The sequence below is a fragment of the Rhipicephalus sanguineus genome, chromosome 5 (assembly GCF_013339695.2).
Source record: "Rhipicephalus sanguineus isolate Rsan-2018 chromosome 5, BIME_Rsan_1.4, whole genome shotgun sequence".
In the NCBI taxonomy this organism is placed as follows: Eukaryota; Metazoa; Arthropoda; class Arachnida; order Ixodida; family Ixodidae; genus Rhipicephalus; species Rhipicephalus sanguineus.
In genome coordinates, this window is record NC_051180.1 from 165739437 (window position 1) to 165811044 (window position 71608).

The 71608-nt window shown below is 46.2% G+C and overlaps 3 protein-coding genes across 5 annotated transcripts; all 3 read left to right on the forward strand.

Moving 5' to 3' along the window:
- The first annotated feature begins 1106 nt into the window (after positions 1 to 1106).
- Positions 1107 to 11642, forward strand: LOC125756174 (uncharacterized). Of its 3 annotated transcripts, none has more exons than XM_049415775.1 (4): positions 1107 to 1210; positions 2170 to 2206; positions 9775 to 10065; positions 11190 to 11642. In XM_049415775.1, the coding sequence occupies exons 2-4, from the start codon at positions 2195 to 2197 to the stop codon at positions 11625 to 11627; spliced, it is 741 nt and encodes a 246-aa protein (XP_049271732.1). In that variant the 5' UTR covers positions 1107 to 1210; positions 2170 to 2194; the 3' UTR covers positions 11628 to 11642. The 3 variants fall into 3 exon arrangements, with proteins under 3 accessions (XP_049271732.1, XP_037517629.2, XP_049271731.1); XM_037661701.2 differs by lacking the exon at positions 1107 to 1210 and adding an exon at positions 1266 to 1581; XM_049415774.1 differs by lacking the exon at positions 1107 to 1210 and adding an exon at positions 6344 to 6388 and having other exon boundaries at positions 2180 to 2206.
- Positions 11643 to 14036: 2394 nt separating this feature from the next.
- Positions 14037 to 46485, forward strand: LOC119394405 (zinc finger protein 250). Its single transcript, XM_049416078.1, has 6 exons — positions 14037 to 14052; positions 17991 to 18181; positions 24788 to 25132; positions 32229 to 32645; positions 33191 to 33643; positions 40808 to 46485. Exons 1-6 carry the CDS (start codon positions 14037 to 14039, stop codon positions 41093 to 41095), a joined length of 1710 nt encoding a protein of 569 aa, XP_049272035.1. The 3' UTR covers positions 41096 to 46485.
- A 12601-nt stretch (positions 46486 to 59086) lies between these two features.
- On the forward strand, positions 59087 to 60187 carry LOC119395062 (uncharacterized). The gene has a single exon (XM_037662356.1). It carries the CDS (start codon positions 59087 to 59089, stop codon positions 60185 to 60187), a length of 1101 nt encoding a protein of 366 aa, XP_037518284.1.
- Positions 60188 to 71608: the final 11421 nt, after the last annotated feature.

Below are 71608 nucleotides of genomic sequence, written 5' to 3' on the forward strand. Positions count from 1 at the left end.
AACAGCGGCCCGTCCCAATCTCACGAGCGGGTAGATACCGCTTGTGTTTCGGGGCAGTGCGTCCAAGCGTGACCGACTAGTTTGTGCGCCGTCAGGTTGCCTCGCAATGTCACTTCCCTGCAGCGAGCTTCCTTCTACAGGAAAACAAACCGAGCAGGAGAGCAGCAGCACGGTCCCAGCTGCGGCATTATTTTAATCTCTCCTCGCGGAGCGCAGCTTCTCGAGCTCATTTCGTTTAAACAGGCGGGTCACCCGTGTTGCGACTTGCACTTCAGATGCTCGTCATTTGACATTCGCGCAATGCATGCAGAAATAAGTCCCGCTCGCAAACACTCCAACCCGTGCGCTGCCACAGCAGTGACCGGAAACAAGATTTTCGTGAATAGCTTCGCACCAGCCCGCAAGTGAGTGTGTCGTCCGTCCTATCGCTTTGCCGCCAACAACAAAAATGTCATTATCGCGGCGGGGTAAAGCAAGAGGCGACGCCAGTGTGAACTATCTCGATATGCCGTTCCATCTCAAAACCCATTGGAGTCTTGTAACGACAGCAACGACTCAACTGTTAAATGAATAAGTCGCACTATCGTTGAAATCGCGACGATCGAGGCCAGACATGGAAGGGTAAAAGGCGTGCTGATCTTATCTGAGAATTCTATTCAGCCGATGATTCTCGCAACAGATTTTGATATGAACGAGATACTTTCGATGTTCGTGAACGACTGATTAGGCGCGTTGGCGTACTATCTTGTCTGCGCGACTACTACTGAATCGCACCGTCGAAATGTATACGATAAGGTCAGATCAGTTGTACACGACGACAAAAACAATCGAGAATCGACAACGGCCGTTGAAGTATCGCCAGAAAACATGAATCGCGACGAAATAACGAAAATTTCTTGCGAAGCCAGGTGGTCGCCATTGTTGCTTACAGGCTGCAAGGAAAACGTGGCGTTGGTGTTGCAACTCATTTTCAAATAATTTTAGCTTTTGCGATCGTTCTGACAAAGTTGAGGCATAAATGTATTACTCTATATTACTTTTACGCAATTAAATCGTAATATAAAAGTTTATATAGGCGAACCAGTTTTCGCCGAAGTGGGACGGTATCAGACGCGTGGTGGCGCTAGGTGTCGCGCTATAAAGTTAACTTTTTTTTGTTGTTGGTCGTTTTATTTGTTGTGTCATTACTGCGCTAGGACTCGTATATAGGGTAAGTTTGGACGCCACTGTTTTCGAAATTTTGCATTTGCGCCCCGATTTCCTCGACATTCGACGTATAACGATCCTCGTGCCGCGAGCATCGGGTCGCGTTTATTTAGGCCTTTTCGCCATCCCAGTAGCGTCGGCGGGACCAGGTCATAGGGCGCATTGTCCGTTGTCGTTCGAAGCTTTTTCCCAGGAAACACGGTTAGGCGGGCGCGGGAGAGATGCTTTTAATTTAGCGCTTTCGGCGTCGTCAACGCGATAATCTCATCGTCTCCGTCTGAAGACCGCACGACCTCTTCGAGCCCTTCGCTACGCCAGCGGTGCTTCGTTGTTAGCACCGGCGACTTCGTGGAAGCGCCCCGTCCAAAGCGGCCGGTAAACACATCGCTTCTCCCTACGGCTTTGGTGATATGGTGGAATGCCTATCCCGACAGTACCCCCACAGTTCGGTGATGGCGGACGGGTGGTTTTTTTATCGTCGGCGTCTTCGTGCGGTCGTCCGATGTCGGTGAATCATCCCCGAATTTCGGCCCGGTTATATCCGCGGCCGCTTCGGTAATTTGTTCGAATTAGCGCGTTTGAGCGCGGCTCTCGGGTCAGTTTAGGAAACGAATTTTTCCCCTCCGTGCCCGGTGGTTGCAGCGACGCGTTAGCCAATACTTACCAGCGCTCTTCGTGTTGATCAGTGTTGGCGCGGACTCTGCCGGTTCGCAGCGATTTTGCGGAGCACTGTTTCACGAAGCAACAGTTGTTAACTTCGGATCGATACATGTATTCACGCAAGCGGCATCGGTGCTACCCTGACGCGACGTTTGCCGCAGTGTATCGCGTTGTTTTCCTACATTGCTCGCTTTTATTTCGTTCGGCCACTTATGATTGCGTATTTGTGCCGTTTTGTTCGTTATTAAGCTTGGAATTACGTCTTGCTTACACGATGTTTACTTTCTTTTGCTTTCTTTTTAGAGTCGAGCCACTTTTTTTATTTGCCATGGATAAAAAGGTAACGCAGCCACTTTTTGTTCGTTACGTTTCGTTATCTAATTTGATTCTCCCTCTTTTGTTACGCATTTTGCATTGGTTGTCACTATGTTGCGTGTGTGTATTTAAAGCGGCGACATTTCATCCGTGCAGGCGAATTCTATATGCATAAGGAAAAAACAATAAGAGCTTGCAGCATCTTAATTAGTGTCAGATGCGTCGTATGTCATTTATTGTGAGATGCAGTTTTGATGCTATGGCAGCTAAGATCGCGCGAGCAATATAGGAATGGTGTCATGTCTTCGGAGCTTCGCAACACTGTCAGTGTTCGCAGCTGCGCTGTTCGCTTAATGTGCAAGAGTCAATTGCTTGGCCTACGTGGCCGGCATTCATTGTTCATTTAATGTAACGAATCGCCACTCTCAATAAGCGACTGTTGGGTACCTCGTCTCCTCCCACCACTGCTCCCTGCCCCTTTCAGGAACTTCTCAAAAATCGTGGATAAGCTGTATGTCAGAGTAGTCAGGGATTGCACACAACTAAGTCTATAGCATCTTTATTGGTATAGGCACATCAGTTTGGGAGATTTATGATTCAAGCTAGTGTTTCAGGTTTAGGGCTTTCACTTGGAGTAATAAATATGTAGTGAATAATAAGTGTAATAGGTAATCAAACAGTTTGCAACAAGATAGCATTTTTCGGAAGCTGGTTTCACTTTGTTTTCATACAGCTGCGATGTGCATAACATCAAAGCAGTCTAGGCAGCTTCTGCATGGTGATTAAGGCCGGTGATAGCGTATAAGGAAATGATCATACAAAAAAAAAAAAACACAGCAGTACCTCAGTATCTATTTTAAACCCTTCAGAGATCTTGGCAATCCCAGCTTGTCATAAATGACTCACTTTTTGGCTTATGTTGAGGCCACCTTATCTTCAGCAGTTAGCCATTTTCTGCAGAGTGAATGGTGTTTTTGTTTTTCCACAGCATAGATGGCAAAAGACATCCTGTGTGCTATCTGTAATCTTGCTGTATCGTAACTGTATTATTGAACATTGCACGTCATTAAAAAAAAGAAACGACTGGGCGAACCCTACAAGGGCCTCTCACCAAATTTGGCAATTGGAAACAAACCGCTGTGGCAATTAGACGATGCAGTGGCGTTTGTGTCTGTTAAATATGAACTATAGTCGAATACAACTTGAGAAGGCAGCGGCATTTCCTCCTCAAAGGCGGATGAACACAAGTCTGCACCAATGGGCACGCACTCGGGACTGACGTCATGAGCGGGACGGCCGGTGGCTCCACCTTCGGAGAACATCGGCGCGTGCATGAGCAGGACTATTTCTTTAGTCGCGGAGGCGATCGGTTGCCGCGCTTCGGTCGTCTGGGCGGGGCCTCTCCTGTCTTCTTAAGTTGTATCCGACTATAACTGCAGTCGTGAAAAATATTTGAAATTTAAGCAGGAGGCAGAGTGTCCTTTCTCTCTACAAACCATGGTTCGACCAGCAACACACAAAAACTCCTCTGCCGCACTTGCATTATTGCCAACCACAGCAAGTGACTTCACACTATCATTCAATATGGAATGAGGGGCTCCGCTCCTTGAAATGTGCCACTCTACTACAAAAATGTGGAGAGAGAAACAAAAGTGGGGTGCCAGGGCTTTCCATGTGAAAATGACGTGGATGAAAGCAGGGAAGGAATGCCACTTGCAGATGCTAGTCAAGGCAGAAGGGCTAGTGCCTCTCTTGACAGCAACACTTACCTCCTGGTAGATTGAAAAAGGACAGTTAAATTTAAAATTTGAAGAATTTCAATGAAATTCTTCATAGATGGCCTCAGAGTTCAGCACCTTAACTTCTAATGTTGCCTAGTAGCGGGCCTTACAAGGTGCTAATGATAACAGCTGTTCCTGCCTCTCACATTTGAAAAAAAATTTCTTGCTGGGGCAACATCACGAATAACCAGAAGTCTGATGGGGAACTGGCTTCTGCTCACAATGGAATGGAGGTGTGCAAGCTAGCTTTTGACAATTACTTTTGAGGTGGATTCAGAACAGTCACTTTTCAGGCACATGCTTATTAAGAACTGTTGTCTGGAAATGTGAAGAGCACTTTAGTTCCTTTTTACTTAAAGGGGTCATGAACCCTCGGGCTTGGCGAGAAAACATCCTGTGGAAAGCAAGCGCTCCTCTGAACAGCTCGGCCAAATCTTGCTGTAAAGAGAGTTTACTAGCGGAGCACGAAGTTGCCATTTTCTCAGGTGCCCTCTTTTTCATACAGAGGCCTGTGTTCAGTCTCTTCGGAGCTGCCAGTGCCTGCTGTTTGCCATTGAACAGTGGGCAGCATGCTATTGGCATTGGCCAATAGCCGGCATAAATCGAGAGCGGCATTTGGATCAGATGCACGCACTTCTTGCCACGGGGTGCCACCGTGTGCCGGCACTGCACTCGATAGTCTGCTGCTAACGTTACACAGTGAGCTACACTTGCAGGCCGGAATCGCAACGGGAGAGCACGATCATATTTCATCACACGCGCTCAAGGTCATGACATGCACTCGTGTAACTCCTTTCCCACTTGCCATTCCTCCCTGTTTAGCTTCCAGCATGCTTTTCGGGATGAGAGAAAAGAGCAAGTGCTTGAAGCGTGCAAGAAGCTCCTGTAACCCTGGTCGTTCTTGACAGATTCGAGAAATTCTTGCGACAATCGATTCGTGAGGGCAGTTAACTCCGACACTGAGGTCAGTCGATGGTTACGTGGAAAAGTGGTTCATGATCCCTTTAAGTACGGTGGTTATAAGATGGAATGAGCACCTCTATCCATATGGACAAAATAACCATTGGTCCATGCTAGTCATAAAACCCACTGGGCTTGGACTGCGAGATGACATGATGCGGCAGGTCGCCATGTTGACACTGCACCCTGGATTTTTATTATCCAGCCGTATGCACTTCATGCATCCCTTTTGTCACTTGTGACAACGTAATGATCTTCCTTAAATTAGCACCAATTTACTGAAAAGCTGTCAGTAGGATTATGACTTAAGCAACTTCTGTCCGATTTATTTCATTTATTACAATACTGCCAGTCTGGATTTCTAACCTTAGGCAGGAGTGAGTTACAAGTCAGCACAAACAATAAATACGTACCACAAAAGATACAGTAAACAGCTACAAAGCGATGCGGCAGTGTACTTAAATAAGAAGATTTCAACAAAAAGCCTGATTAGATATATATACAGGGAGATTTGACAAATGCGCATCAAAGTTCATTTACATCAAAGGTATGCATTATTGATTCGAAGGCATGTAAATAAGATGATACCATTCGGCATTCGACTACAGCTGCGGGGAGTGAATTCTAATTTATTATAGTTCGAGAAACATCGAAATGTGTTGGTGTTCCATGAACACTTTTGATACAACGGCAGCATGGGCTTGTTGGTGATTTATAATAGACACATTTGCACAGCACTAAGTGAACGAGGACATATGAAAGGACACAATCTGCTGGACACAGTCTGCTGCTAACAGTACATTACTTCCTTCAGGCTAGGCACCACTAGTGCAAAGCTGCCTTCATTTTTATGTTCCAGGCTATATTTGCTATTGATTTTTCACAAATGATGTCTATGTGTCTATATAAAAATCAATCTCTCAAGTTATCTCACCATCAAGATTTTGTGTCAGCACCCCTTTAGAAATGATCTACAATGTTGCCCGTTGCATTAGTGTAGCAGCTGTGGTGCTGCACTGATAAGTACGAGAGCGCGTGTTCTCCTAGACACCAGGGCCGCATTTTCAGCGAGGACAAAAATGCACACACACCCATGCTCTGTCTCTTTAGGCTCAACTTAAGTTAAACCAAAATTTATACTCTTATTTCTGCTGTCTCCATTTTACACGAAAACAGTTAACGTTTTGTCCATTATTTCCAAAGGCATTGCACTCTTGGGTTCTGCACTGTTAGTGTATTACATTTTTATACTGTGGCACAGACAAGCAGGCCTAAGGATTGGGTTTTTTGGTTAAAGGAGGGCTCTGAAAGGCAGTTATATTTAATATTTTGCAGGCTATCAATTGGTTTTAACAGTCATAAGTGAACCAAGTGTCTAAGTTGCAGCCTCAATATTTGTTTATTTATCTATTTATTTACAGAGTACCTACATCACCTCGAAGGCGTTACGTAGGAGAAAGAGAGCGGTAACAGAAATAACGTGTTCTTGTGCCTTCCTAAGAAAATATAGTGGTAAAAAGACAGACAGATAGTATACACACCTAAATGTGTATCCGTACCTATGGGTCCTCCATGCAGACCAACTACACAAACAAAATACAGAGCGTAAACATTGCATCTGTAGATACCACTGTAACGTTAAAAGTTCAGGGCCATTCCTGGTTATGGAGGCGATAAAGATAAATTCCTTTTTTGTGTGTGTGTGCATGTGCATTTTAACGCACCATCATTATAATGTGCCTGCTTTTTGTAGGTGATTTGAACCAAGAACAATGGTAGGAAGCTAGAAATGGGCAGGTTATGTGATGGAGGCAGTGATGCACAATAGCATTTGAAATCGTGTGGTTATTACAGCCAAGCTGTTTTAGTTGACCGTGCTGGCGTTGGCGGTAATGCTGCTCGCTAGTCACAGGAATAAAGAAATGAACAAAACAAAATTTTCTTGGCGAGGTGAGGCTTGAACATTGGCCGAGCAAGTGTCATACATACCTCTAGGCTGTACACCCACACTTGCCGAACATGAATTTATGGGAAGCACGTGAATGCGATGTACCAACGATTGTAACACAATTGAAAAGCAGGAAACTTGCTATGGGCGCTTCGTTTAAATATTTTCTCAGTTAGGATAAAGGCATAAAACCTAGTGGTGCTTTCAGTAAAAGATGACTGTAAAGCAATTCACACTTTCTTTAGAGACATGTAAATTGTAATAAACCAAAGGAAGACGCCTGGGCACATAAGAGGGTCACGTAGGTAATGGGGAGTGCACACTTCGCAGGATTCTGGCTGTGCCATTGCCTGAGCCAGCAGGTCATGTGACCAATGAGGTGTAAGCACGTGTATTTCAAATCTAGCACTGTATTTAGGCCACCATATGATCTTGCTAGCCAATCACGTACACACGTGCGCTTACAAGCTTTGCTGTCCGACTATTTTCACTGTGGGGAACTGGCTGGCTTTTGTGATTCATGAACGACTGTTTAATGGAGAGGAGGGACATTTTGTGGATGTTGATAGATGATCGACATAGTTCTAGGGTGTCGTAATGCCTTACATTGCAATACAGCAAGTTGTACGTTTGGGCTACACTTGCGGACAACTTTTCTTTGCAATGAAGGGAAGGCTACAGAGCTGAACCACGCGTGTGCTACCGCTGAAGAATATAGTCCCACAATTGCATCCGTGTTTTCTGCGTGAGAATAAAAAAACATTACTTTATTTTCTATGGGACGCTGTTTGAAAAGAGGGTCAAGCGCGCACCAAGGAGATGTTGTATATTTGTTTTAGTTTATGCAGGTTCATTTCGCGTTTTTGCTCCTTTGAAGACTTCACAACTTTTACATGCACCTCACAGTCAAAATGGCGCCTTCGTTTTCAGATGAGCGCTCGTCACCCTTCAGCTTTTACGACGACTCGCCGAAGGAGCTTGTGATGAATTTCACTAACAAATGGTTGTCTAAGCCTATGACAGTCATTTGATTATTCGAGCGGCCGTCACAGGAGATACGGAAGGTTCACTAACCAAAACGAAATTTGAAGTGCACACCGAACCGGACTATTTTGCAGAGCAGTACGTGTGCAAGCTCCACCCCTGTAGCCTTTCCTTCATTGCCAAGAAATGTTGTCCGCAAGTATGCTTGTGATCAGTTGTGTTAGAACGTGGAAAGCTACCCCTTTCAGTCACGAATTATGATGCACTGTCTGCAAATGCATCAAATTTGCATGGCATGATTTCAAGGCACTCAGTATTACATTCCAGGAAATAAAATGAAGGAATGTGTTGTTTTGTGTGAGTTTCAGCAATTAATGTTAATTAGCACGTAATTAAATATCTAATTATTCTGCAATCAGTCAGCTTCAATTCTTGCGTAAAAGGAATCAACTATTAGGCCTGAAATGCATGCACAGTTTGTTTTTTGGTTGTATGCTTTTCGAGCGAAGAAAAAAACTCCTGACGTCAGTCCTGGGACGTCGCACGTCGAACGATCGTCGAACATGGTAGTGTCTCTAGCAAAGTGATCATCTGCAGCAATAAGCAGCATAATGAAGTTAAATAACCGCTAGTAGTCCACTCAGAGAGCCTGCACGAATGTGCACACTAAGTTTCAGGTCATTTGAAAAAACACGCGGTGCGTGATACGACTCCGAAGTTGATGTGTACAAATGTACACACCGTGACTGAAAGGGCTATACACAACTCATGCAAATTCAGTATTGTAGCATTCATTATGTCGCAAGCGTCACATGGAAGCTCGTGTACGTATCTCAATTTGCATGTTGAGAAAGAGCCCTGGAAATGTAGGTTGGTTTGTGGGATTTGACGTCCCGGAGTGACTTGGGCTATGAGAGACAATGTAGTGGAGGGCTGCAGATGATTTCTATTATGTGGAGCTCTTAAATATGCACTCGAAATTGCACAGTGCATGGACCTCTACCATAACACAGGTGCCATAACCACAGGTTATGGTGCCCTACCTAAATGCAAGCCCTTGAAAATGCAATGCTAATGACAGTGAGGAATTGTAGTTCAAGTGCATCTTTTAATCTTGTTGCCTAGTATTGTAGCTGGTTCTTGGTTTATATCGCTATTAGCTTTATTAGGTTTTATTTGCGGAAAGGCTAGTAGTAAAGAAGTAGCAAAAATATAGCTGCAAGCTCATTACATATAAAAACGAACAAAATAATAAGGCTACTGCTTTTCTTTTTTTCTTATTGTAACGATGATAGCTGTGATTGAGTCTTTCACTTCTCAATGTGTTCACCTGCAGTTGTTTTAGATAGTTGCATGACGGTTCGTCCAGATCTCCTTAACACTTTCAGTGTTCATAAAGCACTAACAGCAGCAATAATTTCAGCACAAATGCTCTGTTTTCGTTAACCTAATATCTATTTTGCTGCATAGCTGGGTTACCCCGCAGTCACTATTTGCAAGTTGTACTGTAATGGCGAATATGACCCCTAAAGGGCCTTCAGCAAGTGAAAGTGACCTCAGGGTGATGGGACAAGGCCAGAGACAACACCAGAATTTTTCCCTTGTAGGGGAAGGCCACAGTGAAATTTTCCAGGGGGGGGGGGGTGAGCTTGCGATAGGGTCAGCTTTCTTGCACTTAAGGAGGGGTGATCAGGGGGGAAGGATGACACAAAAATGGCAGGTGTGCTGATCAGTGTGCCTTACTTAGACCTTGTCTTCAAAAGTGCAACCCCACCAGTACGCAATTCCAGCTCACACAAGAAGTAGCGCTCTTACTCCATTTTGATATGCTGCCTAATTGCAGTAGTAGCTCAGTTATCAATGCACGCCGGGAGTGATAAGATGGAATGCGCGGGTACTCATTGGCTGCATGTTGTCCAGCGGAAGAGCCGGACCCCCAAGGCCGTCGCCACTACAAAGGCCAAGGCCACAAGCACAGCTCCCGCTGCCGAGACTCCTGTCAAACGAGGCCGGGGAAGGCCACCAGGATCGGGCAAGAAGAAGTTAGCCGCATCGGAGGGCAGTGCCAAGAAATCCTCGCCCGCTGTGCCTGTGGCCAGTCCCCAGAAGAATGGCACCAGCGGTCCCGAGTGCGATCGCTGTTCACGGACATTTGCCACCGAGCGGGGCCTCAAGATGCACCAGCGCTGGCCCTGCAAGCCAGAGGCTGCTGTAAGTCTGATCCCACAGCTGTGCTTTGATCATTCATCCATTCATATTCCTTGTGACTGCAATTCTTTTTTTTGTCATTTGTCAAGTGGGTGTACCTTGATTAAGCTGACTTAGCATCTGTCTTTAATGTCCCGCTAACTAGTGTTCGTGTTGAATATTTTTTTAACTATGTCTGCATTAGTCTGTATGTTCAGATGATTTCAGGTGTATTCTGAAGCCCACTCAGCCTCAAGAAACGTGGTTAATTTGGCTCTGGCTAACTCAGTTTTCCAGTTAATTCAGTTTCAATTAAAGGTCCCGCCTGGCGTCAGTACATTCTATGGGAAAACAGTTAACTTGGTTTGTAGTACAGGCCAATCATATGGGCAGTTCATCGAAGTGCGCACACACCTGGTAGCATTAACTGATAGGGCTAACATACTTGTCACAATGGAACAAGTCACATTAGCCACACTTCCACAAGACAAAATACAGAAATGTTTAGGTACAGCAGACTCTCAAAAATTCAAACTCAAGGGGACCCCAGGATTTTGTTTGGATTATCAGATACAAGCACAAATGTGACCAGCAGCGTTGGCCGATTGTGAGGTGCATTGCTGTTGTCTTGTTCTTTTTTTGTTGTTTATTTTTTCTTTGTTTTTGTTCCAAGTTACAGGCAGGCAGTTGCTTGGCTTTGTCTTTGGCTGTCCTAAAAATTCAGGGCTTAGTGTATATACTCAGCTAGAAAGAACAGAGGCAATTACTATCTCCAGTGCAGACAAGCTAAAGGTATGAATTAACAGGATTAAGCAAATGGTTCCGTTTGACCTAAGTAGCTTTTAAGTACATTGAAAACATGGCAGGCAAACCAAAAATTAAAATTTCTTTGAATCAACTGAGAGTATGAAATATTCCAGAACTTCAAGCAGTTAGAATTCTCCAGTACATGCAATACATTCTCTCATGTAGCCTCGGTGCTTAGACTTCAAGAATCAGTTGGTCAGTAAAGCTAACCAGCATGTGTACTCCACGATAGCACATCAGCATGGCTTTGACGATCATCCTCCGTTGATTTTTCCCCACTCTTTTTTTCTACGCTGTTTTCTCATCTTTCTCTGTGTCGGCACATCTTTCTTGCTCTCTAGAAAGACGACGCGGACGAATCGTGTCGCCTCCCATTGGACGACGTCATGGACTCGGATTCTGACTCCGACGTGCCGCTGGGAAAGGTCGCGAGTGGCAAAGGGACCCGCTCCAAGGGCAACGCCGAGGACGGAATCGACGGCAGTCCCGACCACCCCAAGGGCAGGCTAGCGTCGGCCAACAAACCGCAGCTCATCTGCCAGCGTTGCGGACTCAGCTATGACCCCAAACGAGATGGGCCACGCTGCAAGCACTGCACGCGCGACAACGAGCACAGTGGCGAGAGTGGAGACGAGGAAGACAAGGCAAGTGGATCCCGCTCCCCGCGCTCTTGGCAGGAGGAACTGTACGGGTGGAATCACCACAATGATCCGTCGGCCTTTGACGGCCTATTTTCATTCACGGCAGGCAAATTCGCACCACTCAATGTGTTTGAGTAGGGATGCCACTGGTCTCCCATCATTAGTCTTGTTATAATTGTTTTCTTTATTGCATTCCGACGTCTGTCGGATCACTGGCATCTAAGGTGGGGCCTCAGGATGGTACTTGTAGCTAACATATCACATTCCCTTTTGCAGTTTTTTTTTATGTACATCTTTATGACATGTTCCTTCGTATGGGTAGTCTCGCTGATCCATTAAATTGCAACGTTCGTGTCTCGGCAGACGTTTCAATTTTTTCGTAAAACCCGGATTGTGATCGACTGCACATTATTGCACATACGGAGCAATGCAATTATTTTCTGTGTCATGAGTAAATTCGTCAGTGCAGTTCTGCCGCAAGGTAAACCTTCCGTGAATGGAAGAGTTGCTAGCAGTAATACTTAGGTGAATGCTCATTTTATTCAAATTCAAATTTAGGTAATGCTCACGATTGGTCAAAGCATGCAAGAGTCTTTTTGTCGTGCACGCAGGTGCTGTTGCTGTCCTGAGGCCTCTCCTCATTTCCCACTTTTTTTTTTCTTTTACAGTTGAGTCATTTTGTTCCATGCCCCATGTCTTGTGCCATGCATACATATCATTGTTCCTGAATTAGTATTTCGTGCAGTTGAAGAGACATGGCCGGCTTATGCGCTCATTTTTGTGTTTACAGTCTTTGTTCGCTAGAGTGTGAGAGTGTTTAAAGTTTTTTTTTTCTTGTGCATGGAAGAGTGGTAGACTTACAAGGATTTCTGCAGAGCCGGATTCAGCCTAGAGCACGGCTGCATTCAGACAGCCTGTGATAAAATTATCGCTGCTCCTGTTAGATGACCTTTTATATACACAACTGTTGCAGTTGGCTTGTTTCTGTTAAAAATATTTGTAGGATGCAGTTGTTATAGAATGCTATTTTTATAAATCTGCGCACCTAAACATGACAATGGCATATAGATCATATGTTTTTTGAAGCCAGGTTCTTCATCAACTGCGATAACGAAATAGAGCAATCACTAGTTGTTAAATGTTTACGCAGTCACAGCTTATTTATATGTGCAATCAAACTTGCTTACACTAGTATAGAACCTTTTTTTATGTGCAATCAAACTTGCTTACACTAGTATAGAACCTTTTTTTTCCCTTCAGTAGCGAGTTAATGGCATTTGAGCTTTCACCTTAAATATGTCTGCGAAGCAAAGATTAAAATGACTAGTGGCTCATGGTGAAACACCACCCAGAAATCTTGCATTGTTGTGACCATTAGTACTCAACTTTAACTACTGTCCAACTCATGGCCTATGAAGGCAGGTGTTACCATCATGCAAGTCAAGAGAAATGCGAATGCCCACAACAGAATACTGAATGACTGCAGAAAAGATGAGAAAAACAAAAACTGATGTTTTTGTGCTTTTATAACGTAACTCTATTCCATTTCATTTCTATTCCGGATTCGGTGCTAGCAACTCTGGTTGGTTCAGTCAGTAGAAATTTTTCATGCCACACCCGTTTGTCCTGTCAGTCAAGCAACAACTGGAAACCTTGAAAACCCACAACTTTGATATGGCGAGTACGCAGCAACTGCGCCAAATTATGCTCAACAAACTTGAAAATGTGAGGAATGGAGTGCCTTTGTTCTGAAACGGAATAAAAAATTGTGAATTCATCACTCAAAAAAACAAAAGAAATTGCTCGGTGGCCATTGTACGACCACATGAAATATAATTTATACACAAATAAATTCACTCATGCCACCAGCTGAGCACCCGGCACCAGAACAATTGGCGGGCAGCCATTTTCTATTCCTTTTGGAACGGGACACTCTTCAGCAATTCTGAAGAAGTTTTCGTACGTATATTAATCTGATGGGTTGTTTTCGTTGCTTTCTTTGCATTCCGCATCAAACAAGCGCTGTGGGCATGGCCACGGAAAACTTTCACCAATCGCAGAGTGCTGTTGGCATATGTGATCTAGAAATGGAATGGAATAGTTTTGTGATACTGTGCCCGTTGCAAGTGCACGCACTGATGCAGCCACACTGAGCTTTTCTGCACATGCAGTCAAGAAGTTCATTATTTGGGTGTAGTCTTCCCGTGCCCTCAAGATCACTCGGCTTATTTCAAGAGCTAATTCACGAGTGGGCCATCAGAGTGTGTCATATTATTCACTGCTTGTCCCTAGGTGCAAACTGCTGTTTCTGAACTAAAACAAAGCAAGACCTTTACTATACGCATTTGCACTGTAATGCAGGTGTCAGTATAACCTGTAGCTATATGCGAGATTTTTATATCAGTGGGTTTGATTGCAGTGATAAGTTGCGACTGTGAAGCGCTTCCTGTCCTTCCTAAAGTTACTGCATCTATACAGTATTTGTTTTTGAAAGAGTTGTAACGATTTAACTTGCTGAACGTCAGCAGACACTGTCATAAACCAAAGATGAAGGGGGATCACTGTGAGAATCCTAGTGCAATAGTATGTCCTAGCTTGGTGTAGCACATAGTAGCTTGCACGTGTTACAGATGGCACGGTGCTGACTGAATTGCAAGTTACGGGTTTGCAAGATTGAAGCAATTGTGTGCTTGTTCTAATTGGATATATTTAATGGCAAAGTTCTACTCGGCACATCTCGCGTCCATTTTTTTTTTTTTATAGCTTCATTTCGTACTGCACTTTCCACCAAATCCTGTGATATTACATTACGCAACACTGTGTGTAAGATAACGGTAGTCACTTGCAAGCAATAACAATTCAGCAGAAATTTAACCCCCTGCCAAGAGGGTCAAAATTGTCCTGTAGCTTTCCACTGGGGCATCCCTCTTGTCTCTAGTATTCTATTACACCTTAAATCTAGTAAGTAGATCACTCGGCCTTCCTTGTAATTTATCTGCGCCTTATCGTCAGTTGGCATGATGATCTCAGTGTGTCCTGAATATTATGCATGCCTCTTATTAATGATGAGGGCAGGCCATTGGTTTAATTTGTATATAAACTGATATAGCATACTTGGCATAGTATGTGTGTGCTTCAAATCTAATTGTTAGGTAGCAGGTGCACACCACACATTGGTAAGAGCTTGCAAGTGACTGTAGTTTATTGTTAAGTCTAAATGCCTACATTGTGTGTAGGGCTAAAGTTAATATATGCGCATGCTCGTGTGTTGATGTGAGGCTTTTTGTTTGTACACCTGTACTTATATAGACAAGGATAATGTTTTTCTTTTTTTTTTCTTGTACTTGTAGAGATGTGTGTGTGTTTATTCTCTAGGGTCATTGCTTTGTTAGCACCGAAGCAGTTACTTGGAACTGCTGGCGGCAAATTAATTGGCGGCAAATTGATTGGCTATGCCACTGTTCTCTCAAGGCCTTTGCTTATGAACTTCAAAAGCATTGTAATTCTCTGGAAGCAAAGCACTTGAGCAGTCAACTACAAAAGAGCGCTAACTTCCAACAAGTGGTTTATTTTGAAATTGAAACATAGATAATATACTATGCATATGGCTCATTCGCCACAACACCTGCCTAGAAAGTGAATAATCTGGGCACATGGAAAGTGATGCTTTGAATGAGTCATGTATGTAATCTATATGTTGCAGCTATGTGTCGGTCCAGCTTGTTGTGGGTTATTTTGAGTTGCAGAATTGTGCAGTTTTCTTAATTCATAAATTTGTCTGCAACCATGTCGACCGTTAATTAAGCGTTGCAGTGTTTTGAGTACTGCAATCAAACAATCCAAATTAAGCCATTCTTTGCAATTGGTGACCGCGTAAGAAAATAGGCACTTTAACAGGCCAGTTAAGGGCACCCAGCACATGCTGTCTCCATCACTAGTTAGTTCAGAGGAGCTAAATTTCTGAACCAGCCAGCTCATCTAGTCAATGGATGTTTAGTGCCAGTACCACTGGAACCAGTTGCTGCAAGCTGGAGAAAAAAGAACCTAGTCATTCTTAAAGTTACCTGGGCATTGAGACTAGAAACGAAGCTCACTTCTTCCATGCCAAATTTGTGTAGCTACCTAACGCTGTTAATGAACTGGTAGTGAAACATATTTAGTAAACTGTTCATTATTGTTGTATTGATAAAGGGGACATCTGCAATATTGATACTCTGTCTCGCGGTATTTAAAAAGTCGTGCAGTACCTCAGTAGTGTGCAGTTGTGGTCGTTAATCTCAAGAGTTCTGTCAACAGAAGGCAGTGAATGCCATTTAGTAGCATTGTCCTAAACATTCTTGACTTTTTTTTCCTGAATATACAACTAGTTTGCCTATATAAAACCATTTAGTGGGTAATATTAAATAGAGCACTGCACGGGCCCGGGCCGTCCGAAGCGTTTTCCGGCGGGCCCGGGCTGGGCTTGGGCTTGAAAGTGCGGGCCCGGACCGGGCCCAGGCTTGAAGCCGCGGGCCGGATTCGGACCCGCTTATTAAAAGGTGTAAGTCGGGCCTTCGAGCACACGCGAACGTTATGCATTGCATGGTCTAAGGTATACTGTGCCAAGCTGAAGTGACACGTGCAAAGAGCTGGCTCTTAGTAAAGCTTAGCAATAAAAATAGAAAAACAGTTGAAGTGCTATTTTTTTCACCAGTATAAATATAGATTGGCACTGTATATTTTCACTAACGTTTCGTCTGCTGGACCAGACTTTGTCAAAGTAACAAGTACGTGGTGGTGGGTTTCCTTATAAACACGCCAGATCACGTGTGTATATATATATATATATATATATATATATATATATATATATATATATATATATATATATATATATATTAACACCACTAACAATGGGCCAGATCACGGTTGTTCCCATGGGAGGAATAAAGATTTCGGTCTTTTATTCGAGGTTGACACATACGGTACATTTCATTTATATTCCTTGGTATTACATGCCAAAACCACGATATGATTACGAGGCACGCCGTAGTGGCACTGGATCAATCTCGACCACCTCGAGTTCTCTAACGTGCACCTAAAGATAAGTATATACACGGGTGTTCTTGCATTTCGCCCCCATCAAATTGCGGCCGCTGTGGCCGCGGGAATCGCACCCGCGTCCTAGGACTTAACAGCGAAATTGCTTAACCGCTGAGCTATCACGACGGGCAAAGCAACATTTCGATGTATGTACACACCGGATTTTCCGTCCGATCGCCCGCTACAAAGCGCACGGCATCATTAATAATCATCATCAACAACTAATATCCTCTAGCGGGCCCGGGCCGGGCCCTGGCTTGGAACAACAGGCCCGGGCCAGGCTCGGGCTGGGTACGGTCAAGTACGCCTGGGCCCGGGCCGGGCTCGGGCTAGGTTCGGTCATGTACGCCCGGGCCCAGGCCGGGCCCGCGCTTGGAACCACGGGCCCGGGCTGGGCTCGCGCTTCATAAAGCGGGCCTGGGCCGGGCCCGGGCCGTAAAATCCGGCCCGTGCAGTGCTCTAATATTAAAGCTATTTTTATATCAAGACTGCAGTACTTACCAACATCACTGCCATTTCTACAACTCATTTGCTGGTAAACAGGAGACGGTGATGACGTTGAAAGTGTGCTGCATCTAATTTTCATAATCACATTTGCACTTTTTAATCAAGGATTCCAAAGATCTATTTTGATTGCATTTGTGTTAAATTCTCATTTATGTTTACCGAAATTGACTTTGAGAATGTGTGCCATGCATGTTCGTATCTATTGTTATGGATATCATTTTTGGTTCTGAGCATGAAAAAATGTTTGCAGCCTGTTCATTCAACTAACCGATGCCTGAGCTACTAACTCGTATGGGTCTGCTCTTCTCTAACCCACACAGAGTTTTTAAATGTGACGGGACTCATTCGTGCTTTTTATTTTTTTGTCTTTGGTGTTGAAGCATGTGTCCTTTGTTTTCGTTCATAACATGTGAAATTCGATTCACGAATCGAAATGCATCATGCAGTCGCGCTTCAGCGAATTTTGCCTCGAATTGCCACACGACAACACCATCCTGTTGCTTCACGTGAACTCACACTTTTTCCAACATTTTTTTTTTTTTTTTTAAGGGGGGATGGAGTAGAAGGAACGGGGGTGTGCAAATTTTCGCCAGGCAACCTGTCAGAAGTGCGGGGGGAGCGCAGGAGATATGGTGTCAGTTCGATTCGAGAACCGAATGTTCACTGTTGCCAAATTGGGCCCTGTAAATGCAGTGGGTTGGGCAGATCACCTGTGTCATGTCGAATTTGTCACCAGCGCCTGTGTCGTCTTCGCTGAGATTAGTTGTTAAAACGTACGGGGATGCTGTCATGTAGTAAACTTCGCCAGTTGTGCAAAGTGCCAGTGAACGTTGCCGGCCCTGGACTGTGTATGAACTGCCTAGCCATGTTGCTGCGATAGCTTTGAGCACCTTGCCGTGCCGGAGCCGTAAGTTCTCGCATATCCTTGGATCAAAAGTTGCACTTTGAAGCTGCCCGCAACATTCCTCAGTGCCGTACACGTCAGCTCAGATTGTGGGAGAACGTTGTTGCGGCGCGAAGAATGGCGAAACGGGAGCTGGCGAACTTGCGCATGCACTGTGCCAGGAACCACTCGGCCGCACGGAGGGCTCGAGCCGAACGTGGTATGTTTGACCGTAAACACATCTCTCTTTTATCTTTAATTTTTAGCCTTGCTTCGTGTAGTTTCTCTTATTGATCGTTGCATGCAATGGCACAGACGCTGTAGCTGGCAGGTTGTATCGGAGCTGCGTGAATTTGCACACCCCCGTGTCTTTTGGGTTTCTGCCAGCATGCTGTGCAAGAAAGTTTGTGACAGCAGGAAGCCATAATGAGCATTCAGGCACTTTTTTTTTTTTGTAATGCCAAAGCGTTTCTTGGCTAGGTTGGCAGAAGCGTGCACACCCAGCTGGCATCTGCAAAAGGCATCCGCAAAAGCAGAGTCCGGAAAGTACGTGACCTCTCCCACTGGAACTGAGGCCAGTGCCAGCTGCTGCAGCATCCACCTGCAGCCGCGGCTGTGTTTCTCAACTACATTGGCAAAAGGGAGCACTCAGGTGGCATCACTGCCGCGACACTCTGTGCACACTCCACAATGCTGCGGCAACCACCTCCAGCCTGGCGTAGGAGAGGGGAATCCCCACAGCAGACTGTGCAGCGCCCTTCCATAACGTCAACCTAGCCGAAAGAAACGCTTTCGTGTTATCTCATAAGAGTATGCTTAGGGATCCTCTGCAATATTTTGTTTTTTCGCTTTGTCCCAAAGATGAAATTCTTGAAGCGCCAAGAGCAGATATACACCATACAGCATACTGTTGCACATGCTTTAATGGCCATTTTTATTTGGGCTCAAGCTTTTCTTTTTTTCTTTTCCCCTTTATTTCGTTCTCTGTCATTTCTGTTTGGTGTCTCAGTTTGCTGTGCAAATGCCTGCCTCTTGCACTTTCCTTCATACTGACCAGACTGTACAATAATAATTGTCTTCTACTGTCTCATGCATTGGTACATCAAACTATGTTCGAATGAATTCCCGGGTTGACATTCGATTAACTCATTACAAGGTTATGTATGGCATCAAGGTTATGGTGCAGTTCCTCTACAGTAGTGCACAAGGCAGTGGTGATGGTGGTGGCAATGATGATGAAACATGTGACTTCGTTTTTTTTTTTTTATGTGTAACTTTCATTTCGACATTTAGGCATTCGAGGCACAGATGCCCCAGTGAACCAGACTGACCTATGGTCACTTTCATTATGTGTAATTGAAATACTGTTTGAATGAAAACGTTGGCCCCTACAACAGGATGCCCTTGACTGCAAGTGCGTTTTTCCAATTCGCATTTTCTCTCCAAGTCTGATCGCCATAGAACTTCAAGGAGGAACAAAGAATTTGTTAGCATGTTAACAGCATTGTTTTATATGCTTGTTACTTTCTTTTCTTAGTCGTATCTACAATGTACTCTTCCCACTTTGCCTCGAGGAATATTCAACATTCTTGCTGCCTTGCCTTACTTCATTGCCCTATTTTTATGATTGATCATGTAGGTGAAATTGCACTGCTTCACTCATTCTGCAGGCAGTCTGAAAGGCATATGTGTTAAGTCAGTCATTTCGTTCATAGCTTTCAGTGCAGTATTCAATATATTTGTTGCCTATGGTTCGTTGTGAACTCCTCCTTCCTGTATGCAAACGTATCCTAGCAGCATACTTTTGGAAAGTGACTAGGCCTAAGCTTGCTGAGATGATGTTGCGTTTTGCCTACTTGACTCAAGGTCTCAGTCTGTCAGGACTGTCTCCATAAATTGTCCCACGCACAGTCCTCACGGATCGTGCGACAATTTGGGGCTAAACAAATGTGCATACTTCTGTTTCTACCATCTTCAGTTCGTCATATCGGTGTAATTTTGACGTGAACATTTACACCAGAACCTGCCTTACATTTAGCGTCATAGTTTCGTAACAGCATGCTGCAGTGACCTTGAGGAGTTTTGCATACGAATTGTTACGGTGAAAGTTGTGATGTCAAGTTTAAATCTGTGAGCACTGTTCAGAATGTACTCTTCTGGCATTCACCTTCGGGTTTTAGCACTTGCCATGAGGTTTTGACATTCGCGCTGAAGTTTGGTACTCTGTGAAGTTTTGGCACTATGTCAAGCTTAACACTTGCTACAAAGCTTCAGCAGTTGTTTCCACATTCTAGTAGTCTCTGTCAAGTTCTTGCAGTTATAGCACTCTTCATCAAATTTAGCGCTTGCTATCCGTTTTTACATTCACTCTCAAGTTTAGCACTTGCGTCTTAGCTTTCACACTTTCATGTCTCGAGTACTGCCGCTATGGTTCCTGCAAAACTTGGTTTGTGTTGCTTTCTCCTGCTGAGGCCACCCGTTGTATTTCTTTATCGTGTACCTTGTCTGTGTTTCATGTCTCCAGCACTCAAAAACCTGAAGTCGTTGTGCGTGAATTGTTTGTACTCTGTGCTTTATGCAGTAGCTCCGGTTTTTCCTTTTCTGCTTTTTCGTTTGTGATTGTCTTGTGTTACCTGTTTACGTATGTTATCTTAAAGGGGTACTGACACAAACATTTTGGCCTCGAGTTTTTTTGCTGCAATGTGTTGCTGGGGGCCTGTTAGTCATAACACGGCACATCGTTTGCTGCAGCGCGCGACAGATAATTAATTACAGGCTCCTCATTACCGACGAGTGTCAGTGTCGGTCTAAAAAACGACAAGCCTCCGAGTGCAACTATCACCACCTAGCGGGTGCAGCGCTCGATCACGTCAGCACACAGAACTGTGACGCATTTCCGCACGGTTCGCGAGCAGCTGCCGAGAAGTAGGCTGCTGGAGCAAACGCGGCGAAAAAACATGGCGGCTATGACATCATCATAACTTGTTGCAGCGTGGTCACGTGAGGGAAGTAGGGGGGTCCCCAAGGGTCCCCTTTGAGAGTGTCAGTAGCGCGAGGATGTCGACCGCTCACGCAAACTTCAAAATTCGTTTAAAATAACTTCCAAGCTATCTTCGCTGTTGGTATTTTGCAGATATACGCATGTTCACCGGAATCGATGCCGCAGGCTATCTCAGTCGCAAAATTTTGTGTCAGTACCCCTTTAAAGGCAAAAAATTTTATACCCTAATAAACGGAAAGGAGTGTTAAGATTTACTGCAACTTACCTTGCACAGCTGAGGCCCTTTTCTGATATTCTGGTACAGCAAGAACGCTTGAAAGCAGGTCCTAGCTGGTTTGCTATGTGACAGCTCTTATCATTTTGTAACGAATTTTAATCTTTGGCCCCGGTGTATTTGGATAATGGTATCATAACGAAAGGAAAGTGCATTCTTCCTAGCTTAAAGTTACTAGCTGTGTGCCTCTGTAGTTAACATACATTCCTTTTGTGTTGTCTGTATCATACAGTTAAGCTAGGTAAATAGACTTTTATTTATTATTAACCTTAGTTTGCGTTGGAAGCACAGCCATGTTTTCTTTAAGGGACCGACTACTCCATTTTCTACCATTGTGGAAAGCATAATATTAAATGTACGCCTTATACCGTATTAGTTATTTGTAAATTGTTTTAAAAGCTTTAGTCTCCTCTCTCTCTCGTAACTTGATGAGCTTTTTTATTTATCCGTATGTATACGGATAAATATGCTAGCAAGAGCAATGACTCAGCACAATGGTGATACCGCCATATAGTTACATCGTCACAGAGTGGGCTGCCACTGCAATTACAGTCGCAACATACGTATCGCCATTGGCCTACCCTCGCACCCATCATTACCAGTTTTTCTTGTGGGCCCATATAGAGGTTAATGGAATGGTGCCATCAAATTTGCGGCTTTCGCATTCTTTCTTGCAAACGTTTCTTATTGCTCTAGGAAGCATGATACACACTCAAAGATTCATATATTCTGGCTAAATAATTTAATATCACTTTATTCACGTGAACGACTTTTGGCTTCGGTTTCTGGACACTGAGTTGGACTCTGACGTCACTGTGTAGGAAGCCTCAACACGTGGGCCCACAAAGCTGTTACGCACGCAGTGCTGCAGCATCTGCTCTCGCGGACACACGCGAGTAACCATCTGGATGCCTTCGACACTCGCTAAAATTTTTTTAATAAAGAATATTAGCATGTACAGTATTCCTGTATACGCTGAGATGTTTCCTAAGTACCGGGTTACCGAACAACGGTATCGACGTCTTGTGACACTTCGTGCAACGACAGTTATAGGTGTGTTTCTTTGTTTTCTCTGATTGGCTGTGGCGAAAAAATGTTATAAAAGGCAATACATTCGGAACTACGCCACTGTCGATAATTTACACCAGCAGAGAAGTGAAACACATTAGGTATTTGCAACAGAGATTCTGTGGTTACCTGGTTCGTCTCAGCGGCACCAGGTGGCCCCACCTATCCGACCTTTCATGTTTACGGCTAAAAGCAAAGAAGTGTGCAAACTAAACTAAACTTTGCTAACACTCCTTTGCAGGTTCGCATGATGATGCGAAGCACTTTTCAAAATGCGAGCAAGTTTGGCTACTTCTGCAACAAGCTCAGAAAAAATGAGCGCAGTTTGCAGCCAATGCTCTCTTGGCTTGCCCGGTGCAGCGGAGCTGTGGGTCACCGCTCATTGCACGTCACTCTAACGTGGTCAGACGTCACTAAAGCTTTCATTACGCTTCCTACACAGTGATGTCGGTGTCAGTCGTGCTAGTGATGGGTCTCGATCATGAGAACAAGCTTTTAGGCTCACTTTGGAAGTGAATTAAAATATATTCTAAACGTTTATTAAATAAACGCTAAATAGAAAATTTGGTTTTCACATGGCCTATTTTCTCTCAGTAGCTTGGCAGCACTCGCCGTTGACTGTACAGTGAAAGAATAGCTGGTGCGCTGTGCACTCGGCTTTTAGTGCGAGGCTTACGACTGCTACAGGAAATGTTGACACCACCCACACCACTTGTGGTAGTACTGTTATATGGTGCACTTGTGAGACTGCTTGAGGCCCTCTGTCCTTTTCACTCTAGCGTCAAACTTCAGTCTGTTTGTCAACAATCTAATTTCCGCCTCTATGGGTGCAGAGGCTTCAATGGTAGATGAAGTTTTCTTCACTGGAAAGAATGCACTTGAGCTCGATGAAGGCCCGCATGTTAATGTGAAGGGACTTGGTTTGACACAGGGCATCTTTTAATGTGCAGGTTTTCCTCTACTATTGCGGCGAGTCTTAATAGTGCTACACTTCATGTGGAGTAACATTATGGTTGCTTTCCGAAGTGCGAGGCATAGATTGGCACTATCATTGCACATTTGTTTCGGTTGTCGGTCCCTTTTAGGTACCCGTCACCGCAGTCACAACATTAAAGGGAGCAAGAACAGTTACTCCCCACAGTTGTAAAAGCAAGTAGGCTAATAGGTGCGTCACACCACTAGATTGATCACGCTGTGCTTGTCCAGAGCAATATACTGTTATGGTTGCATAATTAAAGGGACACTAAAGAGGAACATTGAATCAATTTAGACTGATAGCTTATTTTATGAAAACACTACTATTGATTCAACATAGTGGTCAATTTCATTTTAATTGTGTGCCAGAATCTGAGCACATGAATAGCAGCATGACATCACAGATTTCATTGTTTTTTTTTCGTGTTTTGGACATATTGGCTCAGCAAAATTTGCTGTAACTTAGTACATTAAGTACCTTGTCTCCTTTGAGGCCAATGCGCAGCCGCCCATTTTTTGTAACCTGAACGCGCGAGCATTGACCGCCGAGCCGATGAGTGGTGTGTAACGGAGGGCAGCGGCGAAATGAATGAGAATGTGCGCATGCGCGCAGTGAACAGTCAGGTGCACCTTTTGTCTGCAAGGCTGTTATACGAAACGAACCCAACCCCACCTGCTTTTTTGTCCTTCTTTTTTGTACTGTTTTAGGTTTGAAGTGGCAGATATCTTTTTTGCCTCGGGAAAGCACTGCGTGAACAACAGGAAATTTTTTTTTAAATGCTGATAAGCATGTATAATCGGCAGGCGTATATCACATCCCATCGATCTCAAGCGCAACCACCACTTGACCTTTGCTTTGTAACTTGATGGCAGCGTTCAGAAAAGGAAAAAAAAGTACTGTATTACGATAACAGTGCTCAAAGTAAGCGGGGGCGGTGTTCGGTTTCTGGAACACCCTAGCAGAAGACAGCTGCACAAGACTGCTTATCGCGCGCATGCGCATATTCTCATTCATTTCACCACTGTGCTCCATTATACAGCCCTTATCAACTCTGTGGTCGACGCTCGCGCGTTCAGGTTAAAAAAAAATGGGCAGCTATGCTTCATTAAGAACCCTAATAGCTACCATCAAAATCTGAGGTCACAGCGAGTTGGTGCAGGAGCTTCAAGGTGGCGTCACCATCTGCGTATTATTCTTGCGCATTTTCTCCCTTATCAGGCGTCTTCTTGCGGCCAGAGTCGTGCTTTTGGAACTCTGAAAGGGTAATCTACTTACTCAAAAATTCTTCTTCTCCTTAGTGTCCCTTTGAAGGACAGCGTAACAAAAAAAAAAAAAGCAGGAACAGTAACAACGTACCAGTTGTTGCAGCCAGTGCTGTATGCAGGTAGTTTATAAAAGAGCAACATTTTTAGTATTGATTTGAGAGTCACTGCAGTGAGGGGGCCTGCCATTATAGTGCAGTTGTTAATGCCTGACTTGAGCCCTCTGTGTGGTCGGTGACTTCCAGGATGGGGAAAACGAAGAGTCTGCCCAAGTCAATGGCGGCTCCCCTCGGAAGGAAGGCGAAGCGGAAGGAGCTGATGACGGCCCAGTGAGGAACATCGAGGCCGTGACCGATGTCATCAAGGCGGCCAAGGCCGAACAGCGTCTTCAGCAGCTGAAGCGCCTGAAGCGTCTCAAGCGGGGCTCGGCTCCGGAAGTTGTCGACGAGACGGACCTGGACTGCCCCGTCTGCGGCAAGCAGTTCTCCAAGAGGTACTACCTGCAGCGCCACCTTCAAATGACCGTCTGCTCGGGCAAGCCCCCGCCCTCTCACACCTGCGAAGTGTGTGGAAAGGTCTACTCCCGTAAGGTGAGTGGGGCATACAACTGCGTGTGTCTGTTGTCATTGACACCGCAGCAATTTAGCGCTGCTTGTCTATGAAAGTATCCGAACGTTGTTGTGACGTTGGCAGTGTTACGATGGTCACCGTAGACAGCCGAGTGAACAGTTGCCATATAAAATTTGCATTCCAATATGGACCAAGGACAGCTTCGCCAAAATGGCATCGAACTCAAATCGATGCAGACTACTTTCCTGTCCAAGCAAGATCTTGGTGGCTTGGAAACTAGCCGGGAAGGTTACCCACTCACAGGAAGACTTAGTCGGGTTTTTTTGTGTTTAATGATAGCTGTGCTGAATTTTTCCATGTGTCCTTGCACTAAACGATTTTTTTCTGATTCTGTGTGCTTTTTTTTATTGTCGATGCAAGGTGGCATCAAGTCATAGACATCCTTCAAAGGCATTCTATGACTCGGGAACCTCTGGCTCGAAGCTCTCTTCTTAGCTGCAAATGTAGTCTGTCCCCTATGCTGGCCAGAATTGGAACACACAAGTTCTGTAGATGTCAGCATGTCTTGGCTTGGCTAGTGCCTTGGTCTAAAGTGTGGATCTGGCCTGGTTGAAATAATACTTTCTTAACAATGATTCTCTTGCAATGCATCTTGCAAATAATTTTTTCCACCATTTGGCATGACTAGGGCTCCGTGTTTTCGGTGTTTATTTTTCTTGAAAATCAGTGGGTGTTTATCGGAGTTTATATTTTTGGCGGAAATTCGGCATTTATCGTAGTTTATTTCTCGTAAATCGGAATCCCCGATTCTCCGAAATTCGGAGTTTTACATTATTCTCGAAACCCTAAAATCTTGGATCAATTCATATCTGAATACTAAAACATCAAAACACACGATGCACATTTTTTTCTAGAAGGTTTGAATGCACAAAAACTTATACGCACAAGCGAAATACTTGAACACAAAACACCTGTATTTGTATAACAACCTTATGCTTAAATCTTATAGTACAGTCGACGTCCGATTTCCCGGACCCTCAGGGACCGCGAAAACGTCCGGAAAATCGGGCAGTCCGGAAAACGAATGCCGTAAAAACGCACCTTTTTGAGGTATTTTTCGCTGACGGAGACTGTCATAGCCGGAATACGATTCCCATAGCAATTCAGCCATGCAGTCGTTTAGGGTGGCTCTGAAAAGAGCCGTTTATAAAAAAAAAAAATACGACGTGGCCGGCACTACCTCATAGGTCAGCACATGGGCGCAAAGAAGTCGCTTATTTTCTTTTGCACGGTCCGCTTGCCCGCGATTATGTCTGCCTCAATTTCAGTCAACGTCATGTTGCCGCTGTACACCAATGACAGTGTCATCAGTGCTCGCGTCAACTCCGAGCTCGTTGGCTGTGTAGGAGCTGGCTCTTCGTTCTCGGTGTCGGAGTCATCGGAATCCTCCGTAACTTGATGAATGATTTCGTCATCGGATCAACTCCGCACATAGCTCGAGGTCTTGTCAGCGTCGGCGAAGCCCTCAAGGGTTATCTCGGCTGGAATCAACACGCCGCCAGCGCGCAGATCGTCGAAGGCAACGTCCGCGGATGGCAGTTCGTCATCGTGAGCCTACGAGGTGGATTTGTGCGCTTCGAAGGCGCGGACGAAGACGAAGGAGCAGTCGGTGCCATTGCTGTAAACGGCGAATCCGCTCGACGAAAAGCGCAGCACGAAACAGCTAGGAACTCGGCGGATGCTGAAGGTCGGGAAACGTGATCACTGAAGGTAGCGCGCAGCACGCAAACGATCAACCGCAGACACGACCGCAGAGCTGGCACAGCTGGACAAAAAACACTACACGTGAACGAACACAGTGAGGTTTGGCTTGGCTAAGCTACGGCTGGCAACGGATTGACACGTGCGGTTTCGAGGTTACGGCAGCCGCGGCGCGGTGCGGCGGTACTGCTGGCCCACACCTGCGATGCGAGTATGGTGGGTTCAAGGATATGAAAATGAAACACCAAAATGGCGGCGTCGGTGGCGACTGTGGGTCGGCGGTTAACAGTAAAAAGTCCGGGAAATCGGATGGCGAAGGCTATAAGCGTCCGGAATTTCGGACTTTTAATAACATTGACTCTACGGGGAACTGACGGTGCCACAGATGAGTCGCGGGAAATCAGGCATGTCCGGAATTTCGGGCGTCCGGGAAATCGGACGTCGACTGTAAACACGCAAGCATACTTTGCGAGGTTGCTGTCAGTGATCGAAGCGCACTCCTTTCGATTGACGACTCCCAGCTTTGAAAATGCCCTGTCAATGTTAAGCGCTAGGAACAGGAAGCGCCAGAAGACGCAGCGCGCAGCGAGAAAGCACTGACCACTGGAAATTGTGAAGTCTCCAAAACGACAGGGGTTCAACAATGTTACATATTTTATAGCACTAATAATTCGCAAAATCACTCGGGAGCTGGCTTATGTCATCAGTTTCAAGAAGCACTAATTGAAAAAAATGTTGCAGTGGCTTAGCTCAGCTATGCCAGGATAACGTAGCGTTAGCAAAGGTTCAGTTGATTGTTCTTAGCTTTCCTCATTGTCTAGGATTAGCTTGATTATAATGCTTACTGCTGCTCCAATGACACACACATGGTATACATATTATGTGGCACATGTATATTTATTTTGTCAGGCAACTGCTTTGGGATCCGATGAGTTAAGCTTCTCCGCTCTTCTGCGCCGTTGAGCAGCATTCGCGCTCTCCTTCTCCGTGGCTAAACCACACTGGCGAACGCCAGGCAGAGGCGCTATCAAGCGGCTCCAGCGCAGTGTCAGACGGTGACTGCACAGCGAAGGCGAATAGCAGGCGCGCGCCGGCGCCAGTATGTCTACCTCGGCTACGAAGTCACTCCTCTGGAAAGTGCAGACCGGCGGCAGCGGAGGAGTGCGCGGGAGGTGCCGGCTCCGATGCGCCAGCTGTGTGACATCACTGATCCTCGCGCATGCGCGGCACGGCTCTTGAGGAGCCACGCGAAACTGGCTCGGCTAGGCCAGTGTAGCTAATGCTACAAAATTGGCGCATAGGTTTCAAACGCGCAGGGTAGCTCATGCTTCACATTTGGATTCACAGTTTGAACACAGTACCAGAACGATTCTTTGGTGTACTGTAGATGATCGCACAGGTTCCTCTCAGATGTCTGTTTCGACTTTTCAGCGACAGCAGCGTAGTATCCATGAAACTCTGCGACAGTCGTTAAGCGGTCAGTCTCGTCAAGGAGGTCCAACAGACATGACATCTGATGCTAATACCTCAGTTGAATCACGCCATTGGCTGATGAGTGTGTGCAAACGAAACCCCAGTATGGGATAAACTTGGTGTACCAGGGTACGCTCTGCCTCAAGTTACTTAACCCCTTAAGTGCTTTATTTTTTTGAAAATTTCCCAACCAAAAGTGCCTATTTTTTTTATTGCTGATTTCGAATCTGATTGTACTAAAAAGCAGCTTGTCAATGTTGAAAAAAATATTTGTACCACATACTTAGTCAAATCAAAACACGGAATAACGCAAGGGGGCCTGTTGCAGCTCCTGCACCAAAAGAGAGTTTCCTTTCTCAATTTTTTCCCGTTTTCTCCTCGCTTCCGAGAGCAAACGAAGCACATTTGAAGAAACTACTGAATATATTCCATAAGGTCATCTGTCAATGACAAGTTGAAAGTCTTGCCTGGAATGGCCAAGAATGGAAAGCGAGGAGGCTTCACAGGAGGATTGTCCGCATCAAGCAGGATCCACTGGCGAGCACTCGCGATGTTCACTTCCGAGCTGTTTTCATCATCACCGGAGGAGATGCTCAATTCACCGCCTTCGCTGTCTTCATTTCCGGACACAAGCTAAACATCCGTATCCGAATGATCATCACTCGAAGAAGATGACGAAAATGAAAAGCCTCGTTTTCATGTTGACGAGCCAGTTATGCATGAGTGGCCGCCACCGCAAGCCATCTTTTCATACAAAAACCGCGCTCTTTCGGCAGAAGAAAAATAAATTGCCAAGTAATGCTGCCATCTGGTGGATTACATGCAATCTAAGCTGTAGAAGAGCGCCTCTTGTCCTGAACGCTAGAGGGAAGTACCTATTCCGCTAGGACGAGCTCTGCTCGTCCAAAGCAGTTTGGGGACAGTTTGGGTAGGACGAGCTCTGCTAGTCCAAAGCAGTTAAGGGGTTAATGATTGAGAGCACGGCACACGAATTGGTTTCAGAAACCTCATCTTAACTAGCAAGTCGTGCACATCTTCAGGCGATGAAATAAGACTTTTGAGCTTCTCACACTTCGTTCCCTTGGCTTCGTCGCTTCTCAAGAAAGACAAAATGGCGCGCCAGTTGTCCAAAATATCTTCTAGAGCTTCATAAAAAGAGAACCACCTCGACGGACATACGGTTTTCAGCGACTTGGACATGCCCATGGCTAAGCACACAAGACCAAACTTACGGCGCAGCTCCCGCAACTACTTCAATAGGGTAGGAAATGCACAACAAAATCGCATACTACATTAAACGAGCTCGTCCTTATTCCATCCTCCAGATCGTTGTTAAGTAGGTGGCATGGATGTTTGAAGTGAAGTGCCTTGAATTCGGGGTTGGAGAGTTGCAAGTCCTTGTGAAGCTTCTGCATGTAAGAAGCTGAGTCGGAGCACAATACAGCTCCATCTCCTAATAGAGCTAAGCGCAGTAAACTTTAAATCGGTCGAACCAGAAGATGTATCAATTTCAAGGGTCATATTGGCCCTTGAAATCGGAGTTTATCAGATAAATCCGAATTGGCAAAAATTTTACCGGCAGATGGTTATCGAATTTTTTCGGATAAAACCGAAAACACGGAGCCCTAGGCATAACATAGCAGTTAAGCAAAAAATGCGGGAAGGTAAGAGTGCATCTGGTGTACAGTGATCTCAGAACTCCTCTTTGGATTTAGCTACCTGTCAGTGACGTCAAGTATCGTCTGTCAAATACAAGCAGAGTTACAGGGATTTGCTGGATGCTTGAAGCGTTTTCTCTCTCCTTTCGTACCAGCGAGTGCACTGAAAGCTATGCAGGGGGGGTGACAAGGGGGGCAAGAAGGTACATTCGTTGACCTCGAGCATTTTTCCGTTTTTTTACTTCGAACGCACGGCTTACTTTCAGTGCGATCGCGAGTGCGCACGTGGGTGCGTGGCAGCGGCCGCGTGATGCTCAAATAAGCGAATGGAGGTAGACTTTAGGTTTATGGCGAGGTCATTGGGCTTATGGCATCATCTGTCGAGAGAAGAGGAAGCGATTTCTAGCTGACTTTGAGAATTAATTGTAAATTCTAGGCCATGTGCTGCGCTACCATGCTTGGCTTGCGTGTTCTCAGGAGTCCTCGACTACCAATCCGCAGCGTTTTCTAAAAGACCATGCTGAAAAAGTGTTGCACAACCCCTTTAAGGTTTGACAGCGCATGCTTATGCATAAATGATTCCCTGGCAATGGCGTCATTGTATACGCACTTTTATTGGAGACAGTCATTGTTACACATTTGGCCGATGTGTTTTAGGGGCAGTTATTTAAATGAAAAACTGTACGCCTTCCAAGGAATGGCCCTGGGATCTCAACTAAATGTGGCACATGAGAACCGCATTGTGAAGAGTTAAATTGTTCATAAGTACCCGACAGAAACTAGTGACCAGTCCTTCAGAATTCATTTAGACACCTCGTTTTGTTGCATGTGTCCGCATTTCTCATCTGCAGTGATGCCTGCAACACCAATTGCATATGTTTGGGAAGAGCACCCATGTCTGGTGTACAGACTTAATTCTTAGCCATTTGTAGCAATTGACTTCTTACCATTTCTTACTCTGTTTTTACTGTACGTCTTAAAGCTGCAGGATGTATCGTGCCTGCTCTGCCATGACTCTTGAAAGCTGCAGCCTTATTTATTAATCATGTGGAATATTTAATATCTTAATATCTTTAATGATAACTGTTCCTTCATTACCGACTTCCTGAAATTTAATGTTGGTGACTTTAGCTGTATCCATATATATATTGTGCTTTGCATGCTAACTTAGTCAGTGGTGTGTAGTTAGGTGAAGTGATTTTGAGAGAAAATTATGGCATGGTAAATTGCCAGAGTGCATCCTGTCTTCATTTAGCGCCTATACACATTTCTGGTGATGCCTTGCTTGAAATTTCATGTATGTGAAGTGCCGAGATTCCTCACGAAATCTCTTTTGCAACATAAATTTGGAACAACGAATTTGTAGTACATCTTGTTACATGTGTCAGTGTCTCGTTTTTACAGAACTGTTGGGCTCAGACGTGTCAAGATTTATCAAAACCTTGTTGTTCTGCTTTGCTTACAAGCAAAGTTAATTATAAGCCATACTTAATGTTTCCACTGGGTGCTCGCACCTGTCATAACCACAGTAACGACAATTGACGAAAAAATTCTTGGAACACGGGGGGTCGCTGGAGCCAATGCTTCGACAAGCGGACTTTTCTTCAAGGCTGTAACAACTTCTGTTGTTTTTAGTAGCCACAATCGGTGTATGCCAAGCTCTAATGTGAAGCCTGTTTAGAGGGTCACTATCATGAAGCATTAACCAACTTTATTTTCGTTAATTTTGTCATCACTGGTTAACTATTACAGGAAGAAATCAAGCTCATAATGTTTCATTTTTGAATTTTGCGCCAAAATTTCAGCAAACGAACGTCGGTGTGATGTCACGAATTTCAGTCTTTTTGCGTGTTTCGGCCCAATTGGTTCAACGAAATTTCGTCAAACTTGCTATGCTAAGACTGTGACCGATTTTTACCAACAAAGGATTATGTAGGTCCCAGTAGACACCGTCAAAATCTATGATGTCATGGCGAGCTGGTGCCGGATCTTCAACGCAGTGTTGCCACCTGTATATTCTGTTTGTGCATTCTTTCACTTACTAAACGTCATCTTGTGGTATGAGTGGTGCTTTCAGTATTGTGAAATTGTAATTTACTGATACAAGAAAAATCGTTTTTCTCTTTAGTGTTCCTTAACACAGTTCTGAAAAGCGCTGTAAAAAATCATGCCCATTATGAGACTGATGAACTTCAAACTTGTGTGCCTCTTCACCTTCTGCCAGGATAACCTTCGGGAGCACCTGCGCGCGCACGCCGGTGAGGTGACGCGGAGGAAGAAGTACAAGTGCGATCACTGTGGCAAAACCTTCCACGGCATCTCGCTCCTGAAGATCCACATCCGCGTGCATACGGGCGAGCGGCCCTTCTCGTGCGACTTCTGCAACAAGGGTTTCCCGTCGGTCACGGCGCTCAACAAACACAGACGCATCCACACTGGCGAGAAACCGTATGCATGCGCCGAGTGTGGCAAGCGGTTTTCACTCAAGGGGACGCTCAACCGGCACACACGCATCCACACGGGAATTCGGCCACACAAGTGTCCTTACTGCGGCAAGGAGTTCATCCAGGGTGGCGGACTCAAGGCACATCTGTTCCATCACACAGGCATGAATGGCTTCAAGTGCACCGTCTGCGACAAGGTGAGTAGTTTTGCGATGCACATGAGTGTGACAGAGCATGTGCAAGCATTTCCTTTCGCCAACTTAGAAAAGCGCATTAGATCGTTTTATATAAGCATAATGTGTGGGTTAATGAATGTAGAACGATATTTGCGACAGTACAAATCTGTTGCTTCAGTTACTGTTTTGTGATGCACGGATGAAATGGCAAGGGTTGATAGCTTTGTAATAAATAAATTATAGCTGCTTGATAGATTTGTAACAGATAGCTGATATCTGCAGTGTTGGCTCTGTGTGTAATTTGTTCCACAACTCTACTGCAGTATATGAGAAGAAAATGGACTGCTAAGAGTGTTTGGCGAACTAATGTGCCTAATGTTAATTGTTGTGGGTACGCGATAATCTGGTAAGCACCTGAAACATATATATCCAGCAGCCCTTACAGAAGCAGCAAGAAGTTGCTTAGGATTTGTTTGGACGAAGCATGACAGTAACAATACATAGATAGGCTGTTGATGATATACATAGCGTATGCTCACGGCCAGATTTATGTGCATCGTGCGCAGGTGTTCAACCGCAAGGCTCGGCTAGACTTGCACATGAAGTACCTGCACCTCAAGGAGAAATCGTATGTGTGCGAGGACTGTGGCAAGGGTTTCACACGGCGCGAAGATTTGAACCGTCACTCAGTGCTGCACACCGGCGAGAAGCCCTTCCAGTGCCCGACGTGCCACAAGCGCTTTGCCATCAAGCCCTCGCTCAAAATCCACATGGTGACCCACACCAAGGAAGAGCCCAGGTCGTGCCACGAGTGCGGCCGTGCCTTCATCCGTAAGGACTGCCTGATGCGACACATGCGCAAGCGCCACCGCGACCTTCTCGACCGCATCCTGCTCGACGAGGAGGACAACCGCTTTGCTCCGACGCCCGTTGCAACTCCGGGAGGTGCAGCCAACACGGACGGTGCCAACAAGATCGGCATCCAGGCGGGCACCGTGGCCCGGATCTTGTCCGAACAGGTGCGTGTCCTTGCTTTGTTAGTACTTCTGATTCATATTGTAATAGTGGATAAGGCCGCAATAGGGGCTACCGTATAATGCGGAATATAGGTCGAGGCGGAATATAGGTCGACCCCCTTACCATGACCGGCAAAAAAAAAAAAAAAAAACACGGAACTGTTGACTGAAGCACTTTATTCAGTCCTCCGAACTGTCGGAGCTCTCCTCCGAGGACGACTGCCTCTCGCTAGCCGCCTCCCACAGCATGTCGTCCTCGGTGCCGTCGAGAGCGTTGCTTATGCAGCACTTCTTGAATGCGCGCACCACCATTTCCTCAGGCAGAGACCTCCATGCCTCGGAGACCCAACCGGAAACTGTCGCGAGAGGTGGCCTGCGCAGCCGGCCTGTCGGGGTCCGCGGGTTGTCGCCAGCCATCCATTCACTGTACAACGCACGCACACGGTCCTTAAAGGGCTTGTTGAGGACGACGTCCAGCGGTTGCAGCGTTGACGTCATCCCTCCCGGAATGACGACGAGATCAGTCTTCCCGTCGCGAAGTGCCTCCTTCACCGATGCCGTCAAATGCCCGCGAAATGCATCCAACACGAGCATGTTCCGGTGCTGCAGGAGGGCTCCGGGCCGCCGGTTCCACACTGTGCGGATCCACTCGCGCATTAGGGCCTCGTCCATGTACCCCTTCTCGTTCACGCGGACGACGACATCCCGCGGGAAGGCCTCCTTCGGCAGCGTCTTCCGCTTAAAGATGATGAACGGGGGCAACTTTCTGCCGTCGGCCGTGCAGGAAAGCATCACGGTGAAGCGCGAATGCTCGCTTCCGGTCGACAGCAGCTTCACCTCCTTTGCCCCGCGTTCACAGACGGTTGTGGACGACGGCATGTCGAACCACACCGGCGTTTCGTCGGCGTTGCCGATCTGGCCTAACATGTAGCCATGCTGCCGCCGGAGGCTATTCACGTAGAGTTGAAACTCTATCAACTTGTCCTCGTACTCCTCCGGCAGCTTCTGGCAGGTTGACGTGCGCCGTCGAAGGGCAAACCCTTTGCGTCGCATGAAGCGGCGGACCCAATAAATGGACCCCTTGAAGTCTTCTCTCGACAGACCGGCTTCACGGGCGAGCTCGACGGCTTTTGTGCGAATGAGCTCCGCACTCACTGGCAGGGACCTGGCACGGTACTCGCGGACGAAATCCGCCACTTTGTCCTCGAGTTCCGGGTGCACAGCTCGGCGACCGCGAAACGACGTCTTCCGCGCGTTACACACCGACAGTTTGGATTTCTGGTTGCGCCAGTACCTGACGCTTTTCTCAGATACTCCAAACTGCCGCTGCGCCGACATGTTGCCATTCGCTTCCGCGAATTCAATTACTTTTCTTTTAAACGCGGCGGTGAACTGGCGCCGCGTCCCGGTATTCATAGCTGGCCGCAGAGGAAGGTCGCCACTCGCTAGGAACACCAGATGAACAAGAAAAGAAAAATGGCGTCGGGCGTCGGCTCAACATGCCGGCTCATGGAGGCGATGTCGATGCTGATGCCCAAGAAGCATGCGACGCTCCCTGTTGCCAGACGATCACTCGGTTTGTGCCAAGGGCCGGTATATAGGTCGAGGGGCGACTTTTTAGTGACATTTTTTGGAAAAAATCTCGACCTATATTCCGCACTATACGGTAGTTGATACGCCTTCATGCTTGTGATGCGCTGCAGGTAGACACGGACCAGAAAAAAATGAGGAAACAACACAGGGTGGTGCGCGATCACCCTATGTTGTTTCCTCGTTTTTTTCTGGTCAGTGTCTACCTGCAATGCATCACAAGCATGAAGTAGCAGCGGAGCTGTTCTAGGGCTGGGCCTGACGACAGATGGGTGTCAAGGGCACCCATAGATGGCGTTAACTGCCTCAGTCGCGGACGAAGCAGTACCGTATTTACTCGAATCTAATGCACACCTTTTTTCCGGTAAAACGAGTCCAAGAATCGCGTGCGCGTTAGAATAGAGTGCCGAAAAAAGAAAAAAAAACTTATATTGCCATCGGCATTTCAAAATGGCCGCCTCCTACGCACCTTGGCCATTTCTCATGTGCTGAGGAGATTGTCATCCCGTTCTGCATTCGCATCGACGGCATGGAAGTGCCGACTCTAAATACTCTACGAGTGCACCACGATGCCGCATTTAAAAGAATAGTTATTACATCTGCAGAGACGGACGGAAATCGGGCCGCATCGCGGTCGTTCGGAGTTCCCGAAACGTGCGTGCGAGACTGGCGCAAACAGAAGCAGAAGACTTTTTACAGCAAAGCTTCACGAAAAGGTTTCAGTGGACCAAAGCAGGGCAGGTTTCCCGAAATCGAAGAGCGTTGACAGCGACAAGGAGTTGTCCGACAGCGACGAGGACTGATCATTACGCAACTCGTATCGCCGCCGTAGTGGTGACAGTTTTAGCGGCAAGGCCCGCTTTTTGACTTTGTGTTTTACTTTTTGAAACTTTAGTTCTTTAAAACCCAAATATAGTAAAACCTCGATAATTCGAAGGCCGCCGGACCGCGAAAATTCTTCGAATTAAGCGGATTTTCAAATTAACCGAAATTAAGGAAAAAAAGCAAACAAGCGCTACAAGATGAAATCACATTTATTTTCTTTGCGAGAAAAAGGTTATTGGAAATAATCGGTGATATTGGACTGCTTATTGCGGTAGTTTGCCGCCCCAAGTGCCATGTTCTCAAACCTGCTCACAATACTCAGCATTTCACTGTCACCACCGCTGCACTCGACAAAGCTGCGGAAGGTGTTCACGGCATCGACAACTGAAGCCAAAGCGGGCGCGCGGGCGGGCTCGTTATCGTCACCATCATCGCCGTCTAGCCCAGTGTCGACAACGTCCTCGTGTACATCAGCGTACGATGTTTGGACCCCCGCCTCAACACTGGAATACTCCACGAAGCCTAGTCCCTCGCCGTCGCCAGAGTCGGTGATCCGGGCGCACATCGAGTCTCCCTCGTCGTCTAGGCCGGACGAGCTGCAATCTTCATCAAGATCTTCGCCACCTTGTTTGCGGAACCCGGCATGTTCAAAACAGCGCCTGATCACCTTTGACTCCAACTCCTTCCAGGCAAAGGCAATTAAACAGATCGCACCAAGCAGATCGATGTGGTATTGCTTTCCACTGTCGTAGCAAGGCAGAACCCGCTTCAACAGGTGGTGGCGGTAAAGCTTCCTCGTTTGCAGGATCACCCCTTGGTCCATCGGCTGCGATATGGCCATAGTATTCGCAGGGAGGAAGACGATCTTGACGGCTTCCAGGTTTCTGATGTCCCCGTGGGCCGGGCAATTATCGATAACAAAAAGCACTTTCCGCCCTTTGGCGGCAAACTTCCGGTCAAGGAACCGCACGTATTCCTCGAATATCGCCGCCGTCATCCAGGCCTTCTTGTTGTGTCTGTACATGACGACATCCCTCGGAGGAAGGCGCGCGTTCTTAAAGCACCTAGGCTTACCCGCTCGGCCGATTACGAGCAGTGGAAGCTTGTCGTTCCCGGACATGTTCGCGCCGAACAAAATGGATATTCTCTCCTTGGGCTGCTTTCTCCCCGAGACAGTGGTGTCCTTGGCAGCAAATGTTTTCGTGGGAAGCATCTTGTAGAACAAGGCTGCCTCATCCAAGTTGTAGACGTCGTCCTCTCCAAACTCCTGAAGCAGCGGTGCCAGCGTACGCATCTGCCAGTCGTCAACGACAAGTCGTGTCGGCGCTACCGCTTTCCCCGCACACGGTCAAGTATGTAAGGTTATTTCGCTCTTTAAATCGGGCGAACCAACCATTACTGCACTTAAAGCCTTCGTGGCCAAGGCGCAGTGCCAGGTCATCGGCCTTCTCCCGAAGGATGGTGCCGTTCACGGGAAGATGAGCTGCGTTTGCGTGCTGCAGCCACTTCATCAAAGCGACCTCAACGTCCGGGTACGTTGGGAAGCGAATCCTTGATCGCTTTGACGAATGCGTTTTCCCATATGCCTCGAGCAACTTTTCTTTGTTCTTCAAGATGGTCGAGAGCGTCGACAAGGGCATCTTGTGCTTTTCGGCGAGTTGGGTCTTAGTGCACGTCGACTTCTCAGCCTCCTCGATTAAGGACACCTTCTCCCGCAGCGTCAGCGTCTTGTACTTCGGCATCGTGAGTCCAACAAGCGGTCAGGACTTCGCACGCGGCAAATGCAGGCGTAGGCGGCGAAGTAAACAAGACTAATGCAAGACGGCGAATGGTCCAAGGGTCCAAGCACGCGAGCTACGTGAAAAACGCGAAACGGAATGCGTGAAAAACGGGAAAACGCGAAAGTGGAAAACACGAAACGGAAAACGCATTTTAACCCGTTTCCGGTACTCCAACTACTATGACCTCCGAGATAAGCGTCGCCGGAAGGCTGTTTCACGTCCGTTGCTGCCGGCGGGAATTACGAATTATCCGGATGAAACCCCGCGGGCTGTTCGAATAATCCGGTAAAATTTGCATTGAAAAACACGGGACCGCATAAGTTCTTCGAATTAACCGAAATTTCCACTTATCCGAGTTCGAATTAGCGAGGTTTTACTGTACTTGTTCTTCTGAATGTGCGAAGTTTGACTCCTACGGACTTTTTTTGTTCTTTTCTCTCACGAAAAATGGGTGCGCGTTACAATCGATGTATTACTTTTTTTTTTGGTCGCGGAAAACGGGTGCGCATTATAATCGAGGGCGCGGTAGAATCGAGTAAATACGGTAGTCACACATTGACAACTGGGAAGTGTGGCTCGAGTGAACTGAAATGTGTGGCATGTGTGAGTGGTTGACTCGAACCGAAGACCTTATGGCGATTGTGCCAGGGGTTAGGGATGGGTCAGGGGTGGCGGTGGGGGCAGCGGTTCATTAAATGTGTCGCCATGCCATTCTCTAATCTACTCTACAAATCATCTCTACTCTCCCAATAACATAATTGTAAACACCCTCACAAAATAACAAAACATGACAGGAAATCACAGAAAATCACAAGGGAAAACATAGGAGGGCTGCAGCTCTGCTGTTTCTGCAGATTTCACATTGGGTGGAACTGGGTAATTTTGGTTGCTGTTAAGGATTGTTCACTTGGTCAAGTAATGCACGCTAATAGTCAAGTGGAAGAGGCCATGGAGTTTCCTATGAAGTATGCTTGAGAGAACCATGCACTTGAAAGTCCAAGACAGTGGGTAGTATTATAAGCAGTGCAATATGCAATGCTGAACAGAATTGATGGCACTGGACTATCGGCTGGTGTTGACCTGAAGACATCGGAACAAGTAGCATATACGAGGAGTCATAGTCATGATAGCACGGTCTATCTACGTTGCTGCGTATTGCCCATCTTGCCTTGTCCTTTCTTTTGCCTAAAATTGAACTGAAATCGACCAGTTTCATGCACTCTCATTAATTGGGCTTTCTAATTATGGTAATAACGTACTGTTTGTAGTGCTAACTCATTTGCTCAAGCTTTTGCATAATGTGCAAAGGTCTCACGAGATCTTTGACTTCTTACCTTTAATGACTTGGCCCCGTTTTGCAACAAACTGTCGTTCGAGCTCTAATTATTATATACATCCTGTAAGAAGCCAGTAATGAAATCAAAACATTGTCTAGCAGAAGATACCAAAGGTGACCTTTGAGATTGCTGGATATGGCAGCACATATTGAAACATGGACGACACTGAAGAATAGACAGAATACAAGTGCCTTGTTTGTCACTTCTTAAGTGTCGTCCATGTTTCAACATGTGCTGCCATATCTTGGCATGACTGATCAAATTAGCCCATAGACAGAACACAAGCACCGTGTTTGTCGGTTCTTAAGTGTCCATGTTTCAACATGTGCTGCCATATCTTGGCATGACTGATCAATTTAGCCCACCATTACGTCTCAAGCATTCAAGATGATGTCGATGTATGTGTAGTTGCTAATTGTTCTTTCTACTTCAAGCTGCCCTCCTCCCCCTAGGATTCTTTTTTCCCACTGCCTAGCAGAATAACTTGCAGGCAAATATTCCTCCGAAATTTTGTTACTAGTAGTTTATGTATGCATTTATTCATTTATCGATTCCAAGTTTTCAGCATTGTGCAGGGTAAACAGTTTGGCACTTTTACATAGCACAAGTTTGCAACATTCCAATAGGAAAGCCATCAGTGCTGTGTGGACTCGTGTCACTTACTTAGAATTGTTCATGGGGTAAAACAGCTTTAAATCTTTGTTTGAATCAGCGAGGCATACTTTCTCTCGGAAACAAATATGCTCACAGCTTAAACAAAGCGCAAAGGGACAGAAAAATATGTGTATAACTGAAACGGGGGCCATTTTTCCTCTCGGTGGCCAACCAATGTTGGTTCCATTGTTCCATTTATCCAGCATTTCCATTTAAAGGGGCCCTGCAACACTTTTTGAGCATGGTCAGGAAACGCTGCCGATCAGTAGTCGAGGCTCCTGAGGATATGTGAGCCAAACATTTAACGCAGAATGCGACCTGGAATTTACAATTAATTTTCAGTCAGCTTGAAATCGCTCATTCTTTTCCCGACAAATGATGTCATAATCCAAAATGACCGCGTCATAAACACAAGTCTACGGCCATTGGCTGATTTGATCATCGTGAGCTGCATAGTTTTCGCGGCCGCTGCAATGTGCCCACAGAGCACTGTAAGTGCTAGAATTGAACACAGTTTATAGAATTACACCAGCCCGCTCGTGATCACACTGAAAGTAAGCCGCGCATTCAAAGATTTTAAAAAGTGCTCGAGGTCACGATGCATGCTGACATAGCTTCTTGTTTCTCTGTCACCCCTCCCGGCGTAGCTTTCAGCGCGCTCGCTGGTACAAAGGGAGAGAGAAAGCGTTTAAAGTGTGAAACAAATCTCTGTAACTCCACTCATACTCGACGGATTCTAAAAATTTTCGCGAAAGTAGATTCGTGAGGCGAACTCCTTAATGAAGTTGTTCGATGATTACTTGGAAAAGTTTGCGGGGCCCCTTTAAGGGAGTATCGTTTATGCAGAGTCTACTACCGCTACGCTGGCAATGCTTCGCTCTGTGAAACAAAGCGCACTCACTCTTGTCATTTATCGCGACTACCCGTACTTATGCTCCATTTTATGTTTTTTTTTGTTTTTTTTGTTTTTTTTCCCGCAGGCTCTTTGCGAAAGCATCCGTGAACTTCTGGGCCTACTCGTTGACGAGCCCACGCTGAAGGGTTTTGGTTACCCGGACAAACCGGTAGACGAACTGCTCGAAGCAGTCATCCGTCGCTGTGGCCACAGCCCGGCCAGTCCCGACGACTACAACTACATGGACCGGCTGCGCGAGAACTCCAAGCTCCTCTTCACAGTGGTCATCGATGACAATGCCGTCAAGACTCTGCTCAATAACCAGACTGTCGACGAGGTCATCCTGCACGTGTTGCGTCTCGCAAAGTCCTAGCTTCTCCTCCCCATCTCGTTTCGACTAATCGATCGAGGGTGCACAGCAGCAAACAAACCGTTCTCTAACTATTGCAATAGGATAAATGCTCTCGTAGATTGTGCAGGTTGAGTGGTTTGACTTACGCGTGCTGTCATGCAGAAGGGACCATTACGTGCTGGTGCCTTGGAATCCGCAATACGGCAGTCAGTTAAGCACTCCCATTGCGGTGAAAGCCGTTGCAACCTGAGGCAGGTCCCGGCAGTCTCGTTGCACATCATTTCAAACCCATTTCGCCGTTTCGAGGATTTTCCAAGTGAGAGTGTGCAGTTGTTGGTCAAGTGTCCCAGATTGTCCCGGCCGTCCCAGTCTGTGCGTAAAAGATGCACGACTGGTGCCATTAGTCCTGCTGCAGACCGCACTCGTTCTAGTCGTAAGCACGCCTTGCACTGCATGTTTACTGGCTCAGTAAGTGGCAGTAATTTTCAAAGAAAAAGAACATAAACAGTGCTTGAAAACAGGTTTTTCTGTAAGCAGGGACAACAGTCGTAGACTGCTGGTGCAACTCCGTAAATGCCCATAAGATTATGAAATCGTGAGAAGGCTGTCGGCCAGAAATCTTAGGCTTGTAGCGTCCGCTACAATGCCGCAGAGCGTGTTTGCTTTCGTGCACCCTCGCTTAATCTGTGCATTGCGCACCATGTATTCTCCTTCACTCATTCTTTTTACGACATTGCACAATGCCCGTGCTTAGGCGGGCCCGAAAGGAGCAGCGTAACGGATGGAAAATGTGTTAGGTTCTGTCTCGAGTCTCGTAGTAGGTGCGCTTGTGTATTCCGGGGAGAGCATTGGGTTGGCCGACATGGTCGTGGGCTCGCACGATCCACCCATTCTTTAGCCTAAACCGTACAAAACTTCATTCTTTCCCATTTGTTGTGGAAGCGTTAAATTTATGCGGCACATTCCCAAAAGAAACTTGTGGCAGGAGACATGGAAGCGTCGTGTGGGAAAGCCACCTCAAGTCCGTGTCGGCATTTTCTGTGCACTTCTGGCGGAGGAGCGCGAGGTTACACTGCGCATTCTGCGAATGTTGAGTGTCTGATGGCAGTGTCATAGCAGCGCGACTTCTGCGTAGTGTTAAGCTGAGAAGATCGGCTCGCTTAGTAAAAGGGTTCTTTGTGAAGGTTTGCTGGCAATGTGGGGAAAGCCCGACTTCAGGGGCAATGTTGCATGCCAGCCAAAGTTATTTCGAGAAGGACATGATAGATGTGCCCACGCTGGTAGGATTAAGATGCCCAAACTTGTGTGCCTTACCATTATGGTGCTTCAATATTTGTCGTGTTTTTTTCAAGAGACACTTCTCTTTAGTTAATGCAAGGTAGTGAAAGATGTGAAGTTAAGACGTTCATTGTGTTTCCATGTCGTTTGTGGTAAAAGCTTAATTTTACCATTCCTTGCTCAAGGCAGGGTGGCGACAGTAAGTAACGATTGCCTTTCCTTTAAGTTTCGGGATTAACGGTATCTTCTTTTGATTAAAATAACAAAGGAATGGCAGTAGGGTCACAGCCAGTAGAAGTTACTACAAATTTAGTTAACATTGCTAGAAATCTGCTAAACGATTAATATTACTTGGCTCAACTGACTAAAGGCAGATTGCTTACTCCTTGCTGTCATTCTTGTGTGGGAAAGCAAGTCAGCTATTGAGCGTTGTGCAAGTACTGTTTTAATTGGCATATAAGCAAACTAACTATTAGGTACTGTTCAGAAATTAATATTTAAGACAGAAGCAACAATAGGTTGCTTTAACGTTAATCAAGTATTGTACGCAAGGGAAGAAGTTATTCAATCATGAATGCAGTTGAAGGTAAAAATTATCTGTCGATTTGTATCTAGAAATACCCGATGCCTTCACTGTGTTATCTTTGATCTTATGATTGCTGCATCCTTTCGTAATCTCTGCATCTCATGCAGTATGTTCCAGATTTAATATTAAAAGTGAACTGTGAAGGCTAACCTCTTCAATTGTATCTGAAAAATGTGGCTGGTACGATGTTAGACAGTCACCTGTGTGTGAAATTCTATGTACAGGCCTCCATGTGGGATGTTTATTGCATAATTTAGTTCTTAGTTTTGTTCCCCAAGAGTGGCAATAGTGTATTAGAATTTCGCAAAAGAATGGCGGTCAAACCTTCTTGGCCTGTGTTTGTTGATGGCAAGTGGAATTCAAGGTGAATAAGGGTTTCAAAACATGCATAGTTCTATAGTGTTGATATGGCACATGGTCATCATCTTATCACTCATAAGTGCCCACTAGTGCTTTGCAGTGCACATCTGCCATAGAGATGAGATTGCTGTTCATTAGAATGATTTGTTGAGCGTATTTACTATATGAATATTGATTTCAGCACTAGCAGAAGCAAAATGCGGTTTTCTGCTTTCTACCACTTCAGCACGTGTTTCCATTGTCATATCCACATTGATAATTTTTACTTGTTTTTAGTTTGCCACATTACTGTCCCGTGTTTTTATTAGCTACCGCAAGGCGGTCAACAGTACCTTTCATTTGATTGATGTGGTGAACGTGTAGGTAGCTTGCACTTTGTTATTTACATCGATCATTGCTGAAGATTTTATATGCATTGTGTTGTTGTCTGGCAGCACAAGATGCGTATCGGTATTTTTCTCATAAAAAGAAAAGAGTTATGAAGCGAGCTTTTGCCCAAGTTTTTGTACAGTTACAGCCGAGGTGGTTCCAAGTCGCATTGTGCATCAGTCCTGATATAACGGAATAGCGGTGGCTCTGTTCTCCAGCTTCGGCATTTGTCCATTGTTGCCACATGTAGCCTTATACAAAGCACCACACTAATACATTAACAAGTTAGGTCGTGCCTTATTTTTCTGTCTGCAGCATGAGGGGAAGCTTCGGCTCGGGTCCAACTGCAATTTTCCCGTGCAAGAGAAATTAGGAAATGGTTTCGTTGGGCGAGAAGTAGAAGAGTTCTACTGATGGTGACCGAATAGAGGCATAAAACTGGGTAAATTGTAATTTATTTTATTCTAACACCAAGTTCTGACAGCGCTACAGCTCTGCCAACATATACCGTTAAAGAAACAGCAAGTTATTTGGCATTGTAGTGTGGATGTGCGTGCATCTGAGTTGCATTTCGCTTAAAACTTGCTGCAGCATGTGGCAAAGTCTGAAATTCATGCACGATCCATTGCAAGTCGTTAATGCTCCAGTACGAGCAAGACCGTAAAAAATCTATTGTTGCGAGCCTGCGTAATCGTGGACTCTGCATTTTGTGTTTTTGTTCGTTGAATATTCGAGGGCATAGTTTGTGTCTCTTCAGTCGCTCGAAATTAAGCTCTTCGTTCGTACGCAGCTAAGTCTTACTCATCGCACCAGCTCGAAGTATGCATAACTTCTGGGTTTCCCACGTAATGCCTTAAAGGGATACTGAACAAAATTTTCGCCGCCAAGATATATGACTCAATTGAAGGATTGGGTGCTGAAATTTATTGAAACAACCTTCATTTCAGCCAGAGACTAGCAGAAAATAATGAATTTAATGCATTTTTCGCGAATTGGCGCGTCTAGCGGCCGCGCCACGAACTAGAGAGGAAGTGACGCGAAACTCCGCGGATAGTGACTCGCCAACCGTGCTCGCAGCAAAATCGCTTACCAATCGACATCGCAAGCCGCCACCCGCTGCCGCGCGTCTCCCTCAAAACGTGTTTTCACGGTCGGGAAGGTGTTCTCCGTGCGTGTTCTCAACCGGCAGCCAACGACGCCATTGCCGCGCTCTCGGCCATATATTTGTTTTCTCAAGCGGAGCTTGCGCCCACGTCTACGAATTTGCCGTCTGTGTTGTGTGCTGCTACGTAATGTGAACGGTGAAGCACCTGACACAACGCAGAATGCCTCAACGCTGTTCTGCGCTAGGGTGTGCCCTGTCATACCTTTCCAACAGAGCCGAAGCTCGAAGGATATGGATTCGCGCTGCGCGCCCATCGCAGCCAACGTGGGTGCCTTCAAAGCGTGACTTTTTGTGCTCCGAACACTTCGAGGATAGTGACTATGAGTTACTGTGTAAATTGCTGGTCCCGGCTGCCGACCCACGTTGGGCTACGGCGGCTCGTCTGGCTCGTCGTCCTTGCTGTCGCTTGACACAGCAAAACGGTCACACGCATATGGTTGTATTTGGCGCATCCGTTTTGGAGGCCTGTCGAACTCGGAGTCGCAATGACCGCTCGTGGAACCACTGTCACTCGCACCTTGCATCTTTGCGCTCTCGCGACACGCTCGGCAGTTGTAGCGGTTTTTGAGGAATAAGCGCTATTTTGTTTCCTATGTGGGGAAAAGAGGACAAGGCTCAGCGCCACACCAGCCACCCTTGGTTCTTGAGAGGAGAGGTGGAGAAAGGGAAGTGGCAGGGCAGGAGAGAGCGTGCCGGTTGCCCCCCTCTTGCTGGAGCACTCGACGTCACGTCCGCCGACAAGCGCAGTGGCATGCAGCCGCCGCGCTCTCACAATCCACTAAAAATACGGCCAACTGCTCGAAATTACGTGAAATAAACGCTGCGTACAGGAACAGTCGTGTCGTCCGAGTCGAATGTAAGTGTTTTCGTAGCTTTTTCAAATTTTTGTTCAGTATCCCTTTAACAATGAAGCCAGCAGGTTGGTGTGAGCGTGAGGCTTCTTTAAGAAAAATTGTTACTCCCAGGTAGCTTCGGGTGGTCGGTTGTTGTCTGTTATTGCACTCGGGCTGGCCATAAACCACCAAGTGCCGGCAAAAACTACATTCCGCCATTTCCCCTTCAGTGCCTTTTGCATGTTTTAGGCTGTTGTAGCCTTCTGCCCTATGCCATCATTGGAACGGTAAGGTTCTCGGATGAATCGTAGAACAAGTGCCTTGCGAATTGTTTCACGGGGTTCTCTTCTTGCTTGTGCACCTAGCTATGATCATGTCATAAAAAAAATTCGAGAAATTAATCATCTTGTTTTCATGATTTAAACCTGCACCTTCCTTTTTTATATTTCTCTCGTGCTTCTTTGTGAACCAGTTCTCAGAGCGTTACAAGCAGTTCAGAATTGTGTCCGAGGAGAAATTATGTTACGATGTAAATAGTTGATCAGAAACTGTGTCAAGAAGTCATCGTGTGCCTTATTACAAGATACACTGGATTTTGTGTGCTTGCCTTAATACAGCTTTCCAAGCAGTAATGCTTGCACGAGCTCCTCGTTTTTCATTGTCTCATTTAGTCCTGTCATTGTGTGGTGCTTCTCACATTGCCTTTTTTTTTTTTTCAAGCCTTGTACCAGTGTTACATGAATCACGGACAAGAGTATTCTTTGCTTTTTTTTTTTTTCTTGCACATCATTCATTCTTTGCTGTATGGAAATATATATATGAAGAGCAAACTACTGTATGTGTTCTGATGTAGCCCCTTGGTTTAGCAGACTTATAAAAGGGTGCAAATATTTTGCCTGGAACTTGGAATGGTCTTCTACTACTGGGCACAGCTTTAATGGCTGAGGGAAATGATAGTGAGGGTCATTCACACTGTTTGATGAGTGTAAATATACAAGCATAATGTGTAGATCATGAGCTGGTATATTTTCTGCTAGAGAGAGACAGAGCACAAGAGGAGAGGCATAGAGACTAACTAGACAAGCGTTCAACTTTTTACCCTTCATTGGGGAAGGGAATGCCAATGGGGACTAGAAAAATGTCAGGCCTGCGCAGAATGCACAGCACAGTCACAGCATAAGCTGATGGAGCAGCCTGCCGTGAGCTCACTGTAAACTCTCTTAGGGTCCTATGTGCAAGTACAGTTGCCAAATACGCACTACGCCGTAATTCATCATTTTGCCATGTAATGAAGTATCCACTATGTGTCTGGGGGGACATGGGTTGTGGAGACCAAAAATCGTCAAAGAAAAAAGTGTTTTTTTAATTATATTATTAACATCTACAGCTATTATTTCGCATGTAAAGCCTAAGAGATGTCTTATAAGATCAGTATTTCATCTGCAGTTTAGATCTGTGCAACGAGTACGAGCTGAATGTTAAATGTTTTTGGGTCATTTATTTAGCTTGTCGGAGTGATATCTCATTATCTAGAACAGCTAGAGCTGTAATTACTTTTTTAACATAAAGTCCAAGCTGTGTATCACAAAATGCTGAGAGCAGAATTCTAATTTTCTGCTCATAGATTTTTTAAAATTGATTTTGTTTTTTCTTTATGGTAGTCATGGTATAAACATTGAATTTCGATCATCTGCAGAATGACTAGTTATGATCCGATCTGAAAACTGTTTACAGCGTTGCACTTATTGCATATAGTAGTATCTAGCTATCTGATAATATTCACTTTCTGCTGAATGGCTTTTTTCCTGTTGTCTCCGGAAACAATAGAGAGGCAGTTTTGTGTATCTTGTAAACCAGTTTGCTTACAAGAAAAAATGATTGTATATTTGAAATCAGCATGAAAAACCAAACAAGTCTACTTAATTTCATCAGGTTTGGACATAAGATACAGAAAATATCTCCACACACCATGTCCCCCCTTAAGGCAATACGCTCCCCTTATGTGGCGGCACACTTTCTCGATATTGTGGATGATGATGATGATTATTAATTGTGGGTGAGCCCTTTCATCCACCCACTCGTTATGCAATTCACATGATTTGACACCAGGTGTGATTGTACGCTTCTGCCACGCAATTATTACATCTGTTAATGTGACTTCTCACCCGGCATGATGCTTCTGTAGAATCTTTTAAGTGCACGCATACATGCCCATCTGTGAAATCGGTGTCGTGGAGTGTGTTCACGTGAAGCGATGTCATTCTTAAAAAAATTTTACCATGTTACTCAAGCTGGAAATCAAACACAGGTCTTCTTCGTAGCAATCAAGTATTCTACCTTGGAGCCATGCCACTACTTGAAACTGCTTTGGAAAAAAATCCCTGTGGGGGTGCCATGCTTGATTAGGAGTCACGTTAGCAGATGTAATATTGCTTGGCAGAAGAGCAGAATGGCACCAGGCATCGCAGCATGTGAAATGCACGAGTGGGCAATTTAGAGCTTCCCAATCATTAAAATTTGGCTTGGCCATAATTCGTAATCATCAGCAACAGCATGAACAAAATGAACTATGTTTACAGCTGCATAGGTGCATGTATTGCCCAGTAGCCTTAAAGGCCAACTCCGGCGATTTTTTGGCCATGTCAAAGTAATGGTGCTTTTATGTTCCTGAGACGCTCCTGTTACGGGCCCGATAGCAGAAATACTCGGCAAATTGGAGAATAATTTTAAATAAGCAAAAAACCGCAACACCGAAACCGAAACCCAACCGAGTGTACTGTCTATGTATGACGTAGACGTTGTTACGAACGAACCGGAAGTCGTGCAAGGCATGCCGGTGACGCCAGCGCGGAGTATGAAAACTGTGACAGCCGGGACGACCAGCGAAGCGCCGGCCAAACGAACGCTGTCTGTCGCCTTGTGCACAGCAGACTCTCGCTGTAGCGGCCGAAGCGCCGAAGTAAGCGGTGCCCTCGGCTGCGTCACTTCCGCCGCCTTACCAATACTGACGTCACAGACGCAATGTTGCCAATAATTGTGGGAAGCCAGGAGGGCGTTTGCAGACAATCTTTAAAATTCATTTGCAAGCAATCTGCGCATGTCTCAAGCCTGTAATTTGGCATAAATGACGGAAACGTGCAAAGGAACGTACCTAGCGAATTTCATTGAGATCCATCTACCTCGAAAAATCGCCGGAGTTGGCCTTTAAGGACACAGAGTGGCTACATTGCACTTGTATTTTCAATATGCCCACTAGGCAAATTAACAATGCCCACAGACGTTCCTACCCTCACGGCACGGTTGAGGTGCCCGCCAAGAAGCGAAGCGTAGCATGAGAATCGGAAGGTGATGTGAACGGCATTGCATTCCACTCATAAAGGTGAAGCTTAAGCGTCCTTCAAGTTTTAACACGAAAGTGTTTTATGCTGGGCTTCACCAAGAATTGAAGTACATCATTTACAGTGGGTACGTGTATCCGCACAAGCCCAGTCACTTGCCCATGCTCATCTATGTTGCGAAGCGGCTGATATCCTCCCGTATACCATTTATGCCAATTTGGTGGCTTCTTTGCAGTAGCTGCCAATACGGCATTCGGGGGCCAGGGGTAAACGTGTTCATGGAAGCTGATACCATGCTTCACCGTGGACTGCATGAAAACATTGAGGATGACAAGGCCATCCTGGTTAACCTAAGAGACATTCTACGGGCAATGCACAAAGGAATAGCACCCATTCACTTTGCCGTCGCCTGCATTCATGAAGTGAAACATCACTGTGGTATTCCCAAAGAAGTTTGAAGCACTGGCGTAGCTCTCTGGTAGAACGCTTGACTGCTATGCAGAGTGCCTTGGTTAGATTCTGGCGCTAACCAGTTTTTTTTTTGTTTTGTTTTTTTCTGTCATTGTGCACGATAGCTGTGACAGACTTCGGCGACAGGGGCGGACAACACTGCCACCAAAATGAGCTGTTATGAGTTCCTAACAGTTTACACTGTAAAAGAGAGAGAAGGCAAGCATTTCACGCACACAGGAGTACAATGTGTCACCCAGGCCAGATTTTCTTTGTTAGATGAGTCTTCAGCATTCTGGCATTCGACTTCAGTACGAAACAGAGGTCCATGGACGAGCCATGGTGATGCCCGAAGAGCTGATAACACTGGATTAAGAACATCCAGCAGTTGCAGAGCAGCTCGCCCTGTCAGGGTATTCAGCTTATTCGAAAGCATGTGTACAGTGTCCATAAACACCATACACATGGATTCTAGATGTCTAAATGAGAAAGGCTACGACATTGTTGCGATGAGAGAGAGCGAAAGCAAAGAGAGGTCAATCAGACGAGTGTCTGGTTTGTCGCCCTACATGTGGGTCAAGGTAATCGGAACTAGAAAGATAACAGTGAGCACCCATCCAATGCAGAGCACACAATACTGCTTTCAGGAATTCACTGCAGAGCAGGAAAAGAAAATGGAGAGCAATGACTCTTCAATGAAAGTAGCAGGGAAGGAATCCCGCACAATAGCTTGCAGATGCTAGTGAAGGCAAGGAAGAGAGCAAGGTAGACATATGGCACTGAAATTTCACTTCTTGGAAACACTTTAAACCATTCTTACGGGTGTGACCAGAACTCTGCATCGGGCAGTGCTTCTGTGTAACTAGTACATGCCGGCGTTTAACCGTCTTGCAGTGCTCTCAACCATGCTTCGAGCGAAACAGCCGTGTGCCGCCTTCAAATGCTGACGTGCTGTGAAGGCGATGCCTAGAGCCGCGCGGCCGCTCATTTCGTCAAACCGCGCGCACGGTAGAGAGCGCTGCAATACGGTAGCGTTTAGAGTTACTGTATATGCTACCTTTAGGTAGCAGAGTTGCGCATCTGTCTTCCAACGCCGCTAGCAACCATGCATTGCGGAGAAGCTGCCGCTTGGGCCAATTTTTTTTTAATTCTCGACGCCGCCGCTGCAGCGAACTGAATTAACACTCGCCATCGACAGCCAATGTTTATTGCCGGTCTTCGACACGCCAGACAGGTTAATCGGCGTCACGGTAGGCATGTCGCCTGCAAAAACGAAGTGCGACTTCACCGCATAGCTGTGGTTGCTAGCCGGACCTATGCGCAACTCTGCTACCTAAAGGTAGCATATACAGTGACTCTAGTAGCGTTTAGAGTTACTGTATATGCTACCTTTAGGTAGTATATACAGTGGTAGCATATACAGTAACTATGTGGGATTAGAAGGGATTGGCTCGCGACGCCCTCACGCGGAGCGCGCCGTCGTGACTGTATAGAAATAATTTGCAGTGGCTTAGCTCGGCTATGCCAGGATATACGTAGCGTTACCAAAGGTTCAGCTGATTATTCTGAGCTTTCCAGATTGTCTAGGATTAGCTTGATTGTCATACTTACTGCTGCTTCAATGACACACATTTGGCCACATCGTTCAGAACCGGTAGACCTGGCGGAAGAGCGGCTAAAGAGCGGGATGTTCGCCTTAAGGAGAAAGTTCTTGCACGTTTACAAATCCGCGCCACGGTTTCACCCCACTCAGGCGCCGCCACTAAACTCAATGTTTCACGCATGGCACTACTTCGCGGCGTCAAGTCTTTCATTTGCCATAGTCTTTCACACACGTCGCGCACGTATCCAAACGGATTGTTTACGAAGTCCGTCTCGAAGGTCCGAGTCGCACTGGCGCTTTCGCTAAGTTTCACAGAATAGGCAGTCGATCGGCGTGCCTTGACGTCATCGACGGCGTCTTGTTATTGCTGCTGCAGAGGTGGTCGGGCCGCTTTCCTAGACGTTCCTCCCTTTCCTCCAGTGTCTCCGCAGCACGTTTAGCCTTCCTCTGTTCATTCTTCGTACGATGAACCGCTAATTGCCAGGCAACTACTTCGGGATCCGATGATATAAGCTTCTCGGCTCTTCTGCGCCGTTGCGCAGCATTTGCGCTCTCCTTCTCCATGGCGTTACCCACCCGCAGACGCCAGTAAGAGGCGCTATCAAGCGGCACCAGCGCATAGTCAGACGGCGACTGCACAGCGAAGGCGAATAGCTACGCGCGCCATGGTCAAGACGTCCCCTCTCGAATGCGCAGAGCAGCAGCGGCGAGTCGCGCGCGCCGGCGCCAGTCTGTCTGCCCGGCTACGACGCCACTCCTCCCGCTCTCCGCCACCAGCAGCGGCGAGCCGCGCGCGGCGGTGGCGGAGAGCGCGTGAGATGCCGGCTCCGCACTCATCCTCGCGCATGCGCAGCACGGCTCATGATGACCCACGCGAAATCGGCTCCGGCTAGGCAAGTGTAGCTAACGCTACAAAAGTTCCATTGTACTCCCGGCGGCTGCTCAGGCCGTAAGGAAGGGAGCGAGAGCGCGCCTCCAGACCGGCCGTGCTTCAGCTCGCGTCATGACCTTGAGCAGTTTCTTTTCTTTTTTTCTTAGAACGCGCGGCTTTCGGTGTGATCGCGAGCGCGCGCGTGGGCACGTGGCAGCATCCCGCGGCCGTCGCAGTAACTATGTGGCTCACCAGGGGCGTAGCCAGGGGGGGGGTTCAACCCTCCCCCCCGAAATTTTACAATTTTGCTTGCGTATATATACACGCGCACATACAAACTCACGCACGAACATACGTAAAGGATGGTCGAACCCCCCCCCCCCCCCCCCCCGAAAAAAAATTCTGGCTACGCCCCTGTGGCTCACGATGCTCAAATATCAGCCAACGGCCGTCGACATCGAGTTAATTGCGCGGTCATTTGGGTTTATGACATTTGTCGAGAGAACAGGGAACGATTTCTCGTTGACTTTAAGAATTGAAATTCCAGGCCGCGTGCTGCGCTATAATGTTTGGTACGCGTGTTCTCGGGAGCCTCGACTACCGATCGGCAGCGTTTTCTGACCGTGCTGAAAAAGTGTTGCGGGGCCCCGCGCTTTCTCTCTTGTGTCGACGAGCGAGCTGGAAACCAAATCTAAAAACGTTGCTGGAAACTATATACACACGAAGGGATGAAGGGGAAAAGAAGCTACGTCACGTGTATGACCTTGATCGCGCGTCGTGAAACGTGATCGGTCTCTCCCGGTGTTATTCGGGGTTGCGCTAGTGTGGCTACTGCGTAATTTTAGTACGCTATTGGGGGCGAGGAGTTGCGGAGTCTCCCTCTATAAATCCCAACAAATCCCTGCAACCCCGCTTGACGGATTCGAAAAGTTGTTGCAGCGATCGATTCATAAGGCAATAAACTCCCAATCGATCATTACTTGGAAAAGTGGTTAGGAACTAGAGCACTGCACGGGCCTAGTTTTTCGGCCCGGGCTAGCTTTATGAAACCCGAGCCCAGCCCGGGCCCGTGGTTCCAAGTTGGGCCCGGGTGTACATGACCGAACCCAGCCCGGGCCCGGGCGTTCATTACTAAACTTAACCAGGGCGAGCGTGTTCATGACCAGGCCCGGCCAGGGCCTGGTCATGAACACGCGCGAAATCTCGCAGTGGTCGCTGCAAGTCGGCAGGGTCTTCATTTTCCGGATGGCGCGCATTACACGCGCTTGCGCCTTGAGATGGTTCAGGTGTGCGCCTCGAGCAAGACAGTTACGATGTCTCTGACAAGTTACGTCCCTTTAATTCCCTCAGTGCCCAAGCAAAAATTAATATGGCGCTTTGAAGGTGATTTAAAGCTTACACACGCCTTAAAGGTACCTAGGGACAGAATCTCTAGGGATTTTGATGGTGGCGCCGTCACTTTTTAGCGGAGCTTTTTGAAACGCCCCCGACCACGACCGGGCGAGACGGTCGAGACCACAAGCGAGCGAGTGCGCGCGTGCAGTCTTGTCTAGCCCGGCCGTGGTCGGGACACGGCCGGACTAGAGAGGCGCACGCGCGAAGTGCGCGCGTGCCGCCACTGTAGTCCGGCCGTGGGTCGGGACACGTCCGTGGTCGGGAAAGCGGCGTTCCAAAAAGCTCCGCTAAGAAGTGACGGCGCCACCATCGAAAATCCCTAGAGATTCTGTCCTTAGCAAGGAAGTCTTATTTAAACCTCCTTGGTCCTTAGGTACCTAGCTGACAAACAAAAGGATTCTACGCTTTTTAGACGCTCGCCTGCATGCGCGCGCGCCAGGAAATAGTACCTATATTTATTTTCTAATTCGAAAAGTTACCTAGCCCGAATAAATAAAGATTTGTTCATTATAAAAAGAGAACGAGTATGGGAAGCCCTTCGTAAAAAAAAAAAGTTATTGTAAACTTCAATTTTGTTTCTGTCTTTTTTATTTCTTGGACAGCACCACGTTTTCCTCACGTCTGCTCTCTCAGCAGTGCTATAGTGCCTAGAATATAGCAGTGCTGCCAACTCTAGAGAAATTTCTCTAGATCTAGGGGATTTTGGTTGTACTTAGGGGAAAAGGGAAATTTGTCAACACCTAGGGAAATTTTTCGCGTCCACGTGAAGCAACACAACCTTTTTTTTTTTTTGTTCCTTCTTCTTCCCTTTCTCTTTTACACTCCCTGTACACTTACCCAAAGGCGCTGTGCCATGCCCAGTAGCGGTTCCGAGGGGTGCAAGGGGGCGACAGGGCCGGTCTCCGCCCCCAAAGCTGGTGTCAGCGCTCTGCTCTCCCCCACCTCATTGTGGTTCATTCTGTGCCGTCCGCTTTCTACGTCGATTCACAGCATATCCACAGGTGAATGATGAAGGGCTTGGGCGAAGCTCCTGAAGCAATCATGGTTACACCGTGAAATCTTCAGTGGTTTCGCCCAGCAGTAATCAAAGCGATAGCCCAGTACATCATCGAAGACGTGACGAACCCTGTATATATTTATACAAGAAATTTTATTAATCGCACGTTGTAGCTAGACGTGGCGTCCGTTCCCCCTTCAATATAACGGCTTTATGGTCGGTGAAGTGATGGATCGGTGATGGGTCGTAGTGGGATGTTTGCAAAGACGAAGTAGTGGACAGTTTGCAAAGGATCGGTGATGGGTCGTAGTATACTGCCGGTTACGCCTTACGCCGGACAAGGACTAAGAGGAGCTTCGCCCCTAAAAATGTGCTCTCTCCCGAGCCCGCCAAGTATATGTTTTCCTTGTAGTTTTCCTTTACACCAGCCTCCCATTTTCTCGCCTTTCACACTGCGGCGTTATTTCTTTGGTTTTTTTTTTTTTGTCGGTTTACCTTCTTTACGAACGCTGTCGCGTTGCTAGTGAGCTGCCCCGTGGAGCCATGTGACTCTGCCAAGGTCACCAAGGTTTCTGTGAAAACCGCGGCCAGAGCAGTAGGCTGTATGCGGTTATTTGCACAGCTGACAAAAAAAGCTGGAAAAAAAAATGTGGCTGGTGCAAGACTGCAAGGATATATTACAACGGTGCGTGGTACTACGGTGCGTGGTAGAAAACCTGCGCACTGTAGGTTCCCTACACGTGCCTCAAACATTTTCATCTGCACCGAAAGTGCGGCCGCCGCAGCCGGGATTCAATCCCGCGATCTGAGTGTTCTGGACTAAGGAGACTGAAGTGGCAGGCCGGGCTAGTTGATCTTGAGTCATCTCGAATTGACTTCTACAAGGCAAAATACAGCTCGGACAGCAAAGAAGCACACACACGCAGCGCTATTTATTTCTATCCCCCTCTCTCAGCAAGCATGAGTTCACAGAGTTGCACACACGCAAGAACAGCTCAACATCGTTATGCAACTGAAAATGTTTATTATGTTCATATGAATACATCTCACCAGTTGCTATAAGTAGCCGCTGCCAACGTGATCGGCGGGTAGCCTTCTTGAATTACATTCACAATGAGACTCTGTCCGGCTATTCCAAAAAAATGTTTAGGTATTGTTCATCATAGTAATGCGCTGTTTAGTGTGCGCACGTAATTTTAACACCTGGAGATTTCACAGATTCGTGACGTCGCGTAACAAGCACGCGATTTGAAGGCACAGCGAACATTTTTGATCAACGGCGAGGAACCAATGACAAAAAGTATGCCGTATTGAAAAAAGCCTACTTTCTTGCTTTTTATGTAGTCGTGCATGAGTGGTCATTACGCAATGGAAAATTTTGGGGTCATTTGTTGCATCACGTTACGAGCAGCTGCTGTGTGTACGACCTAGAAAATTTTGACCAGTCATAAACAGCTAACGACCAATGTGGAAAGGAAAAAATGCCGGGTATTTTTACGTTATAATCACCCACATTTTTTCCAAAGGAAACTTGTGCTTACACGGTTCGCACAGGCGTACTTTTAGAGGCCGGAGGGCCTTCCAAGCAAAGTATAAAACAGCGCAATACAATGAAGACAAAGACCAAACAGAACGAGCGCTGTTCAGCGCTGGTTTTTTTTTTTTTTTTTTGTCCTGTTTGGTCTTCCTTGTCTTCTATTGTAGCGCTATTTTCTACTTGAAGTTCGCACGCTCCAAGCAAAGTTGCAAATACAAATACGATGAGTATAAAGAATGTACTGTGCCCCTAATACCACAAATTCTTACTTAAAAATAACTTGTGCTTGACATGTTAAATATAATAGTTATATAATTTGGTTGGTTGGTAACAACTTTATTGATGGTCCTGCAGAGCTTTCGCCGACCGGGCTTTAGGTCTCCCACGTGGGTAATAATACCAATGCGCGAGAAACACTACTTCGACTAGGAGCAAACAAGGCAAAATATAAGATACGCAAACCTAAATATCTGCGAAAATAGTGTAGTACTAATTACGGAAAAGAAAATGTGCAGTCATTGTTGCCTACATTAAAAAAAACGCAATTATTAGTGAGTAGCTTCTAGACGTTCCCGATGAGGCAAGCACTGGCGCTGTGCTTGTATTGTTTATTCTTTGTGGTCCGCCCTGGTTCGCGCTGAAGTTTCATCAAGCATAAAATTGTGTAGGTAATGTATAAAACGTGTTGCTTGCAATACTATTACACGCAGAGAATGTATATGTATGGTTGTCCCAGTGTATGCTACATAGAACTGACTGTAGTTTTTCTGTAATGTTATTGAACGCTACTAAGCAAATTCTATCTCTGTATATGAAGAGTCGCATCAAATTGAGTGCGAATGAAGTTCTCTCTCTCTCTCTCTCTCTCTATCTATCTATCTATCTATCTATCTATCTATCTATCTATCTATCTATCTATCTATCTATCTATCTATCTATCTATCTATCTATATATATATATATATATATATATATATATATATAATATATATATATATATATAATATATATATATATATATATATATATATATATATATATATATACACACCCAGCTCCCCCACTTGCGAACAAGTTGGTACGCCACTGACTGGGCTGACAAATGGGGGCTAGTGATTCTAAACACCACCGATAAGTGTGGTGGGAAAACCACGTGGACAGTTTCGAACAAGCAAACGTGTATAGACTATTGCCTAGTTTCCCCGACGCTGTTTCCCCGTGTACTGGGCATGACCATTGACACGGGGGGTGCCCAAAGTGTGGGCAGTGACCAAAATAACATATGGCTAGAAATAAGTAACAGCTGCCGACCGACACCAGGGATAGAGGGAAAAGTAAGGTCTCACACCCTACCAGAATGGGTCATAGACAAACTGGTTGAAACACTAGAGAGCTCTGTGGAACAAGTAGACACGGACGAATATGAAGGCTTTGAGCAATGGCTGGTGAACAATCCTTACTTCTGCCACAAAGGCATCAAACCCCGTCACAAGAACAAACAAGAAACACCGCCGCAAAGCATGGTGGGACAAAGAGGTTTCGGAGGCTCTGTTCAAGCGTAAGCAAGCATGCCGTGCACACCGTCATGCACTACAGAATGGGGCCACTGAAGATAACATCCTGCAGGTGTGGGAGGCCTAAAGGGAGGCGAAAAGAGACATGACCAGCGTAGTACAGAAGAAAATGCGGGCAATAAATGTGCGCCTCCTACAAGACATAAAAAAGGCGGGAAAAGACGCTGCCAGGAAGTTCTGGCAGTATATACGCAGCCAGCAACCAACATTGCCTCAGACCCAGGCAGGCATACAGGACCCGGACACTGGACGCGCACTCTCTGAAGATCGAGGAATGCCTCCGACTTGTGGAGAAACATTTCAGTGCCAAATTCCAGTCTCTGGAAAATGAAAAAATCACAGCATATCCACGGAGTGAATGATGATGAGTGGGCGAAGCTGCGGAGGTTCATCGGTAAACCGTGAATCTTCCGTGAATTCTGCCCAGTACATCATCACCGACGTGAGATCGGGCGCGTTTATACTAAAGGTTCGATGAGGGTTATGACGACTTGCAGCTCACTTTAATTTTACATGTACGCTGTGAATTCTCATTGTTTAGAAAAACCATTGCTTTAGAAAACATCTGGCGTCTTTCGTTAAGCAGCTGGCGTCTTTTCGTTTTGCTTTTAGAAAACATCTGGCGTCTTTCGTTGGTTTATTTCATCAATCAACGGCGTTTTGAACAAAATTTTCATTGTTTAATCACGCACAGGAGAAATCTCACCAGGCACTACCTTGGAGGTAAACAATGCCTTCTAATGGGAATGAGAGACAGAAGAAGTCGGCTTTTAGCTAACACTTACACTTCTACTTCTACTAACGTTTCCTAATGGAAAATGCCAATGGCTGCTAATGGGGAATGAGAGAATGAGGGAATGAGAGGCTTTTAGTTAACGCGCACGCTGCGAATTTTTTATTGTTCAACAACGCACAGGAGAAATCTCCCACCGGCACCACCTTGGAGGTCGAGATCTGGTACTAGCGTTAAGACTGGTTACGCACTACGAGGGACGAACGGGTGCCGCTTTAAGGAGCTTCGCCCCTAAAAAAAGAACAGACCCTGAGCCCAGGATACCTGCATACCTGCACTGCTCCTCAAGAAGATGGGGTCAACCGTGCGCCAACTGCTTCTCGCTGTCCTCAACCGGGTACTGCTGAGTGGTGAAATCCCCAAAAGCTGGAATCGCTCACGCATTCGGCTCATCCTAAAAAAAGGCAGTGATAAACGCCACTTAGACAGCTATCGACCAATCGTGGTCACTTCTGTGCTGATACAGACTCTTCTGCTGCGTTCTGCGACGACGCATTGAGACCTGGGCAGAGAAGGTTCTCGGAGAACTGCGAAACGGCTCCAGGTCAACACGATGCCTGGAGGACAACTTGTTTGTTGTGACACAAGCTATTGAGATTGCAGAGAGAGAGGAAAGGACCCTAATGATGGCTTTTCTTGATATATCACGTGCCTATGACTCAGTGGAGCACCAACTACTGTGGGGAGTGTTAAGGGAGCAAGGCCTACCCACCAACCTACAACAAATCCGAGAGGCATTGTACGCAGACAATGAGGCTGTGATCCATTGGGAGGGCAATGTGACACAAGCGATCAAAATATTTAAACGACTGCGACAGGGGTTCCCCCTGTCCCCACTGCTCTTTATGCTACTGGTGGTGGACATGGAGAGTAAACTCACGGAAAGTGACACAGGCTTCAACCTCACCTACTGGGACCAGGGAGTGATCTGCCCACGCCGCCTGCCAGCCTTATTCTACGCCGACGACATTGTGCTGCTGGCTGACAACACAAAGGACTTGCAGCAACTGCTGGACATATGTTCAGAGGAAGCACGGGCCATCGGTCTGCGTTTCAACCCCGCAAAGTCAGCATGCATGGTGGTGGTGAGCCAAGAGGACCGCACGCAACACACTGCAAGCAGGCTAATACTCCAGGGAAACCCTGTAGAGTGGACAAACTCTTACAGGTACTTGGGAGTAACACTGTCTGCTGCACCACATTACGCACTCCACTATGAGAATGAACTCAGGCCCAAGGCAATAAGGAAACGTGCCTTTCTAAACAGCAGGGCACTCTGGGCTTTTAACAAATTCGAGGTCACCAGAGAACTGTGGAAGTCAGTAGCTGTCCCGGCCCTTACTTTTGCAAAGAGTGTGCTGTGCCTGTCCTCCGGGACACGTCAGTCCCTGGAAATACGTCAGAGGGAGGCAGGTAGGGCGGCACTGGGGGTCCACAGGGGCGTACCAAGTGAGGCGGTGCAGGGCGAGGTGGGCTGGTCCTCCTTTGAGGTACGGGAGGCAGTGGCGAAACTCGCTTACGAGCGACGACTGAGCCAACTCCCAGACGGGCGTTGGGCACGTGAGGTGAACAAGTACATCCACCTAAAGTGCATTAACACCAGGTGGGTGCTACGCACAAAACGCCTGGCCGAGCGGTACGGGGTCGCACCATGCCGACTTACGGAGAAACCTCAGCAGGACAGGAGAGTGAAGGTCCGGGAAGCTGTCCAAGAGGCCGAAAGTGTCTGCTGGCGGAAGACAGCAACAGAGAAGCCCGCTTTGAGTGTCTACAGTAAGGCAAAACAAGCGATCGAGAAGGAGCCGATGTATGAGAACTCAAAGGGAAGCGGTCTTCTGTGCGAGGCCAGATGCGGTATGCTACGAACCCGACTGCTGCGGGCGAGGTACACGCCCAACCTTGACACTACATGCCCGCTTTGCACCCTGGAAGACGAAAGCATGGAGCACATTGTGCTCCACTGACAGTGTTGCCACGACACATAAAAATATGGTAGCAGATGTTTTCATACAATATCAGTAGAAATCAGTAGATTGTAAAATTTTAGTCTTTGCGCTTAGTTTTTGCATCGCAAATTCAACGCTGATATTATTTAGTCAAAATAATGACTCCGAGATTACTGGTGGTGAGTTAGAAGAACACGGGAATCCCGAAGGTGTCAACCTAGCATGGTTCAAGATCTGATTAAATATTCGCAACTTTCAGCTACGGTGGCGCCGCCACGCGGCAACCGGTGAAAGCCGCGTTCCGGTGATAGAACGAAAACGCCTGGCGACAACGTTCGGGCTGTGCTTCGTCATCGGTGTGTCCTGCAACTTGTTGTGCGTGTGGCCAGTGAATTACGATGGATTTTGTTGGTGCAACATTGTGGAACCTTTGCAGTTCAGTAATGGGTAAACAGCACAAGAGAAATCGCGTGTACTGCGTGCCAAAATGCTCAAACCGGATACTGTGAAAGGCGTACGTAAACGTGGCTGTTTCCCTTGGACCCGGCGGCAGAAAAGGCAATGGGATATCCACGTGCGCATCGGGAAGCTTGTCACACAGAAAATGATGGTTTCCATCGTACTCTCAAATCGGCTGAATTTTTGGGACGCAACTGAATTCCTCGGATATTACGTGCCAATACCACGATACGATTATGGGACGCGCTGTAGTGGAGGAGCTTCCGGATGAATTTCGACCACCTGGGGTTCTTTATGTTGCTCCGAATCTAAGCACGCAGGTCATCTTTTGCATTTTTCCTCCATCGAAATGCGGCCGCTGTGGCCGGGAATCGAACCCGCGTGAACATGCATCGCAACACCTTACGTACTGCGCTATCACGGTCCTGGGAAACAGCACGCGAGTGCTCTTTTTTTTTTTTTTGCTTAATTTAGAAGACGACGGTCAATAAAACTATGCCTTCGCGAGCGAAAACCACATCGCAACAGCCTGCCGCAACTGACACCGGCGAGCGGCTGCTGGGCAGACGCCGCTGCCGTCCGCGATCGAGCGCGAGCATGCCGTAGAGTGAGCAGATTTTGCTAACACGATTGATATTGTACTCTTATGTCAGGCGTCGACATACGCAGTTTTCTCGACACCCTCAATATTTTTTTTTCAATAAAAAAAAGAGCAAAGTGGGAGCGAAGCAAGCCGGTTGGGTAAGACGGCCTGCAGTGTCACTGCTTATCTGCGATTGCATCGCAGGTGCCTTCGCATCGTGGTTCCCGATCTCGCGAGTGGTGTGGACGCCGGCGCTTTTTAGGGGCGAAGCTCCTTAAGGCGGCACCCGTTCGTCCCTCGTAGTCGTAGTCGTAGTAGTCGTAGTGCGTAACCAGTCTTACGCTTTGACCTCCAAGGTGGTGCCGGTGGGAGATTTTTCCTGTGCGTTGTTGAACAATAAAAAATTCGCAGCGTTAGCTAAAAGCCGACTTCTTCTGTCTCTCATTCCCATTAGCAGCCATTCTTTACCTCCAAGGTAGTGCCTGGTGAGATTTCTCCTGTGCGTGATTAAACAATAAAAATTTTGTTCGAAACGCCGTTGATTGATGAAATAAACCAACGAAAGACGCCAGATGTTTTGTAAAAGCAAAACGAAAGAACGCCAGATGTTTCTAAAGCAAAACGAAAAGACGCCAGCTGCTTAACAAAAGACGCCAGGTGTTTTCTAAAGCAATGGTTTTCTAAACAATGAAAATTCACAGCGTACATGTAAAATTAAAGTGAGCTGCAAGTCGTCATAACTCATCGAACCTTTAGTATAAACGCGCCCGATCTCACGTCGGTGATGATGTACTGGGCAGAATTCACGGAAGATTCACGGTTTACCGATGAACCTCCGCAGCTTCGCCCACTCATGATCATTCACTCCGTGGATATGCTGTGATTTTTTTTTTATAAGTGCCACACTGGAAGCACCGCATTACTGAATTAGGAATTAGTTTTCATGATAAAATAATTGTAGCACATCTTTTTCATGCCAGAGATAGCGGCGATACCGGTAAATACCTCGGCATCCTCGGACATGTTGATGGGAGCGGTAAAGAACCGAGCAGCGGCACGACGTTGCCTGTCTCCAGTGCTGCTGCCACTATGGCTATGCGGCCGTGCGTCGCCGGACCGGGCGGATGAGAAAAATCTGCCGAGTTTGACGCACGCCGGACGCCCGATCCGGCGACCCCGTACGGCGAAACATCCCCATTCCGTCTGCTACACCAGCGCGTAGGACGTAAAATCGGATGCAAAATCGTGCCGTGAGTCTCGCAGTTTATGCTCTCAAGCGTGAGCTACTTCATGCATGGTATGTTCAATGCGGTGGAAAATTATCCTAGCTGGCAAGCGGCAGCAACCAGCGACTACACTATAGTGTTCTAGAACACTTTAACTATAGAGGCTAAAAGGTTTTCCTAGTGTCGTGAAAGGCGCGAGCCATCTGAAATACTTTGCTATGCTCCGGTAGGTGTCGCCAGCGCTCGCAGGCGGGTGCGCTTTTCGGCGGGCGCTCGCAAGTTAGGGGTGTTTTCCATCGGCCGCTACTCTGAGATTTATTTTTAAATGGAACGCAAGTTCGAAAAAAAAAGCAGGCATACTATCACGTATGAGGTCCCGGCAGTGTTCCAAAATTAGCGAGCATGCTAAAACGACGATTGATGAAATAAAACTTTGTTTTGGGTAAGTTGGACTATAGTAAATATAGCAGTGCAACGTAGATAATGACAAGGTACATAAACGAGGCCATGCGCTTGGGATGTGTTTCTGCGTGCCTAGATTAGGTCTCTGTTGCGCTTCTATTTGACCGAGAGTGAAAAAGGCTACGCAAGGAGCCATAATAAAATGGCTTTTTTGTTCTTCAACGGGAAAAGTGACGCCAAAAGGCCCAAAAATGTAAGAAGTGGAAATCGTCTCGTGCACACAGTTTATTGATGCCTTACAAAATTGCACATGATGCTCTAGACTAATGAGCGCTTTTCAAAACCTGTTACGAGGGTTATTTGTTTATTTCACGACGAAGGAGTGTACGCGTCAATGCAAGGAGCAATTGCGCTAGACAAAATATTATTTCGCCTCATTTTCAGGAGCTTGTCCTTTTCTGTTCGCGTGTTTCGGTCGATGTCCTTTGCTCTAGCGAAGAAGTGCAGCCGAGTCAGTGCATAGAATTTAATTATGTTTGTTGTCAATGTTGTTATGTTTGTTGCGCATGCTCATTGCACCCCACTTCGTTGAGCTTCACTCCCTTTAGAAAATGCAAAAAGCAGAGCAAGCTTTCAGTGTGAAGCTCATTCCTGCTAAAGTACTCAGTAAATGTGTCTTCAACTTTTGAAACAAGCTCCTCAACAGCTTAAGGGGTATATTAAGCCGCCGTGATCAAACTGCCTTGTCAACACAGAATCCTCATCATGTTCTGCTTGTAGAGGCAATATACAAAGGCAAGAGGCACACTCGTGACATGCAAAGCTTTTCAGAGACTTTCTGACAACATAGCTAGCCAGATATATGTTGCACTAAACTACTGTTGCTGTGCTCTTCGACACAGTTGTCATGATCAGACTGCTTGCTTTGTGTTTCTAACACAGATTCTGCACATTCCAAATTGCCATCATCCATATTATTTTTATCAGACGCGGTCAGCCTTTCCTTTTCCAACATCCGCTGGCTTTAGGAGCGAGGTTACGAAGTCTCCTGTTAAGTTCCCATTTCTAGGAGGTCTTGCCAGACTGTAGAATGACAGGCTGTTTATTATAATTGAAAACTGTTCAGGTGAAGGGTTGTCTTGAATAAATATGGTAGCACAAGGTAACGGACACAAGGACACGGAGACACACACACAGCACTATATACACTTCCAGCAAATGGTTTATTTTTGGGCACTACATGGTTCTTATACACTTTTTTGCACACAGCCTTTTCATATCGGACACTGAAACAAAATTAATTTATCGCACCTTTCAGCTCATGCGCAGGTACTGAATAAATGAATTTTGTTTCCGTGTCAGATATGAAAAATCTGTGTACAAAAAAGTGTATAAAAACCATGTGGTGCCCAAAAATAAGCCATTTGTTGGAAGTGTAGCGATGCGTGTGTCTCTGTGTCCTGTGTCCCGTTACCTTGCGCTACCATATTTATTCAAGAATGCCGTAACAACAAGTCCGCCTTGCAACTTTATTAGAAGGGTGGTCACTACAACCAAATGATCGCCTTACGACACCGAACATGTTTTCCATCTTCCAACAAGGCAAACTCCGTCGACACACGCGCTACAGCAAACTAACGGCTTTGGTCTGCTTTCCTTGCTGACCCGCAGGTCGCGGGATCGAATCCCGGCCGCGGCGGCTGCATTTTCGATGGAGGCGAAAAATGTTTGAGGCCCGTGTACTTAGCGTTTAGGTGCACGTTAAAGAACCCCGGTGGTCGAAATTTCCGGAGCCCTCCACTACGGCGTCTCTCATAATCATATCGTGGTTTGGGACGTTAAACCCCAGATATTATTATTATTATGGTCTGCTTTCCTTTGACTGCTTCGGCAGATCTTCGGTTTACACCCGCCTGAGAGCAGCAGCGCCCTCATCTACCCGCTCGCCGAGCACCCAAACCAGGCCCAAGGCACGCACGGCCGGGCTAGACCGCACGCGCGAGCGCGCGCGTGCAGTCTAGCCCGGCGTGAAGGCATGATGGCAGTTTGGCGTCCGAGCCATGGGCGTCGCTACCGTCGAAACGATTGCAGCGAACCTGGTACGGCGGGGATGAAGGCCTCGTAAGCTAATTAAAATAAAATAACGCGGCCACGGTAGTAACAGTAGTAAATAAAACGTGCTTCTGCATTAAACTATAACAGCCCACGAGTATTACAAGCAAAGTTTTAAAGAAGTTTTGTAAACGACTGTGCGTGGCTCCGCTAGGTACCGCCCGCCCAAGCCATCACGCCTGCGCAGCGCACAAGCAGACGGTCGCGCAAGCAAGCACGAGAGCGCATAGAAACGCAAACTTTACCACTGCAGCGAGGAGCAGCGATGTCGCACCTTTATTGCGGCGTGACAGTGGTGCGATTCCTCGGGGAATGAAGGCGAACACTTCTTCAGAATCCCTGCTGACCACAGGTATTTATACTTTCACTATTGTATATTTCCCAAAGATGTTCGCAAAGTTTTGATTGGACTGTCGGTTGACCGTTATGATTGAAACTGCTGAATGAACAGCGAGTTTTCTTGCTGCCATTCGTTGCTGCAGCTATCTGTTTGAGAATGGTTACGATAATAAGTGTTAAATTAGTGGGCGGGCTGCAGTTTGTGGCTCGACGCGCGTCCACCTCTCAAAAGCGAGCTGTTCGCTGTTATGGTTGCTCACGTTAGTATATATGGTGCGTGCCTCACTGCCTGACGGTTACCTCTACTATCTCATGAAATCTAACCAATTCGGATTACCGTGTCATGCAACCGTGTCTTCAGGGTGTTTGTTACGTGTTACTTTAACTTATGCGTGCTAGTAACATTAACGGAGTGGGATAGTTGTTTGTGCTCGCTGCAGCTGTTTTTTTAAGCGCTTTAAATGCGTGCGTATACATCATGTCCGTGTAGTTTATGGGTGGTGCTCGCAGCCGACGAAAGTATCGCTCGCAAAGTTATTGCGGAGGCCCCAGTAGCGAACTCGGGACACTGCCCTCAGATTCGAATGTGTGCTGCGGTGTTGCACAAGTGAAAACCAGCCGCGTTCCTCATGTGTGTGTCTGTTTACACACCGACCGCCCTGCTCGGATTTTTGTCGCCGTAAATTGTCCGCATTCCTTCCCTTCGGCGTACCTTGCCGCGCTGCTCGACGGGGGACCTTGAACCAAGCGTGATACCCACCTGCCCTTTTCGCTCTCGGGAAGCTACCGGAAACAGTTTCGCTTATCTCTTCATTACTCCCTCGTGATGCTTCCAACGGGCGAAGGCATGGCCAAGCTCGGTTTGGATGTTCATGAAACAGGCCGCGCTTATCGCGCGGGGCCACTTTTTTTCCCCTCTCTAATCTGGACCCATCCCCACCGCCACCCGTTCACTTTTCTGTATTTTTTTTCAATGCGCTGTTTGCGCTTAGCGTTTACACACCATATTCCTTATAAGCTTTCATAATCGTTTCGACTCGCAAAGCAGTGGAAAAACAAGAACTCGATCGAGTTGTGTTTCATATATCAAGTTTTAATTCAGAGAATATTGTCGGGATATATGTATTATCTGTAATTACAATTTAGCGGAGATTAAAAGCAAGCACATTTATTAAGCTTAGTGCCATGCCTTTAAAAGCTTGCAAGTGTATTTACTCTACCAGCTGTTTTTCACCGTAGCGTGACTAAGGTTCGAGTACTTTAATTGCAGACAAACCAGTTTACTGCAAGCGAGTTGCCGTCCCTGCTGCTGAGACTGCCCCCCTAGTGTGGAAGGTAGGTGTACCGAACAAGGATCTGTTTCACCTTTCTGCTTGGAATGAAAGGGTACAGAATATTTGGTTGGTGGTGCCACTGTAATACTGCACGAATAGCTTGCAAAAAATAAAAACAAAGAGCGGTACTATTTTGTATTCTACACCTGCACACTCGAGCAGATTGTTCTCTGAAATTAGAACAGTAGGTAGAAATGCCACAGCTGTTTTTCAATTACCAGTGCTATGAGAACAATTGCTGTACGTAAACCTTAAATGCAGGAAATGTACTCTAGGGGAAAAAAATGTTGTTTGCTTGCACTCATAGAGTATTTTGCATGCTTTCCAGTAAAATGTCTGAGTGCACTGTTTACATGGTATGGATGAACTGATAGCATGCTGCACAAACGCAAAATGAAGAAACAGGGAGATAGAGCAGCGAAAATGGCTTTTGGCATCTCACAGTATAAATAGTTTGTACTCTGTCCTGTTTCCGTCCTTACTCCTCTAGTGTTTGTGGAGCTCGGTATGAGTTCACACAAACCAACCTCCCTGCAAGAAAACTTTGTTGCGTGGTAAGATATCTTTTCTTTTCTACATCAGTGCTAGACTCAGTGCTTTCTTGTTGAGCTCATTCCATAGAGATGAAACACTGAGTAGTTTTCCTCGGCACATGTGAAAATTGCTCCATAAGTCCTGTTGCGCAGTATTCACAACGTGCAATGCAAAGTTTAGAGTATTAAAATACCTGCTTGCCAGCCTTTTATAGCATATTTATTTCTTTTTTCAACAGCCGTTTCGCCAAGCACAACCACAAGAAGGCCCACACCACCGTCACAAGGTTTCACCAAGTGATGGTAATGCAAAAGTGAGAGAGAGAATTATTGCAAAGTCACATCCTGCATCTGCAAAGAAGCATGGACCAGTATCTTGATGTTTTCATAGTAAGATATGGACACCTAAGGCCTGTGTAATGTTGTCACAACCTAGAATGTTGACAAACCATACATATAGTTCAGGGCCTGCAACCCGGATTTAGTTCACGCAATTATTTTATTTTAAATATAAGGTGGGTGCAGTTGGACCTACATAGTTCACACTGAAAATTGTGCTGTCCGATGTGTTGTGATGAGCGTAGCTCTGCGAGATAGGCCAGCGGAATATGATGCACAATCAAGGTGTGCATTCATGTAAATGTGGCTTATTGCAGCCCAGATAGCTATGTATGAGGATGAATAATTCAAAATCCTCCACTTTTGTAATGTCATTGCCTCTGTTCAGCATTTCATGAAATGTTCATTTTTCAATGCTTTGTGATATTTCCTTAATCATGGATGATTCTTTGAAGATAAAATGCTTGGAATGTATAAATCATTATGATTCCTGTCTCAGTCGCAGAATACACATTGCTTCCAATGAAAAAATGGGCATGCAGCACATAGTGGTCCGTATAGTAGTAGCCCTGTGATTGCGCCTGATAGCTTAATCGTGATTTTTTTTTCTCTACAAGACTGATGAAAGCCTATACCCTTCGCATTCTTCCATGTCTTGTTTTTTTCAGCTGAGCCTAGTCGAGCGGCCTCCAATTTCAAGGAGGGCAGCCAACGCGGAGCAGATCAAGAAACTCCAAGAAAGTGGGCGAAGAAAACGCAGCTCTGTGCACACCCTTCGCACCAAAAAGAATCTGCTAACACTTCACTCACGAAGTGAAAGGTACCGCAAGGCAGTCGGTCAGATGAAAAAAAGGGACGAGGCGAGGCGAGAACGCAGCAGGAGGTTTAAACAAGCTTGAACCGGATTTGTCAAAGGACCTTTTTGTGAACTGCTTAAAGCACGAATCAGGCTTGGTACATTCCCCCACCCCCCCCCCCCCCAAAAAAAAAAAACATTGGTCCAAATGGATGAAACAATTCACTCTCAATTCACGCTTCCTCAGAGAAATGCTTCACTTGCCACATGTGCGACACCCAGGTGCTGGCTGGCAGACAGCCCAATGACACCTGGTATCATTCCAGGTGCCATGGATGCAATAGACATCATTAAAGCTTGGCCTCTGCAAGACAAAGCAGGCTGTCTTTTATTCGATTAATAGCCTTGAAAAGACATTTGATGTACGATCAATCAAAAGATATAGTGATTGGCTACACATATGATGGAAACACAAGGACTTCTCGTGTGGCAAATGCAGCCATTGTAATGGCTGTGTCTGGCATATCGAGAATTTGGATGCAGCCAGTAGCCTTTGCAGTGTCCCGCAATGCAACGTCAGCTCTTGCAATGCACAAGCTGCTATTAGATGTAATTATGCAGCTTGAAAAAAAAAAAAGGTCTTTTGGTAAAAGTGGTCATCTATGATCAAGGGTCAAACAATGTCAGCCTGTCAAGAATGCTGATCCATTCTCTTCATGAACCATGTTTTACTGTCAACAACTGCAAACTATACTTCATGTTTGACATCCCACACCTGATAAAATGCACGCGGAATAATTTGAGAAAACACAAGCTCACGATTGGCTCCGAGGTTGTTGACTGGGCGTACATTGAAACCTTTTACAAAAATACTCGCAAGTCACGCCTCTAACACCAACTGAACATCTAAAAAAGAAAGATTGCTAAGGAAGCTCAAAGAGCAACATATCTACAAGATGCCCTTTGCTGACACACGGCCGCTGGATAAAAAGTGCGCTTTTTCATCCAGCGGCCGTGGCTGACATAAGAGTGAAGTATGCCACACAAGTATTCAGTGAATCTGTCTCTGTGGCACTCCCCACTCTCATTGCCATTCAAGAGCTTCCTCTTGATGCTAAATTTACAGCTCTGTTCACAGAAAGAATGGATAAGATTTTTGACAGCCAGAACAGTTCGACCCAAAAAAATCAGGATAAGTTGCGGTATGCAATGATTGATGGGTCGGAACACCGTGCTTCCCTTGAGTCATGCATCAGTTGGATTGCCCAATGGCACTTTGGTAGTCCTCGGGACAAGCAGCCGCGCACTGTTAAAGGTTGGCAGATTAGAATCAAAGCCTTGTTGTTGCTGTGGACTGGTTTAAAAGAGGACTTTGATTTCACTCATCTTTTCACACGTTGATTGCAGCAAGATCCCCTAGAAAACTTTTTTGGAATCATTTGTCAAAAACATGGCTGCAATGAGACACCAAATGTGTACCAATTCGTGGCGGCTCTAAAACATATTTGGATTGGCAAGCTCTTCAAGCTTTCTCAAGGAAACTGTGAGGTGACAACAATTGCTTTCCTCAACAACTTGGAGAGTGCATCTGCATTGTTGTCAACTATAGCAGCACACCAACCACAAGCCACAGCACGCAGCAGGCCTCTGATTCATCTGATGTGCAGGCATCTTCACAAGATGCGACCGCCATGGTGTATGAAAATGCTGTGTACCATGTTGCTGGTACTCTTGTGAACAGCTTTCTTGAACTGAGGACTAGTGAGTGCATATGTGAGAGAACACTCCTTGAAGTGGATGGAGGCTCTCTCCATGGACGACACCAATTCTTTGCACTACTCAAGGAAAGTGGTGTACCCGAGAAACTCCTCGGTTCCATTGCAGTAACCTCTGAATCATGTCTGAATTACATAAAGGAATTAGATTCGGCCTTCAGACATGAAATCAACTATTGTGCACATTTTTCCAATGTGTGCAAAAATCTGGTGGAAAGGATGCCAATCCGGCAAGCTATTTTCTGTTCAGTTGGCTGCACTGAGAAATTTCTTAATATTCTGCCGCACAAGGCTACATTGGCACATTACATTTGCAACAAAAACACACGAGAAACAAAGTCAAGGCACAGTGCTTCTGCCAGCAATAACGTAAAGTAGCAGGCTAAATTTATCCTGTGCCTTTCTAGAACATGATTATGTAAATTGGATTTCCAGTGCAGCCTTCTGCACCCATTTCCTATCCATTTTTAGATGTGTTGCACTATTTCTTTTTTATGTGTATATGTACGTATTTTTATGTATATATGTATATTTTATGTAGGTATATATTTATATATGTGTATTTATAATTCTGCTGTGGTTGTATGTAATGCATTGACTACTTTTGCTCCTGCTGCGTTACTTTTGTATTATACAAGTTTAACCGACTAACTTTTTTTTGAAGCCTTGTGTGCCCCTATCAGCATGAGTATTACAACCAGAGGTTCTGGATTGCTTTAGTATTGGGAAATGCCAACACTTCCCAAAATGCACTGGAAAACGCTGCTCGTTCTGCTTTCTTTCTGTTTGCTTGACATGGTTTGGAAGGCAATCAAACATCCAGCCTCCCAAAAAATGCCAAAATTTATATAATACTGACGACTCGTTTTACACTGAAGCAGTCTTTACAAACAGTAACAGTGTGATTAATTCACAATGAACGTTGCAAAAATAGGTTGATTAATAAAAAATGTGGAGGTTTTATGTCCAAAACTATGATACGAATATGAGGCATGCAGTAGTGGAGCACTTCAGATATTTTGAGCACCTGGCGTTTTTTTAACGTGCACCTAAATCTAGGCAGATGGGCCTCAAGCGTATTGCATCCATTGATATGCAGCCGGGATTCAATCCCACTACGTTCGGGCCAGCAGTTGAGCACCGTAACCACTAGACCACTGTGACGGGCCACGAAGGTTGAAGCATGCATGAATTCAGGTGCTCGCCAAGTCCAAAAGATTTTCAGCACCCAGGGGCTCTGTCACTTTTCAATTACAAACCTCCGGTCATGACTGTTGTGCCACTGCAAAGAACTGATGGTGTCAGCTATTCACAGGCATAAAAGATACATTGATGAAGTGCTCAGCTCTGTGAGGATTCCAGAGGGGTTTGTGCAGAAGCTGCGACTCGGTTGACATGCATGTTAGTTTGAAATAGAAGCATGCATCCATACTCACTGAAACTATTCACAACGTACTGTTTGTGTAGAGCAACTGTGTTTCTTGTTTAACTAAACTCTGCAAACTCCGACATTCCACTTCCTGAACCAATGAATGACAAGC

What these genes read in the sequence shown, in the direction of transcription:
- LOC119394405 (XM_049416078.1), top strand. An exon ending in GAGGGCTCGAGCCGAACGTG is followed by an intron (nt 18,182 to 24,787) that starts GTATGTTTGACC and finishes GGTGACTTCCAG; the next exon opens with GATGGGGAAAACGAAGAGTC. An exon ending in CCCGGATCTTGTCCGAACAG is followed by an intron (nt 33,644 to 40,807) that starts GTGCGTGTCCTT and finishes TTTTTCCCGCAG; the next exon opens with GCTCTTTGCGAAAGCATCCG.
- LOC125756174 (XM_049415774.1), top strand. An exon ending in TACGTAGGAGAAAGAGAGCG is followed by an intron (nt 6,389 to 9,774) that starts GTAACAGAAATA and finishes CATGTTGTCCAG; the next exon opens with CGGAAGAGCCGGACCCCCAA. An exon ending in CCTGCAAGCCAGAGGCTGCT is followed by an intron (nt 10,066 to 11,189) that starts GTAAGTCTGATC and finishes CTTGCTCTCTAG; the next exon opens with AAAGACGACGCGGACGAATC.
- LOC119395062 (XM_037662356.1), top strand. Translation starts at nt 59,087, where the DNA reads ATGGAGAGTAAACTCACGGAAAGTGACACAGGCTTCAACCTCACCTAC.